The sequence below is a fragment of the Epinephelus moara genome, chromosome 5 (genome assembly GCF_006386435.1).
Source record: "Epinephelus moara isolate mb chromosome 5, YSFRI_EMoa_1.0, whole genome shotgun sequence".
Lineage (NCBI taxonomy): Eukaryota > Metazoa > Chordata > Actinopteri > Perciformes > Serranidae > Epinephelus > Epinephelus moara.
The window spans coordinates 19,094,083-19,166,171 of record NC_065510.1 but is presented as its reverse complement, the minus strand read 5'-3'; the positions used below and the strand labels follow the sequence as shown (position 1 = coordinate 19,166,171).

At 41.3% G+C, this 72,089-nt stretch overlaps 1 protein-coding gene across 1 annotated transcript; it reads right to left on the bottom strand.

Moving 5' to 3' along the window:
- Positions 1-30,384: 30,384 nt before the first annotated feature.
- cxxc4 (CXXC finger 4) lies at positions 30,385-66,456 on the bottom strand. The gene is made up of 3 exons (XM_050045400.1): positions 66,061-66,456; positions 63,138-64,076; positions 30,385-31,640 (listed from the first exon to the last, which is right to left on the bottom strand). Exons 2-3 carry the CDS (start codon positions 63,960-63,962, stop codon positions 31,596-31,598), a joined length of 870 nt encoding a protein of 289 aa, XP_049901357.1. The 5' UTR covers positions 63,963-64,076; positions 66,061-66,456; the 3' UTR covers positions 30,385-31,595.
- Between the last annotated feature and the right edge of the window lie 5,633 nt (positions 66,457-72,089).

Genomic DNA, 72,089 nt, shown 5'->3' with positions numbered 1-72,089 from the left:
AAAATGTTCAACTATTTGTTCAACACAGAGCATATCCCTGCATGTCTATGGCCACATAACCTTTTTTCTTTAGAGAAGGTTACTTCTTATTTACAAGATTGAAGTACTTTAACCAGAAATTGACTTTGTGTTGCAGTGCAATGGACATCACATTTGATAAATTAGACCTTTGAAATACATAAAGGTAGGTCTTTTCAAAAAGCAAGGACTTTTTGTGGTTTCATATTTTTCCACTGAGATATTGCCTTTACAATACTCTTTTAATTCATTTTTGTATAGGATGGCTGCACACAAAGATTAAATTGGCATATTGCCCTTGGGCAATCATTTTGACAAAGCCGTAATAAAATTTACTTCATAAAATCTCAGATGATTTTGACTGCTCCGTATTTTCGCCTATAAAAATGGCAAACTTATTAAAATCTCTGAAAGACATCTTACTGTATGTTAGGAGGTGAGTTTCCCAATGACAGATCTCTGACCAGCCACATTCCAGTTATTTTGTTCTCTTTGATGCTCAGACGAAACACCAATTGAACTGTCATGTAATCATGTCTTTTCTTTCTACATATTCCTTATTGTGACACGAATATTAGCAATGACCATAATGGCATTTGGGAAGTCCCCAACACAATGCGAAGCCCACAACACTGTTTGCAAGTGTGCATTTTTGTGCACATGCTCACTAACAATGAGCTACACCAGGCAGTGGGAGTTGTGAGGCCTTTATATATTCCCACAGTAACCCTGGACAGCCTGTCTACTGAAAAAAACACCTGTTGACAGGTTGAGGAAGGAGCCTGTTGCTTTGAGTAACGCGGGAGAGAAGTCGGTTGTGCAATCTGGCTCTGCAAGCCATCTTTAAAAGAGGGAGCAGCTCAAAGATCGAGGCCTGCGTGCACTGTGCATCTGTTAAACCCACCGCATTTACTTATCTGTCCTGGTGGTGCATTCTCTTCTTATGGTCCAATAAAAACTGGAGCACAATAAATGTCCAGCTGCATGTTGATTGCCTGGTAGTGGAGAGTCGTCAAATTGTTTTAAATACCTTTCCACTTGTTTACCAACCAGTAGCATTGCACAAACTACATAATTTCCTTCAACTTTGGTGACACAGTATTTGAGTTTCTACTCAATGTGTTTGCAGTTTGTTAGTTTCCAGATATAATTTATGCAAGATGAATTTTAAGGACACATTTGAACCAAATTTAACCTAAATACCACCACCACCACCACCACAAATCACATGTCATTCCTCTATGTCAGGGGTCATCAACCTTTACTATCAAAAGAGCCATTTTTGACCAAAAATAATAACCTGTAGCTAGCCTAGCTAGGGAGATTTAACACTGGCCACTGCTCCTGGGGTTTGGCAAACTTTGGAAGTAAAAGCACCAGGCCGTAGATGTTTGAAGCACATTTTGGATGATGAAATGTTTAAACTTTTTTTAATTTAGTGCATAATTTCTTCAGGCCTACAACAATCATACATGAAAACTGAAATGTTAGAAAAAATTTCCGTCATTAATTTCCATATGATTTCTTTGTCAAAGCCACAGGGAACCACTGCAGAGGCACGAAAGAGCCACATATTGCTCCAGAGCTGCAGGTTACCTACCCCTGTGCCATATCATTTACCAAAATCCTGTCTCCATTCACTGTAATGACGAGTATATCCAATACACTCTTTAAAATAAGGAGGTGTGATTGGCTATGCTTTGCCACTTTATTGCACTAGCAATACTTCTGCAAAGACATCTACTACTGCTATTGTATATGAGGATTGTTAGCTTCACGGTAGTGTCGTCATGATACTGGATTTTCTTATACAGTCGATACATTACTTTGAAAATATTGCTATTCAGTATCATTTTTACAGAGCCCTAAGGGGACATGGAGGGACAATAACAATTAATTGGTAAAATAGAAAAACAAAGATGGAGAGAAGAGAAAAATACATGGCTAAAGAAAAGATAAAGTTCCTCCTAAGAAACTTTTGCGTCAATACAAAAGGACTCATATGTTGATAAACCCGCAGCCACTGAGAAGTGCTGCACCAAAGCAGTACTTGTACACATGGCCATTCACTACACCTTCAGCAAACCCTTTGCATGTTGTGCTGCCACAGGAGGTGCAAAAAAAAAAAGAGGCGCAAATATTTCTCGTAAAAATGTAAAAGTTTCTTGTGAGAACGCAAAAGTATTTATCTTTTTTTTCACCGATTTCTATTTCTCACAGATCTTTTATTTCCCCTCCCCCACATCTCCTAAGGGGCTCTGCACATTTTCGGTACCACTGGAAAAATTTAAATTGAGTGCACACAATTTTACATTATATTAAAATATAAGTATTTATTTATTTATTTCATTTCTTTGTTTGACCAGGAGTTCCTGGGCCAAGGTAGCAGCCAATCAAAACACATTTAAGCAATATCACACGAGAGGGAGTGATGTTGTACTGTGATATCGTCACGGCTGTGATTCGGCCGAAGACAATCACAGCCCTGATGATATACGAGTATAACATCACGAGCTCGAGTGTGATATTGCATTTATACAACAGTTCAACAGTTAATTAAGCAAGGCTGATTAACAAATGTTGAAAAATGAGGACAAAATAGATAATTTAAGCATTTTATTTGTCTTCCGCCAACAAAAATAGTTCCCTCAGGACTCCGCTGTCACCGTTGCTATGTAACGCAGACATGGTGCGCCAGGCACTTACTCTTTATACACATTTATCTGCACGTTTCCATTAATTGTGCAGCCGGTGAAATAAGTCTCTGGTGACTGCATGGTGGACTGTCGCTTCACAGGCACAGCCGACTCTGCCTTCTGATCTGACAGTATGTTGCTTTTCTCCAAGTCATTGAGCTCCGCTGATGAAACACTGACAAACCTGGATGTGTGCTCAGATGGATTCAGCTTCTCCTCTCCCTCATCTTCCTCTGATGACCATTCATAGTTCAATTCAGAACTTATTTTAGGAAATAAATCCATATTTTTGGCTGTTTGACAGTGGGTGAATTAATTAGCCTACAGCGCAACTGCTGACCTAACTGACACTAACCGTCAGTTTTGATTTGATTGTTGATTGTAATCAGCTGTGAGGCGGAGTGATACATACACAGTGAAATAACTGTGATGTTGTACTCCAATATCGTCACGGTTTTACTATCTCTCGACCAATCATATTGCAGGGCCGGAACTAACTGTTGTATAATTTAAAATAACAAGGCTATAACATGACAACCACAACTCTTCTTGCTCATTTGCAGAAAACAACAGAATGACTCCAGTGAACATTAATAAGAGAGCGAAAAAGCACAGTGTGTAGCGATACTGTGGAAAAATTAATATTGAAAACATTTCAAATATTCAGAATTTATATGTATATAAAAAAGGTATTTTTGACAACACTACTTCATTGTGTACTTTGTTACCGTTAACCTGTTTCTTTTTATATTAAAAATAAAAAGCCAAGCAAGAGGTCACATGCATGGGTTCAGAAACTTAAAAAGTTTTAAAAAGTTTTTGTGCTCATGTTTGTTGAGCAAAATAATGCTGTAGGATACATTCATGCACTCTTATATCTACAACGTTCACTCTGAATGCATGAGAGGCTTGACAGTGCAATAAACAATCTGAATTATACCCAGTGAGTTTTCAAGGACAAATATAACCTCAGATGAGTAAAAAGAGTTATTGAAAGAAAATATTGTCCAAGGATTTTATCATACAACATTATTTCCAAACACAACAGTTGACTCCACCACAGTACCTCATTTATTTTACCCATCTCAGTATATAAAATAGTAATGGCAAGAGGTCAGGGATTAATCCTGAATTTCTGAAAATAAAAGCTTTAAATGCCCAGAACATATTGTATTAGCAATTTCACCTTTCCACCTTTCAATATCAGAGTTGAAAAACAAAACGGTAAAGAAATTAACACTTTCAGTCAGATTTCCTACGTTTCTTTGTCAATTAAATTGACTTTTCCCTTTCTCTCCGGTATTATGGTTCCCAAAGCTTTTGCTTTCTGCAGCGTGGAAGCTAAAATGTGTCCATCTATGCTGTGCTGGTCCTCGGGGGGGGGGGCCTTGCTATGTAAGCCTTGCTCGTGAACTATTAAAGCGGGGCCTTGCCGCAGCATCTTTTGCTCGCATGAAACACCTTCATCTTTGATGGTTGTTTGTACCAGAAATCCCTCCCTACCCCCACCGCCGCTGCCGCCGCCACCACCACCAGCAGCCCCTATCTGAAGCAATGTGCAGCAGCGTAGAAATCTCACCGCTCAGTCAGTCAATAGCGGAAAGACCATTTCGATTTCCAGGGATAAAGAGGGTAAGGCTATTTACAGCATACATACGAGCTCGCCTCAGCCTCAAAGTTAGGATTATTTTAATTCTACTGGTGGATGTTTGTGTTCCTAATTTATGATTGAGTCCAGTAATTTGTTTTCTGCAGATAAAGTGCAACTGATATGCATCTCCCACTTGTCCACCTCAATTAAATCAGGAGGATTTGTTTTTTATTTATGGGTTTTTTTTGTCAACATTAGTTTAATATTAAAAATGATCATTCCTTTCTTTTATTGGACAGTGTACAGTGTATCGTCGAGCGACTGATGTTGAGGTCATGGTCTGCGTCTTGCCACAGTGCCAGCAGACCTCCCGTCAATTTGACAGAACTTGTAGCAATGATACTGTACATCTCCCCACCACACTCTGCCATTTTTGAAATTACACCGATTGGCCCAAAGGAGACATTTACAATTACAGGTCTGGAGGTGACACATCTGTCACTGATTGGCCTTGAAGACGACTGCAACACTGGAGGATATCATGTTGTTGTGCTGCTGCACACCGCTACCTGCCAGCCACTGCGTTGCAAACAGGCCTGTTTGACATTATTAATTTACTGGTTTTCATCAAGTGAAGAAAAAAAAAGTGAATACACAAAACAAAAGACAAATGCTGTGAGTGGAGAGAAAACTTCCTGTCACTCCACCTGTTAAAAGAAATTGAATGAAATGCTCGTTGGAGGAGGTGGTGGGTGGTGGGTGACACACACAATCCTCAGCGTGGCCGGCACAAAGTGAGAGTGCTGTCTGTGCGGACCTGGGTTCACATTACCCTCTCCGGGGTCACATTTCACATGCTCTCCACCAGCTGCTCGACAGCACAGCGCAGCTCAGACATCTAATGGCACGCACTCAGACGGAGCCACAGGTGATACGATGAGGAAATTCGGCTCAATTTAGGAATTTTGAAGAAGACAAACCACAGAGAAAACTATTTTATTATGTAACTATGTATTCATTAGTATTCCACTCCACCGTCAATGGTCGTCTGGTAAACGTCTCTGTTGACTGTCTCTATTGGTTGAGAAATGGTGACTTAATCAAGCAATAACGCTGGAAACAAAATGATTTTCAGCTAATCTTCTGGCCAATCATGAGCAAAGGTAACGGCTTGCATGCTGGCAAATGAGCCACTGCCTTGAACGCACACGGGCTAATGACATGATTATTTGCTCATCAGGCTGATGTGAGTGTGTATGTGTGAGCCGACATGTGTGGATGTGTGTAAGTCTATACGTGTGCTTCTTGGGGGTTGGTGTGTGTGAGTGAGTGAGTGTGTGTGTGTGTGTGTGTGAGTGAGTGTGTGTGTGTGTGTGTGTGTGTGTGGGGGTGGGGGGTGCTGGTCACATCTCAGCATGGTAATAAAAGCCGGAGCTGTTGTCACAAAACTCAGCCCCTACGCCCAGCTTTTAAGTGCTGCCTCTATTCTCAGAGAGCAGCAGACACATTACAGAGAGGGGAGAGAGGAAGAAAGGCTCGGGGAAAGAGAGGGGGAGAGAAAGAGGGAGAGAGAAGCGAGGGGGGTTGCGAGGCCTGTGGCTGAAGGATTGATTTTAAATGTTCTGCAAAGGCAGTGTTTACTATCCTCTCTGGCTAGCCCCCTGACAGCGCCAGCATCAAAACAAGATTTGTCCCCCCTTCCCCCACCCAGCAGAAAGAGGGGAAGGAAGCAGGAAAAGGCGATGGTAGCTTAAAATGACGGTTCTCCCTGGCCAAATGTGTAGCTCGCCCCTAAAAGTAGTACAACTGGTGCCTGCCATGGAAAGTCTTTGTCGTCTCTGCTTCCCTTTGCTGCTAATAGAACTGGATATGAGTCCAAATTTCTGAGTAACATCATCCTGTATTTTTCACTGAAACTGTACAAAATGTGTTACTCCATCAAACTTGTGGGGCACACTTTGTCACGTTGCAAGATTTGTAATCGTTCCAACGTTGTATCGCTGCGCGCGGGACAAAAAATGGTCGTGATGTGTTCTAATGGGCAACCATAAGTCATTAGCACACATTATTTATGGGTGTGACATTAATGGGTTTAAGCCTGGCACTGGTTCTCTGGCTCAGTACTCGATACAGTCATGGGAGCAGATAAGCTTCTAACTCAGCCTCCCTAATGAGGAAATTGACAGTTTATCTGAGGTAGGTTACAGATTGCGGTAATAATGTGTATAATGCAGTACTGTAAAAGAAGAGTTGAATTTAAAGGTGAAGGGTGGTGTTTTTCTGTATTTTTCTTACTTCCCGTTTCCACCAAACCCTTTTGGTAGGGTATCTTTGGAACCAAAAGAAACCCTTCAGACATGGTACCTAGACCTTAGTGTTTCCACTGCAAACAGTACCCTTAAATGTGGGTGGGGTTGTTGTCACTCACTGCTCTGTCCAGCACTCACTGTATGTCCTACTTTATTAGTCTGCACCTCGTTTATTGTCCACAGAACGGGGTTGCACAGGGTTTAGAACAAAATAAAACAGGCTGCAGTGAGACTCTCTCTCCATGGGATATTTAAAAATAGCAGTTTTGTGCATTTAGTCCTTCTCAGTCAAGCTGAGGGGTTTAGTGTTGCTGGAGCCCAGAGGAACGACGCTTCACAGCACTTTTTTTGATTCAAGTGAGTATTGGCATATATGCAGTTCACATAATCTGGTCGAAATTAACATATTTTTTTTAAAATACTTGAAGATCCACTCATTACTAAAAGTGATGAGACGCATTTAACACTCAAGTAATGGTCAAAGGTGTCACATTGAAATTTAAGGTATGTTAATGGATTCACGTCGTCAACTCACGCATTGAGTACCATTACAAGTTAACGTTCCACCTTAAAAGTTGCCGGTAGTCGGCCCAGTGGATTAAGTTATTTTTTCTCAGACTACAGCTGCTGCACGAGGCAGCAAAACATCCTTTCAGTTTATAGTTACATTTTACTAATATATATGTAAAACTCTCTACGATATGAACAGTGATTACATGAGCCTCAAAACCAGCCACAACTCAGCCCTTAACAAGAGTGACCCTCTGCTATTGACCAGTCAACGGACTGCAGTGTTCGCAGCTCCACCTCTTAGTACCAGATCTGTGTGCTAGGTACACCAACAGAGGGGGGACCAAAAATGGGGACGGTTCGGAACGGTTCTATTAGTACCGTCCACAACTTTACCAAAAATGGGGACGGTTCGGAACGGTTCTATTAGTACCGTCCACAACTTTTCACAATGGAAGAGGGAAAAAAAGCGTACCAAACTGAACTGTACCGTACTGCTTGGTGGAAACGGGGCTTTAGTGTCAGCAAATCCCATGAAAAGACCAGAACCAGCAATAATCAGCCTATTTCTTAGTGTTCTCAGTACTATGTATTGTTTCATTTTAAAAAAAGAAGAGCTGAACACTGTAGTTTTGAGTAAAAAGCCCGTTTGTAGGGGACTATTTACAACCGTGCCAATTCCATAAACAGTGCTAAACATTAGCAACAGTGCTGACAGAGCTAATTGTGTTAACCAGGGATGAACTAGAGCACAGGTGCTAAGCTTCTGCAATGACACTGTCCCGATATGTGCGGTAATCCCTGCATGAGCGAAGTATAAAGCAGCAGCGAAAACTAGCCAGTGGGATACACACATGCACTAACATGCACGTGCAGCTGGACCGGCTTCCCACAACAAAGAACAACGAAACTTGGATCACAACCCATACAGAGGGAGCGTGACTTCATTCTCTGCTCAGGATGCCATAATTGCCAATTCAGTTTCGGTGTCCGTGTGTCTGCGAGGGTCTGCTTTTGTCCGCGTGATGTAAATGTCGCTATCCACCCATGTCCGAGAGGGTCAGCACATCCTCATGCAGCCCATTTTTGTGATTTCACAGACTTTAGGCATTGCAAGAGTGCCGACTGCACATGCTTCAATCTCTTGTTCCACACTCCAGTTTAATACAAAACACTGTGGTCAAGCCGGCTGCAGCTGTCGCCTCACCTCTATGAAGTTAGCTTTAAGTTGGACATTCGACAGACATTCGCTGCAGACCCTGCGGAGTCTTCTTAGTTTTTCTTTTCCTCACATTGGCAGTAAGAGGACGGCGTGTGCGTCCAGCTCTGTGGATATTCAATGCAGAAAGTACTGTATGTCCGGGCCTTAACACCTCTATATCTTCACATAACAAATAGTTGCTTGCTTATATATCAATGCAATCGTCTGACTAAATAAAGGCTGGATTCACAGCACAAAGGAAGTGTGTCAACCATTACGTGCCAAAAGACAAAGGGGATAGCGCTTTTTTTTCTCCAGTAGCTATCCCCAGTTACCAAAGAGTATCAGTGTAAGTTCTTTGCAGTTACTATCCCCAGTACTGGAAATGGTGGATGCAGTGTCTCCTGTGTTGTTGGTAGTTGCTAGGCTCTAAAAGCAGTCTGGTGTTGGATCCACAGGCAATATTTATCAAGGGTTGTTTCTTTCAAAGGATTTGTGAAACAGATCGAGCAGAAAAGAACTCTTTTCATTTTTGATCACCTCAGAGTCTGAGAAGTTTATCAGTGTTGTTCAAATGTCAACATTGGGAGGTCTCCTTTCCAATGAAAACACAGTGTGGCCTATTGTACAGAACATACAGAGCATTGGCAAGAAATCAGGCTAAATACTTAACTTGATTCGAAGGAGAAAATTCCCTTTCGTGCCACGCGGCCACACTCATAATTATCCGATTGTTGCTGAACATTAGGAATTTGATTTATTGTTCTTTGGCAGTCAGGATGGAGGTTTCTTACCCCCGCCTTGGACGTGTGTGAAATGCACAAGTCTGGAGGGCTGAGGAGAATATGGGGAAGCGAGAGCCATATGTCTGTGCTGTCAGAGAGCCACTTGTTAGAGGAAGTTTAGCCTCCCTGTGCCTCCAGCCACAGCCTTAATTATTAACTACATGTCTCCCCTCTGAAGAGCTGTGTGAGGGCGGCTCACTGAAAAAGGTGCTTTGGAGTGTGGGCTGGGTGCAGACTATCCTCTGGATGCTGAGATATTCAGTGAAGGCCGTGAAGGTTTTTTGGGAAAGTTGTTGGTTTGTAGATATTTATCCTCCCCTTTCCTCTCATGTGAGACTTTGTAATTGAAGCTCACTTGTAAACACATAAGCAGAACAAGAGTGACTCAGTTTCTCTTACATTTAAATCAAGGCAATCATCATCAAGTCAGTCTGTGTCAATGAAAGATTTGAAAACGATCACTTCTGGAGGGTTTGTATCATGTTTTTTTTTCTCATGTAGGAAGCCATCGGAAGAACTGTATTGACTGGCTCTTGACTTCATAAGTGACAGGATGTCCTGATCGTCTGATTTAGTGAAGATACCTTATTGATTCAACAGTGTACTATATATAATTTGATAAATTGTAAACGCTACATCAACTACTTAATTGCTGCTATTAGTAGGGATTAATTCCATCTCTTTAACTAAGGCCAAAACGAATTCCTAACTGTAACTAAAAACTATAGATTTTCCATCAAAACACATGAAATTAATTTTGTTTTGGTGCTGTTTTCGATGAAGTCAAAGATAAAACCAGAGAGGAGCTTTAGAGACCCCCCCCCCCGGAAGCTAGACTCTGATCTCTCTGTGAAAAAGTGGCAGGTCTGGCTGGATTACTTAATGAGGTATTTTACTGCTAGAAAGATGGTCCTTTCATAAATCTGGGCTGTCTATGCAGAAGAAAGATGCAAATACTTTTGAAATTGGTGCTACACATGACCAGAGGAAACAGAGGAAAAGGGCTGGGGCTAAGAGGTAGAAAACCTACAGCTACCAGAATGCACTGTGCTGCACCTGACCAATAAAAGCTCTAGTTGGTGGGTGACATGCAGCTTTTGAACAATGCTGGGTTTTGAAAATTTTACATCGTGGCCAAATGTGGGATTACAACTTTTGGGTCCGTCACGATGCCATGGGTCCTAAAGGGACTTTTCCCCATAAACTTACATTATGAAAGATCAGTGGATACATTTTTTTAGCATTACAACTCCTGCAAAATCACTCGTGCTACTATTGGGACTTGATCCATTTGCTCTGATAACATTTCGAAAGTCTAGAAGAGCTATAAATTTTAATCATATTTATCCACATTCAAATTAGCAGAGCACTAAACTGGAAGGTATCTGATTGGCTAGTGTTGTGGGGATTTCCTGTCTGTTTGTAAGCTGAAACCATTTCCCTTAGTGGAAACGAAACTTTTATTTACTTTAATTTCACAGATAAGAAACAATAAATTGTTAAGACAATAAAGCCTCCACAAAATAGCAATTTTAGTCTTGTGTGTGATTTATCTCCTGGGGATTTATACTTCAGGATTCATCCTGGTTTCATGTGAGCAGAGGAAATGTCTGCTCGACGCTAGGCTAATTTATATTATGTAAAATTCCATAGGCTTGTGCTAATAATGTTAGCATGTTATATTGTTTGGAAAACATGTTTAGCATAAGACAATTGTTTTGTTGGTGAACCCTGTGAGTTGTAATGAAGCATAATTTTGTAACGTTACCTTTGTTAAATGTCGCTGTTGTCCCTGGCTTCATACGAGTAGAAAAAAAGTCTGCTAGCTGCTAGGCTAATGTATGCAATGTAAAATGCCATAGGCTTGTGCTAAAAACATTAGCATGTTGTATTTGTGTCCAGCAAAAGACAAATGCTTTGTGTATGAATGCTGTGATTATTGTGAAGCCGCTTTGTGTATTTGTGTTTGAAATTGTTGCAGCATAGGCTGTGGTGGAGGCTCTATATAGAGCTGACCAATAAGTATAAATCCCGTTTAAGTCTCTACTACACTTGTGCTATGGGCCCCACGATGTGGAAGCTACGGCTAACTTCATACCATGGAAATCAAGCATTTTTGGCTACATGCGCCACTGAGCAGTTTTCATTAGCAATGGATGGGGCCCCGCCTCCATGGCTGTACCCAGTTCTCCTCCATGTTTTTTCTACAGGAAACATTATATATCTATAATATATTTCTGAAAACATTTTAGGCAAGAAATGGATAACACTAACAGAATCTTGTTTCATAGTTGGTCAGCACTGCTTAGTTTTACTGTTTGATCGCCAGCCTCCGTTTTAACTATACACAATACAGAGTGGAGCTGACTTCCTGTTTACAAATTCTAAAATGAACATCAGGGATTACAATGTAAATAATGTTTTTTCAAACTAACACCAATGGTATAATTCTTAGAAAATCATTATCATGTTGCAAAATAATGTTTAAAAGAGGGGAATAAATTTATAGTGTTTAATACTTCATGTTATTATCAACTTTAACAGAGACTCTTAGATTTACAAATAAACAGTTGGTATGGCATCATGAAAGGTAAAGGATTTCCAAACAGCATCTAGATAGCATCTAATCAATAAGTGTCTGTTTTCATTTCAGCTGCATTGTAATTATCCAACAATCAGTCAACTGTAATTATCAATTACAAGATTGAGATGGCTTGATAATTAGCGAATCAGATCAGGTTTACCCTCGGCATTAAAACCAGAATTAGGTCAAGATTTGTTAGGTTCTTGCTGGATCACCCAAAGGACATCCTGTGGGTTGAGTGTGATGAGAGAATAATTAAGCCAACCAGAGCAGTGACAGTACAATTTACATTTGGATCCTTATTTTAATCTTATACACAGATGGAAACTGTATAAAGAATGGCAAAACAAAATACTATATATACTGTATTTATTTGTGTTGCAGTTGGATTTACTGTATGTGAGACGGTTTTTATTTCTGATATTTCCATTGTGTCCTCAGACAGAGTCAGGTGCACATTAAGACAATGCTACTCCTTGACCTTTTCAATACTCTCTTGTTATCTGTCTTTGTGCCCAAAACTGCCTCAGGGATGTCATGGTTAAAAAACACCAAGCATCCCGATCAGCACTCACCATCCCCCATCCTCATCCATTTAGGAAACACACGCAGACATGGTGGATGCAGAATAATAAACCCTGTCTTCCAACCTTATATGAACTCCCGTAGAACCTGAATTCCCCTTAAAGCATCACACTGGTAGATCTGCGTGTTTAAACCCATTATCTAAAAACTGGTCTTTGTCAAAGCATTGATTGATTAATTAACTTCTCTAAGCAATTACTGGGTTTCATATTAAGAGAGCTTTTCAGTTCAGTTCACAATATAGTCAATCAGTTTATGAATGATTATAGATTTGTCTTCATTTGATTGTGTATTAGTTGAATGGTAGCTATCAGCCAAAACTGTAAAACCATATAAATGAACATCTGCAATGATGCAATGATGTGTGTGGAACTATTGTTCCTATTAAACACTCCTATAAGACCACTTTTATCTCAACAAATGAAATAATTTTCCTTATTTTAAAGGTGCTTTTGTTGCCTAAGTCTAACCACAAACACCAGTCTAGACGCGAACCAGGGATCCTGGTGTCACGGTCCTGCACTTAATGTCCGCCATCCAGCCCGACCACCTCCCTGACAATCCAGCACGGTACATAAATGTAGCATTTCATTACCTCGAAGAAACGTCTCTGAACATAATCCAGACAGGGATTACATTGTGACTAGAACGTAAGAAAACAGTTAAATAATATACGTAATATCCAGGAGACAGGCTTTTATGCATTACATACTATTGGGTGTGTAGGAGAGATTAACATCCTGGCGATGCCTTGGACAGTCTCTCCTCTTAACTCACTCCTTCTAATGTTCTTTTTCTTGGTGTTCTTTGTCTCTCTCTCCTCTGCTCTCCTCATCCATAAACACAAGTTCCTGGGGGCAACGGCTATCTGCAAGGCTGCATGACACTTGAAACGTTTCCCGGAGAGGAGGAGTGAAAGTGCAGGCAGTGTCGCTTCTTATGGGTTCCCCTCATGTCGCCAGACAACTTGGACCAAAATTCACAAAGTAAGAACCATAATGCCCGGGTTATTGTCCTGTTCGTTAGGTTTGTGTCTGATGATTTACAGGTTGCCTACTGGCAATAAATATAGGATACGAACATGGGGACAGTGCCAGTGCTCATACTCCCATGCCTACAAACCAAATAAAATCCACCAAAACCCTTACTGATATGAACAAGAGACACTTTCATTGAATCAAAAAATTATACAAGCATTAATAATTGATGTAATATTGAAAATGGTACTTTGAGATTCCTAATTAATCCCATTCACCCTATTTATTGAAACTGCCATCGCTAAGAAAAAGGGGCTAAGGGGATAAAATGAGAAGTCATTAGACTATTTGACCCAATCTGATTTTGTCTCCTGTTTCTTGTTTGTGTGAGTAAATTATAACGTCCCCTGTGCCTTGTTCTGGCGTGCTGTGCCATCCTTTCCCAATGCGTGTGTTTGTAATGGAGAAAAACAGTAAGTGTGTCTGTGTGGCCATACTGACTGTGACAAGGCGGAGAGACCATGTGATTTTTCTCATTTCTTCTTCTCCATCCACAAAAAAACCCTCACATACCCTCACACACATACACACACACGTACATATGCAAAGATGTGCACACACACTCTCTCTCTCTCACTCACACGCACACACACACCAAGCCCAATGCTGTGGAACAGCCATCAGTCAAAGTGTGTTGGCGCTGCAGGTCCGGGGGCATTTACATAGATAGATGATGGAGAGATTATGGGGCACAGGGGTTATTAATCATACTGCTGAGAAGGAGAAGAGGGACTCCTTGGTGTCACTCTGCTCTCCAGGGATAGCTCTTTACCCTGGATATGTCTTTTGTGCCATTTCCCATGTTCTATTTGCTGCCTAGCTAAACCACAGTGGTATTATGAGTGCCTTGGCATTCAATATTGCTGAAGGATAAAAGTACGGTGCAGCTAAGTCCACCTCCAGCCACCAGCTTCAGGGCTAGTATCCAGAATTCCCTGCTGAAATGAAAGAACTTTGCAGTTTTCACTACACCTAGTGCTGGCAGAAAATTAGCAGCAGTTTTAAACACTTCATCTGGCACGCTTTTTGTTGTTGTTGTTGTTGTTGTTGTTGTTTTTTTACAGTACCTTGAAACTGGAGTGCAGAATATTTGTCTCTGTGCTCTGGTAGTGAGCAATTACATAAACACTGTCAGGACGTATGCCTGCAGGTGAGCTCACTGCATCTCCTCCATCCCGAAGAGCGCCTTCTTCCTGTGAAAATATTTTGACTTTGATCCTTCCCCTCAACACCAAATGTCTTTTTTATTTAGAGCATCCACTCCAGAAATTTTTCTTTGAAGTCTCATAGGATTTTCAGTGACTGCCCATTGTTCTGACGGCCCAGTAATCCAAAATATGTCCCACTGAACCAAAAGCTCAATTGTACAACAGCCTGTTATCGCGAAAACAAACGCCAATTGTTCCATAGGGCTTTCTCTTTGACAACTCTTTTCCAAACATTAGCATGTCTAGTTATGATGCAAAATTATGTCGTCGGACCTTCCAACCATAGCGAAGGCATGATGCGCCCTACTCTGCCTCTAACTGGTGAGTATTCGTTGCCTTTGTTGGTTGAGTTGGTTAGGTTTAGGCATGAGAAGTGAGATTGGCTAAGGTTAGGGAAAGAATATCAGGGTAAGCCATTCAGAGGCAGTGTCGGGCATGTCATGCCTTTGTCATAGTAGGAGGATCTGATGACATCATTCTGCAGAATAATTAGCCTGGTGTTTTTGTTTGTTTGAGTGTGTAGCAAATTTTCAGTGAAGAGGCCCTTCGAAGCAATGGTCATTTGTTTTCGGTATAATGGGCTGTCGTATGAATGGGCTTTCGGTCTAATGGGACATTTTTCAGGCTATTGAAGTTCCGCTGGAACAATGGCATGGCCTCTAACTTTCCACCACATTTTCCACCATACTCTTAGCTGCGGCTCTGTCGTTAGGGTCTCTTCCCTACTTGCCTTCTTTAAGCTCTGTCTGGTAACATAAAGTACATCACTTTGTGCAGGAAAGTCACCACAGACGCACGATACCACAACTCTAGTGTACTGCAAAATACAGAGAGCTTTCCCTGGCGCCGATTGGCTTTATCAGCATTATGTGACATCGTTCCGCAAGGGCTTGAATGTAACAGACATTCATTTATGTGTAAAGACCCAGACACACCAAACTGACATCAAGGAACTAGTGGCGATGAAGGCTGACTGTTGCGTCACAACACTTTGTCTGTGTCTTGGCCAAAAAGTTGCACTTGAATACCCCACAAAGACAGCCAACGGACAACTGGCATGTACTTTCTGCGCCTGCGTGAGAGGAAATAACTCTCCTTATCAGCAGGCGGTGGAAGTGTGTGTTCGTCATTTAAAAAGGGACACTGGTAAAAAACTGAGAGCTACAAAAACTAAGGCGAAAGATGTTCACCCATGGGTCAGACATTGAGCGACGGCTAACTCTCAGCTTGATGTGTCAGGGACCCAAATATTTTTCTTTTGTTTTATCCAGTGCCTTTCATTTAAAACTACCATGAGAATCAAAATAAGGAAGATCTATAATGTTAGGGAGGATAAAAGAAGCCCTCACCTGTGCTCTCTGTGTCTGCAGTGGACACAAATTCAACGCCCAAGATTTGGGTGACTGCTGGTTTCTCCCAGCTCTAATGTGAATCACACCCGTTACCAAACTTGTCAGCCCCGTGGCAGCACTTAAGTACTTCAGATCCTCTCGTTGCATTATTCTTTTCACCCAGTCCCTGCAGTTTTTAATCTGCTCTGTCCCTCTGGAAGGTGTTGGAACTACGGATCTACAGTATTACAGTCTCTCTCTTAATAATGTTTGTTTGTACTGCAGGTGATTCATTTTTATCATTCTTCAGTGTGTTTCCAAAACACATTAACACATTGGAGGATCTTACCACATCTCTTATTTTCTGATAGTTTTCTAGTTGGATTAGATCTTTTTTTATTATGTAACGAACATAAACTCTGCCCTTAAAATGTCCACACTACAACTCCACGCTATAGATAGGGGACTGAGATTACCCACGTTTAAACTCCAACAATAAGCGACACAGTTACATGTGGTAGGTGATTGAATCCATAATTGAAGGTCATTCATCTGTTTAGATTTTGAGACTCTACTTTCAGTATGTCGATGGCAGAAACTTATCTTCGCCACCACCTTGAAACTGGTCAGGGAATGCTGCTAATATAAATGTACTTAAGACATACAAAGATGTCTGTCATTAAAAAGGGAGGTGTTGATTTTTCTCTCTACCCCAGTCCAGGGAAATGAAAATGTTGTACCTGGGCTATCAGAGCTTAGATGAAAATTACAGGATGGTAAATGTATTCAAAAGCTAGGTGACCACTTTGTTACACACTTATCTCATTAGAAATCAGCTCAGAGGTTTCATCTCAAATAGAAAAAAAATCTTCAGATTTCCACACTTGATTATGGCTCCTACACATTTGGTGAATGACAGAATATGGCTGCTTTAGAATCTGTACTATAAGTAGTACATCCACATTTTGCACATGAACTCACATGCATACAAATGCAGTTTCTAATCTTAAAGCAATTGTATCTCCTAAGCCTCATACTCACCAACGGTGGCAATAAAGTTGTATTTTTTTCATCCCCTTTCCTTTTTTGTATTTCACACCTTGTTTGGACTACACAATGTCTTGTTTTGTTTGTTCTGTTTGTAATTTTTCTGTCCATTTCTTTTTTTTATCTGTGATGTTTCCTATGTTACAGTCTCATCATAGCTATATATGTATATTTTAAAATGTATTGTCAGTCAGAGGCGGATTGTATATACAGCACCATGCTTCCTGCATTGGAACTGAATGTTCCCATTAACATAAATCGTCCAGTATGAAGGTATTTGCTTGAGAGACTGCATGTAGCATGTATGGCATTGTTGCATTGTCTATACCTTTTTCCATCTACCTGAAATTAAAGTTGTGCTTTCTGCACTACATACAGAAATACTATTGAAAAACAAGCTAATGTAGCCTTGTACATCACATTAACATAAAGCATGACTGTTTTTGTTGTTCCAGATTACTGAAAGCCATTTTGTTTAGGCAGTTTCACACGCAACAACCAAATAACACAGTCAGCTCCTCTCACATCAACTATCTCAATGCCTCTTTTAAAATTTGAGCCCTGCCGCAGTTTAACATTTTATAGCACCCACCATTCTGCATGTTGTATGAATTTTGAATAGTGAGTGGTTGGAATGGGACACTGCGAGACTGGTGGATGTGATAATGGAGTAATCCACAGCGACAGGTGAAGTACTCTGCTCCTCTGGGCTGTTTGCTTTGGTAAATGTAGCCGCCATCCTGTGACCCCAATGGGACCTGACACGTGGACCCTCCCTGTCCTTCCTCCTCACTCCTCCATCTCCGCTTCACAACATTCACCAACATGCTTATGGTGTTAGGACAGTTTGGTGTTGCACTGCGAGTCTTTGGTCACTGATAGCAGCAAAGCTGAGTGATTTTTATTTGTTTGTTTTCACCGGAGGAGGTAAAGAGTTCATTGGATCACTTGGCCAGACTTGGTGGGTGGATGTATAGGTGGGTTAGTGCAGCAGCTGGTAGATGGATTGACTGATAATGAATAGAGAGGTCGGTGTGTGGATGAAAGGACAGGTGGAAAAGTTTAAGGTTGAGTGATACCTTGAGAGAAAAGTGAATGAAAGCCTCTTCAGAGATACTGTATGAAGGTAATTCCCTTTTATCTTGATGACACACTTTTCCATCGGTGTCTGTAACCTTCTGTCCATCACCCACATACAACACAGCTGTACTGTGTCAGTCGCTCCATTCAAATGATGAATATAAGATTTATTTAACTTATCTATTTGGTCAGCAGGGTTGAGGTGAGAGATGAGTAGGGAACAATATATCCGATAGAAAAAGGGAGAGATTATGACTTTACTTACAGTATAACTTTTTATACTAGAATCTGAATTAGAAACATTAATAGATTAAGCCAATTACATTGGCAGAACAAATCTGGGAATGTTATGAGCGATTGCTATGAATCACACAAAGTTTGCACCATATTTTGACATTTGATTAATGTAAATTTGACATTTTGTCACACTACCAGTTTCTCCATTAACTGATAGCTTAAACTTGTTGAATCCCATTCTCCTCATTGGCTGCTAGACAGTGTCAGAGCTCTTAAAGATTGAACCTGTGATGGATTATTGTGAAAAACGTTCTGAATATGTTTAATGTTGTGGAACTCTGAATGATAGTGTGGGACAGTGAAAGGCAGGCGACACCCACTGGACCTGAAGGGATGAGTAAACAGATTAAAGCCCCATGCCTTGGTTCACACACTGTCTCCTGCAAAATGTGTTTGTGTACTATTCATTTGCTTTGCCAAATATGTTGAGAGAACTGTAATTCTGTTAGACACTAATGCCATTTCCTCTAAGCCAGCTAGTGCAACAGAAGTTGCTGCTGCTTGGCTAACCCGTTCTCACGTCCAACTTGTCAAATACCCAGAAACGCTTGGTCTTTGGCTCTCGGCGTCTGATATGGACACACCGAGGCACCCTTACACGTCTGTATGAGACAAAGGCTGTAGCCAGGGAGTCAACAAGATTGTAGCGACCAAATCTGCTGGTGGATCTGGGGTCGCATTCCCTCTATCACTTTTTAAGCAAAATGTAATTTATTTCCACAACTGCAGTTACAGCCAAAATGACATGGCCTATTAATGTTAACATTACCTTTTCATGCATGTTCTGGCTGTAGTGAAAAGTTATTATTGGTATGGTGTTAAAATAATGAGTTTCCTTTCAACAATTGATGGGAACATTAACGGATCCTATAACTTAACACAAAGCACGTGAGTGGAATATGCTCAGAATGTTTGTTAGCCAATGCAGGGAATGTATGCTCTCTCACAAATTTAGAGAAGACATTGCGAGAAGATACTCCATTCTGGACAGAGACCTCAAATGTTGACCACTTCAGACCTCACCTTTCACATCTGTTCCATTTGTATCTTCAGCCCCCGGTATTTCTAAGTCTTTTCATGCTCTTCCTTCTGTCAGCTGGGATTGCCTCATCTACCACAACTGCCCTCCTCTGCTCCTTGTCATCTACCACAATGTCTGGTTGGTTAGTGAGCAGGTGCTTGTCAGTCTGGGACTTGAAGTCCCACAGGTTCTTAGCCCTGTTGTTCTCAGCTGTTTTCAGTGGTGTGTCCTATCGGGACTTGAGGACTTCTAGTCCATACTCAGCACAAATATTCCTGTACACTATCCCAGCCACTTGGCTGTGCCTCTTGGTGTTCACTCTCTCAGCTTGCATCTTACATCCTGCTACTGTGCGCTGGACTGTCTCAAGGGCCTCTTTGCACAGCCTGCTCCAGGGGTCATGTCTGCTATGCTAGACCCCTGCCTGTATGGAGGGGTGTCCCATAATGAGAAATCCATTGGAAGGATTTCTTGATGTCAGCCACTTCCCCTATCTGCCGATGGTACATCCCATGGAAAGGCTTGGTTTGTCGGTTGGTCTTCCAAGATTTCCTCGTCCACCTCTTCCTCCTCATCATCCTCTGTCTTCTGCTGCCTGAGGCTCTCACTGAGCAGGTCGTCCCGGTGGGCCATCTTCCTGACGTATACATGGATGCTCCTTGTTTCATCCTGAATCCTTAATCTCACTTATCCTTGACCTCCCTCTTTTCGCTGCTCGTAGAGTCTCAGGGTGCTGGACTTGGGGTGGAACGTGTCATGCATTCTGAGAAGTTTTCTTGTCTTGACATCAGCTGCATCCATCTCCTCCTGCAGCAAGCTCAGTTGGGTCTTATTTCTCCCATTGAGCTAACTTCTTAGCACCTGTCTTACCCTCTGAAGGTATTTGACTGTGACTGCACTCCTTGCGTCCTCATCATGACTCCCATTGACCTGTGGGATACCCAGGTACTTGTAGCTGTCCTGTATGTCTGCAATCCTGCCTTGGGTAGCTGCACCCCCTCAGTTCTGATCACCTTCCCTCTCTTCACCACCATGTGGCCACACATATCCAATCCAAATGACATCCCGATGTCCTCCCCATAGATCCTGGTGAGGTGGATCAGTGAGTCATTGTCTGGTTCACTCCTGGCATACAGCTTGATGTCATCCATGTACAGCAGGTGGCTGATGGTTGCTCCACTTCTGAATCTGTATCCATAGCCACTCTTGGAAATGATCTGACCGAGGGGATTCAGGCCTATGCAGAACAGCAGCGGGGACAGTGCATCACCTTGGTATATGCTGCACTTGATGGTGACTTGTGCGATGGCCTTGGAGTTGACTTGTAGTGTTATTTTCCGCAGCTGCATTGAGTTTTTGATGAATGTAATCCGTGTACTGCACTGTACTGGGTACTATCAATATTTAACACTCAGAGAAACTGACATAGCATAAAGAGCGAGTAAGTCTGCACAGGGCAAAACCTGATGAAGTAAATGTAAAAAATGTAAACCTATGGTGGAAGTTTAGCTTGAAAAGAGACTGTATCGGGCACCCAGTAGCTCAGCGGGCAGAGCAGGCGTCTCATGTACAAAAGAAACTGGAAACGAAAACTGCCGTCCTTGATTGTCCAAAATGGTGCTAGGGGAGTGAGCGTCAACACATTCTCACTCCGACCTTGTCACATATCGATGTTTGGTCATTGACTTTTCACGTCTAGATACAACGTGCAAGGTACCCTTGGTGTGTTGGTGAATTCCATGCCCAAAAGGGTTAAGGCAGTGCTAGATAATAATGGTTGGCACATAAAATATTGACACTTTAGGCACAATTTGGACATGTTCACTGTGGGGTGTACTCACTTATGTTGCCAGCTGTTTAGATGTTGATGGCTGTGTGTGTGTGTTTTGAGAGGAAGGTAAATCTATACTACTATACAAGCTGTACACTGACTACTTTAAGTTATATCAAAGTGTCATTTCTATAGTGTTGTCCCATGACAAGATATAATAAAATATTTCCAAAAATGGGAGGGGTGTACTCACTTATGTGAGATACTGTACACTTCCGTTTTCATAGGAAATTAACCGTCTACATACAGGTTGTCAAAATAAATGCACTATGTCAGTTCAACAACGCAAATTGAATTTTTTTTTTTTTAGGCGCGGGTGAAAGTTTGTTGGATCCCAACCACCACTCCTCCAGCCCGCCCAACTCTGACTTACGCTGCCTTAACTTTCGTTCTTGTCCCACCACGTTTCCCCCAATGCTGCCGAGTGCCATTAAAACATAATGGCGACTGGCCGCGTATCAGGCCGATGTTTAAAGATGCCTTTTTTGTTGGTGTTTGATGCAGCAAGTCACTGCCCAAGCACGGGATTTTAACGACTTCAGAGTGAGACTGGGTTGAGTGTATCATAGTTTGATGCGTAGGGCTACTGACCAAGCGTTGGTATTTGACGAATTGGAGTGAAAACGTGTTAATAAATTTTTTTGTTTGTATTGAGAAAAAAACTTAAAGCTACTAAAACACTAAAAGATGTGATTTTTGGCTTGTGCTTCAAACAGACAGTGTGCCCTGTCTCAAATTTGCATTGACTTAAGTGATATTTAACCAAGATGACAATTTAACTTACTTTAACCATGCGCTTTAAGTTGCCTAAATATACATGACTGCACAGATACTGTGAGGAATGAGATGAAATACCATAAAAATGAATGATCTTCAGATATGTTCACTCTAAAAATCTTGCTTTTAAACTAAGTAGTTTAAAGATACATAAGATATGGATAACCTTTCCTTATTATTTTGATAAAAATAACCAATACGGTTTTCCCCTGTGGAAATTAGCTGAATATAAGCATCATTTTTTAAAGACAAGTTGACAAAAAAAAAAAGATTTTCTGTTATTTAAAACCTGTTTAGGCTGTTGCATGGGCACCACCCTGGAATCCAGCCCCGCTGACTTTGATTACCTAATTCCTCAGAGATCACTCTGAGACTCCCGCTGCCAGGGGCGTTGACATGATGTGGAGAAATGTTGCCAGCCGTCATGAAACCCACCGCCCCAATCAATCAATCAGCACGCTTACACCTCTCTGTATGTGTTTGAATGTGCTGGTGTGTGTGTGTGTGTTTGAGCGTGGAGTTTACCCATTTGCTCTCTCGGGTCGCCATGTGTAAAGGAGAGGCAGGGAGACCCTAAATGCACCGTCTTCCTCATTCATCAATTACTACACCCAGGAAGGTTGTGCCTGTCAGGATGAGCAGATGGTGTGTGCGTGTGTGTGTGTGTGTGTGTGTGTGTGTGTGAAAAAGAGAGAGAGGGAGAGAGTGGGTGAAAGTGTCTCTACAAATGTGAGAGACAGAGAGATGTGATGACAGAGATAGAAATGTATGGGATAGAGATGTACAGGTGTGTGAAGGAGATATGTACAGGTGTGTTACATGGGGAGAAGTGGGGGAAAAAGCTGGCGTGCTCGGCCGTCTCACTGCGCTCAGTGATGGCTGCAGGATAACTAATCAATCTACACCTGCCTCGGAGAGAGGGAAAGAGGAACAGTCAGACAAGATTAGCGGAGAAAGATCATGTCAGCCAGGCGCCTTGCTGGCTTCTCTGCAGACCCTGTTAGTCTGTGTCCTCCCTCCGTACTGCACGTACCCGCAGACTGAAAAGTTTGACTTTATTTGATTGAATTTCTTCAGAAGAAAGACCCAGAAATGTCTGCTTTTATTATTGTTGCCTATGGGGAATTTCTTCATCTCAAAAAATCTGGACATTGGTCACGATTGTAGAAACCAGCACTTACTCACTACATATATTCTAAATTACTTAAATTCCCTGAGGCTCCAACAAAAGCAGTGAACTGAAGTGGAAGCTCTAAACATTTTCTAAACAAATGGACAGCTAATGTAGCTTGTTGAATGGCCTTATCGAGGTATATTTAAAAGAAAAAAACAATACACTGACTTGCTACAGGTTTTTTTTTTTTTTACACTTTAGGATAAAATTTCAGAGATGAGCTCAGACAAAACAGCCCTAGAATCCGATTTTCTTCCCCCAAACTTTTAGAACTTTGTAAATCTACTTTCCACCCAAATGTCGCTTGTGCAAATCTTGCCGCTTCCTTCAGTGGGGAGATGTTTTTCTTCTCCCTCCTGCTCTTAACTGTGTACCAGCGGTTCTAGGGGCTGTCATATTGCATCAGCGCTCTGCTGATTACTTCCACCTTGTCTCCCTCGTCAGGAAATGATTCTGACACGCACTCACACCCTGCTTTCTCTGCATCAATATGCGTGCGATGGAAAAACTGCAGACAGTAAATAAATAATGAAAGACAAGGTAGGGAGGAGGGGAGGGAGGCGCTACGTGTCGTTCTCTCTCGGTCTCATTCTCTGTCCTCTGTGTGTGCGACTGACTCAGTGTGGGGAAAGTGTTATGTGCGTTGTGTAAGGGGATGTAAGTATGTGCAAATATGCAGTTGGAGATGGAAAAGAGACATTTGGATTTATTACACAAACGTTTTAATTTATTAAAGGGGTTGATAAAATGTTTTTAACACGGTCTAACCTTGACATTAGAAAACAAGATGCATATATTTTCTTTTAATTAAAATGACAGCTTAATTAGAGGACATTGTACCTGTTATTCAACATCCCTTCAGTGTTGCTTTATTTTGTCGACAGTACGTATCCTGTCTCAGCGCCTCCTCGCAGGAAGGTGTGTGGATTTTTCCACTGCTCGGTGCCAAGAAGTATGCCAGTAGAGTGAGGGAGCATTCTCAGTCAAAATCCCTAAAGGGATTATCACAGAGACTCTGCATTTCTGTGGAGGACACAGAGAGGGTAAGCACATCTGATTGGCCCACTAACCCCTGGCACCCAGTGGCATGACTGGCATCACAGGGACCTGTATTCGTTTTGGAGTTTGTTTGAGTGACAGCTGGTGTTCAGCCACTCTTAGGTTTGTAGACAGGATCCTGGAAGGGTCAAGGGAAAGGCAGATATTTGTTTTTTACCTGCTAGAATTTAGAAACCGTTCGGCTCTTGTGAGAATACAACATATTTGGTGTGTCAACAGGACAGGTTTCCGACCACAGTCCAGTGGCACATTCGTGGTAATGACGTAATGGCATGTAATTAATGATTTGTTTTTCCAAATCACATTTCAGCTTCCTGCTCTCTGGGTGATCAAGTGATTTCATCTCCAGAAACGCTGCACTTTTTGGCTTGCTACACTATTTCACGTTGGCGACTTTATCGTCAGCAAACTTCGTGTGTGTGTGCACATTTGTGTGTGTGTGTGTGTGTGTGTGTGTGTGTGTGTGTGAATACAGCCGGGTTCAAATTGAGTTCACAGCTAAAAATTCTTATTTCAGCATTTTTTGAAAACTGGTACGATTTTATTTGTCAAAAGATATTTCTCAAACAGGATTACATCACTCCTCTCTAGTAGGGTCATCAAGAGGTTTTGTTGATATTTGCCGGAAGAATTTAGGAATCCACATTGCAGCTCACTGTTAAAGCATCCCTCAGAGCGGCACCGACACTTCCACTGGCAATAAAAAAACAAAAATGAATGAATCAAGTACAGGACTGAAACCTAGAGTATCTCACACTCTGCAGTGTGAAAGGTGCTTAGTGCATACGTAGGTGCTTTTAGCTCATTAGTTTGCTTCTCTTGCACAGTGGGGGCAGTAGGTCAGCCCATAGGGACTTGAAGTTGAACTGAAGGGTTTCCGGTTCATGTCCCCGTATGGAGCGTGGACTGATAGCTGGGGAGGTGCCAGTTTACCTCCTGGGCACTGAGCAAGGCAATAACCCCACAACCGCTTGGGGTGAATCACTCTGACATCTCTCCATTTGATGCATGTATAGTTCCTGTTTGTGCATGTGTGTGTATTTCGGGCCTGTGTGTGAAAAAAGTTCCACTCTGGGATTAATAAAGCATATCTTCTTTTTCTTCTTCGGTGTTTTATCAGCAGTGTTGGGCTCATTACTCTAAAAATGGAATTGTAGCTGAATTACCCATTACTTGTTACTCTTTTTAAAAGTAATATTGTTATTTTACTGCCAACAGTAATTCATTACACTACTTATATTACTTTCCGGTTACACCCCCACAAAATCAGTAATTCCGTCCTTTCCCCCTCAGACTTCACATCTACGCCTCAATGTTAATGTCAGAGTAATCGCCACTAAGTGTAGCTAAGGCTACAACATTTTATCCACCACATATTCAGCCACAAGCTTCATTACGTCTTTGTTGCTTGTAGCCTGCAGCTGTCCATGATTAAAATCCCGTTTTGGCAGCAGCCATTTGCCGCGGCTGTGGAGGGCTCAACTTTGGTGGGGTGTATTTCCTGGAGCTTCACGTTGTTGTGCTGCCATAGTAGGTGTTTCAGACCGCAGGTTTGAGAACAAACGTGTTTTTCTTACTGGAAACAGTTTTAGAACTACTACCTGCAGCAATAATGTTCTTGTCATCTTTTTTCACTCGACAAAATACACGTAACGGGAATATTTAAGGTAAGCATTTCCATCTTCCAAACTAGCTTGCTACTGTGTGACGTGCGTACCTGACAACTACAAAAATGAATCTGCTGATGTGATTTTGTATTTCAAGTTAGTATTTGAACAAAAACAAAAGTAACATATCGAAATTATTTGATTTTGGGGTAACTGTAATATTATTACTGAAATATTATTAATTTTTGGTTACACAACTCATTACTGGAATTATTAGCACTGCTAATAATGCGTTACTGCCCAATACTGTTAATAAGCCCGATGTGAGGTTGTTGAGTCTGTCTAGCATAAAACTGTAGCAAGTTTTCTTAACTAGTACTGCAACCAAGGAGTCGTAAGGAAACATCTAACAAGCTAAGGAACAGGATTAAAATGGAGCAACAGTATGAATATTTGACCCCAAGGGTATGATAATATCATATATCTGGTGGATATGGATATATAAATTGTGAGCTTAGTCAGAACATTGTCTTTATTAAATTTGTTTTGGAGTCTTTATGCCACTAGAGGTAAAAAACATTGAATCTCTTTTAGTGTTAGCATGTCAAAAAAACAACACTTTTTAAGAATTGACACAAACAGGGAAAGGTTAGTATAGGCTTACACATTCTTGTCAAAGCACAACTCTGGTTTATTACAACCCGGATCTTAATTTTTGTAGTTTTGGCTATTAGTGCAATAAACAATTCAGCAAATAAGCGATTAATTGCTGAGATCTGAGAATGTAGAGGAAAAAGAAAGCGAGAAAAGACAAGAAACACAGCAGCAAAATGATTTGATGGGTTTCAACCATTAGCCTCAAGGGTGAGCATTAAAGTAGATCGTTAAAGTGTCTGATGTAGACATCCATTCTTCATCCAGTCTACAGGGTTTCTTCCTGGTTGAACTTTGTCTTACTGTTTTTACTGAAGTCATTCATGCAACCCCATCGCCAGAATAAATTTTGGCATTGAACATGTCTGTAAACCATGGCTGTTAAACTTGTACGTTTCATAGGTAGCAGATTTCTATACGTTTGAATTTTACGATGTGACAACACTGTGGTTAACGTGTGGAAAGGTTTAGCACACAAATTACTTGCAGTGAGAACAACATCATGTTTTGTCTCAAAATACCTGGTTTTGTTGCCACTAACACATAAATGTCCCGACGTGTTGTTAAAAATAAAAGCTGTTTTTGTTGGTCTCGAACAGTGGACTGCTCTGCAGCCGTCCTGTCCAGGTGTTACTCCTGATGAGAAATTCATCTTATATACATGTAATCTGAAATACATCACTTTAGAAATGCTCAGGTGATACGTATGAAACTTTTAAATGGAACACGTCGGTAGTTTGCAGAAACAAGATTTTACTCCGATGACTGGGCTGTGTTCACACCACAGTTTTCCTGTGCAGTGAAGTATTATTTGGAGCTAATTGTCCCCCACGTCAGACTGCTGTCAATGCGTCCACCCTCCATGATTCTTGCAGTTAACCTGGTGGATAAAATATTATTTTAACAGATTATTATGACAGCCAGTGAGACAACAATAAGTGACTAGGTTGGATCCTTTTAGAAACAGTAGATGAATAAAACCCTGACAATTTTGTCTTCTCTCCTTTAAGACGTCTGGTTCCTTTAATAGTGATGGCAGGTCAAAGTTGTAGACCTGATGTATCTTGCATGCTTTTCAAGAGTGAGGAACTGATGGTGTTTTTGTTGTTGCTGTGATAGAAACAACACCTTTAACAGTTACATATGATTGTTTGAGGTCTGTATCCCGCTGCTGTAACATGTCTAACTGTTAGTCGCCAGGAAAAACTGAAAGCTGTCTCGCTGCGGAGCATCAACAATTTGACATTTAAAGCATATTTTCATCAACAATGGAAAATGATACCTCAGCTTTATATGATTTAGGACCTAGCCTAAAACACTTCTTTTGTTTCTAATATAAATGTTTTCAAAGGAATTATTTGACATTTTGGAATATATGCATACTGAATTTCTGTCCGCGAGTTAGACATAGATAGCTCGCTTATGTCTGTGTGGAAAACATCAGGTACCAGCTTAGTTTTTTAATTTTTACAGATTAAACAAACGAGATAAAACTTGTTAAGTGGTCATCTTTAGAGGGGTTGATAGGGTTATTCCTTGAATTTTAGAGCGAGCCTGGCTTCCTGTTTTCTCATCCTTGCCAAGCAATGCTAAGCTAATTGCTGCCTTAAGGCCTTTGCACACTGAGTATGTTTTTTGTGGATGCGTTTTTTTAATCCATCATCCGTTATGCAGAAAAACCTTGCACACTGATTCCGATGCATTTTATTGTTGTATTTGTTGTGAAAATTCGCAAAACGTTACAAATTCAGAAGACAAATTTCCTCCTTTGCCTCTCCACTGGAGTTACCTATCTGGCTGTCATCACTCCCGTCCTGTCTTTCATTTGGCACTGCAGCTACGTAAAGGGGCGGAGCTGTCCTCCCTCTCAATCCTCCACATTTCGTGTGCGGCCCACATCCTTCTCCTCGTCATCATCATCCACCTGATTATCACTATCTGACCTGTTGAAAGTAGCTATCTGAGCTATGAAAGGATACTGTGCGCCCTGTTCCTCTGTCTTGTCACAGCTGTGTCCCGCCATTACATTTTTTCAATGATTCTTGGTGAAATGTCTTTAAAGGCTTCTGAAAGATGCAAAAAACGCAGAAAATCAAACCTATTCTGAAACTTTTAATGACGGACGAAAGTTTGTGACTGGGTGTGCAAACATGATTGACACAACGTGATGTCATATATATTTTTAGACGTGCGACAATTTCGGACCAAAAAAAAAAAATGACATCATTGTGCAAAGACTTCTAGAGTGGGGCAGGAGTGAGTCCTAAAACACGGAAATGAGTTAGCATTTTAACACTCCCGGTTACATCGTCTCAAAGTCAGTGTTTTTTTTTTTTTTAATACCTTCGTGGTTAGAGGCCTGAATATGGTCTGTGGTTAACACAAACTTAAGAGACTTTCATGTTTTGTTCTACGACCTAAAATACGCCAATAATTACCCTACTCATGAATTTTAAAGCTTTTACGTGTCTTAAGAAAGGCAGTTGCTAACAAGTGGCTAAAAGAGACGACAGAATGTCATCGCGCTGAACCCAGTTAGCATTTTTTTGGGTGATTGTGTTTATGCTTCAAGAATCATAAAAGTGGTGTTTATTTGTGAAGATTATGCCAAATAAAACATGTAAGAATCATAAACTGTTGTTTGCTACAGAGCTTATTTTCTGCAAAAATCTAAAATCCAATGGGAAAATCCTATTCACTTTTTGACGATGGAACCAGTACAGGGCGATGTTAACTTTCCTGGTCTACAAGTAATCATCTGCCCTTTGACCACCGCTCTAGCCCCATACTTAATGCACAGAGCTTCTTTTTCTTCTATTCTTCTATGTAACTCTTGACAAGAAAGCAAATAAGCACATTTCCCCCAAAATTCTAGTGAGTTAGTGTTAATGTTGGTTAATGCTAGTTAGTTCTTCGAGTAATACAGCTTAAAAATTTGTTTTTGAGAAATAAGGACCATGTGATGTCTGTAATCTCCTAGAAGTCTTAGAAGTCAATTTGCGTGTCAGTCATTGTCTAAAACACGTTGGCTTGAACCTTTTGATCCATAAGGACTGAGGACTCGTAATATATTCCCACCACCACCCTGCTAACTCGCGAGTATAGTCCTGCTATGTTCTCAGCCTCTGTCTCTGCCTGTCTGAAGCAGGAAACTGAACATTACCACTGGGGCCTGAGGACTTTAAATCCCAGTTCCAGAGCGCAGAGTGGGAGGTGGGGGGGATTAGAGAGAGCTGTCTCTGATGTTATTTAATCTCACCGGCCAGGGAGTGAGCGAGCCACAGCGTACCCCTGATGCACGTTATCAACCTCTGATGACCAGCGAGGGGGGATTGGGCGCCTCAGACGCCACATTGCCGCCAAACACGGAGCACTTCAAGTCGTCTTCCTTGCCGGCCCTAACCAGTCAGCAGCTCAATTTGGGTGATGGCAAGCGTGCTCAGTCAGGGGAGAAGTCGGTCCCGGATGATTTCCTCCTTCTCTGCTCGTTCTCCTCAGCATTGACGGCCCTCCCCACCTCGGCTACCGCCCCAAATGTGCCTCTGTCCTCTTTCTCCCTCCCACCCCATCTTCCCATAACTACTCCCACAACCTACCCCTGAAACCCAAAGACCCAGCAATCGCTCAGACGCTCAAGCTATCTCAGGAGCCTGTCTCGCTTCACCCCCCCCACCCCACCCCACCCCACCCCACCCCACCCGNTAAAGTCTGCTGCCTCTGGGAACCACTCTTCTCCGTGCAACATTTTAGTATTCAAGGGACTACGTGACTGGGGAGGCAACCAATGCTGTTACATTCCTCCCGTCTCCTCCTGGTTGTTATTTCTGTTGATGCTTTGTGGGAGGAAAAAATAAAAAGGAAATGCTTCTTTAATCAGGTGATCATAATTGATCACTGATTTTCCTTTTTTATATTTTTTAATTGGTGGATTTATTTTCCCTATCTTCGGTGATTCCGCCACATCAAACATTTACTGTCAAGATGTCTTTTACTGAAGTCATTTTTTTTTTATTTTAACACATAAAAGCATCACAACAACAATATACAAATTCTTAGTAATCTTTAAAACCAAAACACATTTACACATGCAACAATAGGGTTTAAGACAATGAGTAACTTATTGAATAATTTTGTTTTTGGAATGTGTTATCGTTACTTTGCAGGAGAAAGGACCGTCATTTAGTCTGCGGGAGAAAAGTCCCGACTATCCTTCGGCTCCAGAACAACATCTGATATGTCAAATATGTATAGCATACTGTAATTAATTCTAAATTTGAATGTTTTCAACATAACATACAGTTCCTTTACTGGCATTACTCTCTACCTTTTAGACAGTTACAACCTTTAGTGAGAGGAAAAAGAAAATCATGTTTGATGACCCACTTGGTTTTGTTAAAAACATGGACTTAGAGATCATCCTTGAGAATATGACCTCCAGACAGCAGTGTGACTCACTAACGTCTGATGCTGTCACAATCAAATGACGCCCAATTGGATTTTTAAAGAAGTGCAACTCACCACACAAGACAATGTGCCCTGTTCCGCAGTGAGCCCACTCAAATGAGGAAACACGTCAACGAGTTCGTCACAGAAGCACCGCTGCCGTCCTTCACGTCATTGTTCTCAACACATCACACTGCCAGCGACGGTCTTAACATTAGCGTGGCATTTAAGAAAGTATGGTTTCTGGATGAAATAAAAGACAGAACTAGAAGATGATTCAGTTTGATAAAGTAATTCAAAGAGTCAAAAGAAAAGAAAGCTTGAAGAATAATCAACAGAATAGATTATTGCTCCAGAGTAAAGTGTGTTGTGTTTGTTATATCATCAATCCTTGTGGCCTCTTCGGTTTGACGGAATCAGTATGATTGTATGATTGTCTGTTTGAGTCCTTTACATAGGATTGGCTGTAAACCTACAGCCACAACACTGAAAACACATTCATAGACACCAAAAATATACATTATGATACTGTCAAAAGGTACAATAATTACACAGAAAAGGAAATTACAGATTTAAAACAACACCATTATGTTTTCATTTATCTTTTTGTCTGTCCACTTTTCTTCTCTCGTCCTCCCCAAGTGTGTTGGGCGTGTTGGGCTCTTTGAATCCATCAAGTGCTCCTGGCAGAGAGTCAAGAGTCCCACCTGCCCTCCTGCGGCTGGATGGGGGCAGCCATGGCTCACCTCTCTAAAAGAACCACCGAAAAGCTTCGCCGTTGTTGACCGGCGTCCTCTGTGGGCGACAAAATGTGAAGGACAGGTTTTAATTTGCAGGTTTCAAGGTCATGCCATTGTCATGTCTGTGCAATTTACAAAACAAAGCATGCACACATTCAGAAATTGCAGACAGATTTGGAAGCCAATAATCAATAATATCAGAACCAGAGCTGGATGACAGCAGTGTGAAATAGCACGGACATTAAGTAAAGTAAAAACCCAGAAGGGCACTTAAAGCGGCTATAAAGCACAACCACCAAACCAAGTATTTCATCAAAGAGCCAGCCAAGGTGATTACATCCACGTCCCACCCACACCCAAATAATCATTACGCTGGATGAAATATTCAATACAAATTCCCAAGAAGCAACAATGAGGCATTTAATTACTGCGAGCTCTAGCCGCAGTGAGGGGGAACAGTGCATCATTTCAATTTGAGCCCGCGCCAACAGCCGCCCCTCCTCCTCCTCCCCAAAACCTCTATGCCAGAGTGACAGCCTCTCCTTTCCCAAACTCATTTGGAAGTCAAAGACATAAAATACTGAAGTCTCCCACCAATCCCCATGACCAATTAGCACATTTTTTGATTATTTTTTTCTGCTGTTGACAGGGGGGAAATAGTGCATAATCACAACTAAAATCACTTTAGTCTGAGTGGAGGGCAATTTGACATTTTAATACCAAGTGTCATCTGTGGCTCCTTAAAGGCATGCTGATGAGAGCTTTAGCACCAGACAGCCTCCTACACTCAGGCTTATACGGTTTATGGACCACATGTAAATATTATTTACAGTGTACAGCAGGACTGGACAATAATTTAATAATATGTGATCATATCATGTTCCCAGCAGTTGTAATTCAACAATAAATACAATGAGTTATTAGATTTTTTGTTTTACACGTGTAGACATCTGTCTAATGTGATGCATAACAGCAGGGCTAAAACAACAAATCAATCAATCAATCAATCAGTTGATCGGCTGCAAATTTATGAGCAACAATTTTGATGATTGATTAACTGCTGAAGTCAACCCAGAGTCGTCAAATAGCACCACTTGGACATTGATTTCCGTGTCAGACACAGATGAAAATCAGGCAGAATTTTGTGAAGGTATGTTACGCCATTAGGCAGCATCAGTTTGAAGCGCCACAGGACAACAATGTAATTTAAGGACCTGGAAAGTCCCTCTAGTGTGGGCGGGAGGGGTGGTGGATCGTTTTAACAATGGTGGACTTTCACCCAGGAGGCAGGTGTTTGCTTCCCGAATGAACGTAGACCCAAACCACAATTTTTTTTCTCAACCAAGCCCCATGCTTTTGTTGCCTAAACCTAACCACGTGTTCCTTGCACGATGAAATTAACGTAAATATGCAGCGTTTTACCAACATTGTAAGTTTATTTTGAAAAAGACTATCACCTAACGAACAGAAACTGAACACTTCCTTTGTAAACGGTAGTGTATTTTGAAAAGATACAATGCACGTAACAAGCAGAAATTGACACAGCGCCCCAGAACACCAACAACACGCAAGTGGGCGTGAAAGTCCACAAACCAAGCCGCAATATGTGACGAGTTGGGAGTAAGAATGTGTTGCTCAAGTAATTTCTCAAACAAAAATGCCACAAATTAGTTTCTCACAGCCTCTCAAATGTGAAGACTTCCTGCATTTTGGGGTCTAATGCTGCGTTCACATGGAATCACGACACAGTAATCAGCAAACTAGATATCATTTAAGTGGAAGAGAGCAGGGTGGTAAAATGAGGTGAGGCTGGCAGAGAACACCAGCAGCAGTGATGATAAAATATTTGACTTTTTGCCATCCTGTGCGACAGAATTTACAACCGTATGTTAAGTAGCCTCACACAAGGCGAAAACACGGGCGATCTGGACAATGAATGGACATTACTAGAAAAATGACATAAAGTAGTGAATACAAAATTATTTTACTTATTATATTTTATTCCATTCTTTGTAGACAACACAGCATCGCCATCGCAACATATTACCATGTGTGTTTTGCTTTACTGCCCTGCCATTCCGTCAGACTGTTTGTTTTTCATGCACCGTCCAGAAAGTAATGTCCGTCTGCTGTCTGCCTGATTCCATGTGAACGCAGCATCATACAGGAAACTGAACATCAACAAAACAAGCATTTTGAGGCTCCACGAACATGGGAGGGCATATTTGTTTGTTGCTCTTTAGCGCAAGCAAGTTACAGCCTCAGATAACAGCGGAACACAATCGATTTAAATGTGCATCAGATATTTTCATCAATTTTACACATATTTGCCACATGCAATTGTAATATACTGATATTAGAAAAAATATTGTCATGATCATTCCATCCATCTCACTCAAGTGTTATGTATGACTGTACAGTGTATGTCCAGCATTAGCTATGACACTTTTTCACTCCTATGTAGCCACATTTAGCATGTCACCCAGTATTTATACAGTTACACTGAAATTACCATGTTTTCTTTTTCGTTTAAATTTTGATTTGGAAAGTCGCAAAATCACGGTATTGACGATAATTGTGATATTTCAAAAATGAAATACTGATGTAGTGTTAACCAGACACATATGATAATACTTTGTAAATAATCCAGGACCTCTTAAATAATTTCAGTTTCTTTCCATTGTCGCTTTTTCTCCCTCTCAACCTGCCCACCATGTATTCTTAGTGTGATATTTTTAGTGTAAGAAGTGTAAAGTTGAATTTGACTGTTATTATTATTTCAAAATGTGCATAGATATCATGATAATGTCATTATTGTGAATTCTTTTGGCCGCGATAATCATGTAGTCTGTAGTAATCTGATAATGTGCCGGCCGTAGTTGGAACTTTTATAAAATGTAGACAATTGTATAACAACACTATTCACAAAGAGCTCTTCAGTTGTTTCAGATGTTCTATATAAACAAAAGTGAAATATTGGATGAATATATGACCAAAGGTCTGTGGAGATCATTTAAATTTAACAAATGTGAATTTGGCCAATGACACCATCAGGAGCACCAGCCAGTGATTCAGGCTTTACATAACAGACCTCTGAAATAATGGCTTATTCAACTTCGAGGAACAATCTCAATAACAATTAATTAAAAGAAACATGGAACTAATACAATGCAAAAAAAGGTCTGCAAAGCCTCAGTTATTAAGGCTATCGGCACTCGTGTTTATTAAAGCTCCGACTACAACAACAAATCATCCTTGAGTCCCCAGTCACATTACCTGTGGGGTTAATAATCACAACAAGTGTTCAGTCATTAGGTCTAAAACAACAGATGATGCCACCGTGAACACATTTTAGGACACTCTTCCTAAACTCCCTGGGGAGGGAACCTGAACTCAATCCGTGAAGGTGCTGCCTCACCTCATCACACTAGATCTGGCCACATACATTCCTTCCTATGTCTGTAGCAACCATTTACCATTTTTTCACACCACATTAGGCAATTACTATTATCCTTTCAAGTGAATAATGGAGGAACCCAGAGCAGCAGGATACCATCATCACCAATTTAAAGCCACGGATGAAATGAAACACCATCATGCTTTAAAGGGTCAAGACGCTCTCACAGATCTCATGTTTTCTTTTTTGGCTTAATTGCAATGAGCTGACGCCTGCCCCCCTATTATGTCACCTTAGCATCTTCAAATGTGTTTTATCATTTTGCAATGCAATTAGGCGTTGATAAATACATTTTCATGTAATTTCTGCTTTTTTTTTTTTTTTACAAATATCTGATAGTAGAGAAAAACAGAAAATGATGGATGAGTAGCATAAAACAACCCTGCCACATTTAACCATGGTTACATCATGAGTTTCCCAACCACCTGAACCACCAGAAAACATCTAGGAAAATTTGTTTAATTGATAATTTTTGTTTGATGTAATCCATTGCAGTTTTCATAGGTTGAATATCTACTGTAGAATAAGAGTGATCAAGTCTTTTCAACAATGGTTTCCCTCTAAGGCCCCAGATAACAACCACATAACCATGTCCCTGAGCTTTACGTGGATGATGTACTGTATGACCTTACCACTTTACAGTTCTTGGTTGTTTTCTTGTGGAGAGAAAACCACAGAATTATACAAGTACTGAACAACAATAAAATGCAACATGAGTGGAGATTGCACAAGCAAACTATTGCTAGATATCTAAGTTCAATGACATTACAGAGATGTGTTTCTGTTATGTAGACGACCCTCGCTGATATAAAGAGACTGGAAAAAATGATAGAAACACCTATCAGTACAACACAAGTCAACAGCACTGCAGTCGCCAAACTGACCATATATTTGAATCAATATTTCCGCATTATAACCTTCATGAAGGTAGGATTTTATTGCAGGACTATTGTGACACACCAAGATGAAGGTCAGCTGTCGGTTAATATTGGGCCATCGGTATGTCCAACACTTTCTCGCTCCAACCTCGTCACACATTGACGTTTGGTCATGGACTTTCTACGTCCAGATAGGATGCGCAAGGTACCCTGGGTGCGTCGGTTAGCAACAAAAGCACATGGTTGGATTTAGGTGTAAAGAACAGGGTTCTTACGAGACGCGAACACCACTCTCCCAGGTGAAAGTTGGTGTTTGTTGGACCCATCAACCACCACTCCCACCTGCCCCACTTGGACTTTTGCTGCCTTAACTTTCGTTCTTGTTCCGCTGCGTTTCCACCTGACGCTGCCAAGTGCCGTTAAAGTATAACAGCAACCGGCCGCGTAGCCAATCACGCCGACGACGAAGGATGGATTTGATGATTGGTGTCTGATGCCGCAAGTCTCTGCGCAAGCGCCTGATTTCAACAACTTCGGAGTGAGACCGTGTTGGTTTGTTGCCCTAGTTATTGCGGCGTGACCTGCACTAGTCGGCCCTTGTCGTTTTTTTCTCCAGCCAATTCAGCATGTTGAATCGGTGTTGCAGTCACCGCAGCCCATTGATAAGTAAAATCTGACCGGTAGTTCAGCTCAATGTACAAGAAGAGAAATGGAAGTTAGGAAAATCAAGACTGCGTGAGATCGAAGCAAACTTGTTATTATAGGTAAGATCATTCTTTTTTTAGCCTTTGAGCTCCTCAGCAGATATAGATTGTAATTGTTTCTGCTATGTTTGCTAACACACAGTAAATATCCTTTGTTCTTTCAATATCAGCTTGTGTTATTAATATGCTAACTGGCTAACTGGTGTTTTGAATCCAACCTGTCTGTCTTCCAATTTTCCTTTTTGAATGACGAATACAGACTTGCTGCTGTGCGAGCACGCAAAATGTACATGCTAGTTGTCTGTTGTCTGTTGTCTTTGCAGTGTGTTCAGCTGCGACTTTTTGGGTGAGGCGATGCAACAGTTGGCTTGACATCTTGGATGTCAGTTTGGTGTGTCTGGGCCTCAAGACTACATTAAATTTGCCTGGGTGTACCTAATAAACTGGCAACTGAATGTAACTTTCTTAAATAGTAAAGGGGCTACATACTGATGCTACCAGGCATTTGTAGCAACAAGTTTTGAGCCAAAGACACAAAGCCTAGAAGACAATGAGACTAATCTGTAGGTTACATATAAAGCCAAGCTAGTGAATCTCAACAAACACACTCAAAATAACAGCACAGTGATTTTTAGGAACATGCTATAAAACATATCAAGATGTCTGTCAGAGCACTATGACGAGTCTGCCACAAAGAAGAGAGCACAACAAGTGAGTGTACTTAAAATGTTTTGGATATGACAAGCACATCCGCATTGGACATGGTGCATTCACAGGGGCACTTTCAGCCTTAGCTCTCCCGGTCTAGAACGTGATGCTCTGAGAGCCGAGGCAAAGAGGAGAGAAAGTAGAGGTGAGAATGTTTATCTTGATCCATATTCTCACATTGATCAGTCCCTGGTGGAAGTGCGGCTCGCCAGAGACAATAATGACCCTGATCTGGGCACTCGGCATGTCTCTGTTTTGTTAAGTTCCCGCGTTATCGATCCAGTGGGGCTCTTGAGTGCTGCTTGGATTCACTCCCGGGCCTCCTCGCCTCAGCACACTGCAGTGACCAGGCACAAAGAAGGCTCAATTAGCACAGCTCCGCGTTGTCTGCTCCCCCACCTGCATGCGCCTTCAAAATCACTCCATCAACCGCCAGGGAGAGTAAGGGGGAGAAAAGACACAAGAATACAGAAACAACAGGGAGGGAGGGAGAGACGGAGAGGGGATAAAAGAGATAAAGGGAGAAGGAAAAAGAGAAAGGTGGGGAGAAGGTAAGGGTTGATAGTGTTACGCCAGGGACACGGGAGCGACACCAGGGTTTCACCTCAAATCAAGACGCTGTGGCAGCAGCTCAGCCTCACGTCAACACGGCTGCCTCTGCAGCAGAGCATACATAACAACCTGGCTCCAACGACACACCGAGGGAAAGACAATTTCCCGCTCTGGCAATGAATGCACACGACCGAGTATTGAACTGACTGAAGGAGGAGGAAGAGATTTCTCCAGACCTCAAATTAACCCCACCACACCAGCACAGTAGGCAGTGTATTCTAAGTGTCTGCCGGTGGCTTTCGGTGATAACGACACAGTAAAACTGACATGTGGTGGAATAATTCTCTGCGGATTCTGGCAAGGCAGTGTGAGGTCTCTGGGCAGCCATGACACCCTGTGATCCTAACTGAACCTGGCAGGTGCAGTTAATGCTGAAGCCACGTCGTCGGCTGATTGAGATGAGGTGGTAGAAAGAAGGCGCCGGCTAGAATGGGACATTGAATCAGAAACCGACTGAAGCAGCATCTGTAAAGGCTGCTCTAACCTCTGCAAGGGGCACATGTATGCACAAACAACAAAACCCCCAGCCACAATCTTAAACATCCAGGTTAAGGCCAGTCCATCCTATCTTTTTCACACAAATAATAAAAACACATGAACAGTCCTCAAACCCCCCCGCCCCCCAGCCCGCCCCGGCCCCTGCCCCTCCTCTCCCCTGCAGCCTTGGCGTCACACTGAGCTGGGGCCAGAGATAAACCACTCAAGACGATGAGGATGATAATGGCAGACGCCGCAGCGCCTCAAAATTCAATCAGCACCGGGACGTCAATGCGGATGAGTGTAAAAGTGAAATATGCTCGCCGGCGTGTGTTAAAAGACGCCACACAGGGCTCGCAGAAACAACAACAGGCGATGAAGAGGACGATGAGGGGGAAAAGCAAGAGAGAGAGACAGAGGAGAAGAAAAAAAACAAGAAGGGGAAAGAAAATGAAAATAATGTGTCTCTACTACTCTGCTTCCCGGCAGAATCCCACTGGCATTCTGAGCAGCCCTACTTTAACCACAGACTGTGAATAAATTACCCTTTTGAACTCGGGGTGATTGCAAATGTGCCCCGGTTTCTCTTGAGACATGTCTGGCACTAACCCTCAGCTCTATGCTCCCAGCCAGCCTTGTCACAGAAGCCCCCCTACCCTCCCCTCTTTCCCTCCCACCAACACACACACACACACTCGAGGCACACACACAAGCATGCACAACATCATAAAACTTTTAATTCACCATAATTGCGGGTGGAATTTTTTTTTTCAGCCAGCTACAAACTCGTCTTCTCCCCCCATCCCCTCTCTTTCTCTCTTTTTCTGTCTAGGAATTCTCAAGAAGCTCCTCATACTCTGAGATAAAAAAAAAATGTGTTAGAGATGAGAAAGTATCCTGGAAAAAATGTGTAGTGTGGCAGAAAAATCAGAGTACAGATGGAACGGATAGAAGCAGGGGCAGAGACAGATATGGGGGAGACGGAGAGGGAGGAATCTCAGGGAGAGACAGAGGCACTGGGCAGGTTGAATAGCAGCCTGTAGGAGTGTGCTGATGTGTTTCAGAATGCTCATTATAGCACATGGCCCATACATTACCCTGACAATACCCATTATTTATTAACTTACAGACCGGGAACCAGGCCACTTTTCATAACCGCAATCCTTTGGATGCAGCTCTGACAGGCTGCAAACAAAATATATATAAATAAATACCACTGTCCCCCCTTCCTCTTTCTCCTCTGACACTGCTTTAGCTGTCTGGACGCTGACTTTTCTTTTTTTCTTCAAAGATAATTACAAATACTTTTCACACAGCATCAAGACTGCGAGCGAGATTTGTGTGCAAACCCAGGTCAGCCAATTTGTTTTCTTTTTTTTTCGCCACCAGCACCTCGCACCTTGGAAGTGCCAAATAAATCTGACACCTCAGAACTACAGTCAGAAAAGTGAAGTCTGTGATCATTTCAATATAAAATGACAACATGCAGGGGAAGGGCTTTGATTATTTTTTTAAGGCAAACTGGTGGTGAGGTGGACAAAACTGGGAAGAGACGGGAAGAGAGGAGTGAGGAAAGAGCATGTTTCATCAGAGTCAAGGGAGGACGACTTTGGGATCCAGCCAAACATTCAGGGCCGATCTCCAGGTCTAAGCAAGAAGGGAGAGGGAGGGGGGGAAAAAGTTTCAGCGGCGCAGTCAGCCTTAACTGATGTGTTATATATTGCCTGTCACTTTATTCTGCAGGAATATTGGGGCGTTGCCAAGCTCAAACCTGGAAGGTATAGCAATCCATCACCTGCGCTGTTACAGGCGTTGGTGGGTGGGGGTTGAAATCTCATCTTGAAGCTTGTAGCCAATATTCTAGCCACCCAATGCCGTTTATAAAAGGTACCTCTCCAAGGCCGCTATCACGGACAGACCACTCATCTAGTCATCCACAAGCCACTGCCCCCAGTCGTGCATCACAACACCGTAACGCAAACACACCCTGCTCCGCGCTTAAACCTTGAACATTACCTGCATATACAAACAATGATCGGCAATAACATTAATTCTGGTGATGATAAGTAAATAAGTGAGATGATTGTAATGGAATAGGCTGTAATGACATCAACGTCCTGCTTTGTAGCTTAGTTGTTTACAGCCAAAAGTGCACTGAATACATCAATTAATGGAAGTGATTAATTGTTATAGGCCGGGTAATTAAAAAGAATTAAAGGTACAGTGCGCATGCTGTACATCACAATGGATAAAACCATCTTAAAGTTATAACATGAGGCAGTTAACATTTGCTTTTTAAACATTTTGCCAGGTTTTGCTTGTTGTGGTTCTTAAGGTACTTTTACTTTACTTGAGTATTTCAATATCATGCTACTTTATAGTTCTACCTCACTATAATACAGAAGGAAATATTCTACTTTTTACTGCCCAACATTTATCTGACAGCTTTAGTTACTAGTTACTTTACATATTAAGATTTTATTTATCACAACCTGCAGAATTATTCCAGAAGGTTGGTATTACCGTTTAAAATTTCAATTATCATTAAAACCGTGTTTGATTACCATGCTTTGAAAAACCCATGGTAAATATGGTCCATTCTTGCATTCATTTTCATTCATTCATAATATGCATTGTGCATTTGTTTTGCTATTACAGTACCTTGTCTACAAAGTAAGTGTGCAGCAGGCCAACCCAGTGATGCTACTGGTCCCTTGTTCTCAGCTACAGTGACACAGACACTCTAGCAAGCATTTCAAAGGCAGGCTCCATAATGTTGATTAATGCGCATTTAATATGGTTATCATATGTTTACATAATGGTATTGATTTGGTAATCATTCTAACATTTACAGGCAGGCAATCAAAAAGTGCTGCTCTGGTTATTTGTAGTTTTCAATATAAAGTACTTTTTTGACATTTTCATCACATTTCTACCCTGGAAATCCAGAGTTCTCGCGAGAGCACAATTTGAATTTGCTCAGCGAGTCACTCTGGCAATCAGTAATGATGCTCATTATCTATGCCCATGAAACCGAGCTGCACCAATCACATCGGTGTATCTGATACAGGCGGGCCAGAGGCGAGCTAAACAGATGACGACAGCGCTGCGACAACGAAGTCCGGAATCAGTCAGTAAACATTGCAAGATGGCTACAGATGAACACCAGTTGTTTGAAACGGCTTTGGCCGCTACAATGAACGAGTTAGACTTGGCTTTTTCTCTAAAAGAGGAACAGAAGACGGCGCTCGAATCTTTCCTTTGCAAGAAGGACGTTTTTGCTGTTTTGCCGACCGGATATGGCAAGAGTCTAATCTACCAGTTAGCTCCGCTGGTAGCTAATTGTTTACGTCACCCCGTGTATTGTTCTGATTGGTCGTAGTGTTATCCAATTGCGTGCAGTGATATTTACAAATGCATGCTTGGTGCCGCCCCTCGAGTTGGGCCATTTTCATTACTCATAGCCAGACCCTAAATCTTTCTAGATTTGGGTCTGGATTTCCAGGCTAGCACATTTCAACAATACTGTGATAATTTTGGTCACTATAATTGAGATATGAAATTTTCATAATGTTTTTGCCTAAACCAAACATTATGATAAGCTTATAAAGTATGACGCATTGTAATAAATAACACTGTATTATATGGTCAAAAGCCTCATGTATAAAGGCTTTGTCCTATATATCCTATATATATATTTGTCTATTGTTATAGTCTAAATAAAGGTCAAAATAAAAACCACATTAACCAACTACTACAGCAAAATGCTGCTTAGACATGACTGCATTAGTTATTCGGGCTGCTACGATTAGTCGACTAATCTGTGACTAATCGACTGTTAAAATAATCGGTGACTATTTTAGTAGTCGACTAATGGGTTTGAGTCATTTTTCATAGAAAAGTACTATAAAAGTACCCCAAATACTCTTATTGCAGCTTCTTACATTCAAATATTGGCAGCTTTACACACTCTCCCATGACGGTGAACTAAAACCCTTTGGCGTGAGTACGAAACAAGACATTAGATGACATAATTTTGGGGTTTGGGAGAGACAGACATTTTTCAACAACACATTTTTTGATAAAATGATTAGTCGACTAGAAGAAATAATCAACAGATTAGTCGACAATGAAAATAATTGTTAATTGCAGCCCTATTAGTTGTAGTAATCCAGTACTGTAATACAAAACTATAGAACACTTACATGAACCAATTTTGAATCATGTGCTTTTACTTTTGATACTTAAAGTATGTTTTACTAATAATTCTTACATATTTTTACACCAGAAAAGCATCTTAATACTGTCGATGCTGACAATGTCTCCCTGTAAATAAAACAAATAAACCAACAAATATTAGAAATCAGCTCGGCTGCTTTTCCTTTGATTTATAGTAGAATTTAAAAAATGCCTTTTGGGGAATGTTTAGTTTAGTAACAATGCTGACTTATGTCTGTGCAACAAAAACAAATATATTTCTTCACCGATCTCTGTACTGATCCCACAGAATGGTCACAGCCAACAGTGTTTTTAATTAAAAGCTATCAATAAAGATTTAATTTTTCACAGTTCTGTCAGATTATAACTTTCACAGTTACTCTCAGAATATGATAATAACACTGTGAACCATAGAGATAGAATTAATAAAGTGAGAAAAAAAAGATACTTAGAAGTGTAAATCAAATTGCTCTCAGATGGTTGCAGTTATTTTGTCTCTTACTGTGACTGTAGTTCTCTTTGTTATTTTGATATATTGACAGCCTTAAATAAAATAACGCTGAAGTCCTTGTCTTAAAACGCTTAAACAAACGTGCTCAGTGTCTTGAAGTTTTTGCTGAATATGGTTATTTTCATTTTTCAGAACCATCTCATCATCACTACAGAAATATGAGATCATCGGGCAGCCAGCCAGCACAATGACAGGAAATACAATGCCTGTGGTTGTGTAAGTACACAAAGGCCACAAACACACTGTCATTACATACCATTCATTTTTCACAGGCGCCATAAAAGCTGGACTTGTAATTTTCCTAGTAAACGTATCTACATCATCCAATTTATTATTATGATGATGATTTTAAATAAAAAAAAAACGCAAGGTATAGGATATATGAGTATTTATCATCAATCCGTTCACATGTTTACATCAGCATTATACTCTCTTAAGAATCAACGTTACATCAAAGTCTCTGTGGCCTGTTATACACAAGCCTGACAATGAATTTTCAGTATATTGGCGACCCTTGCAGACATTTACTAGCAATTTTATTCAGCTCATTTTTTACACAGATGATCAGCATGTTTGATTTTCCATGGAGGCCTTTAAGTTTAAGATATTAACAAAGTAAGTGGAATACCATGAGCTATTTCTTTTGCATCTTTTCTCTATATAGCATTTGCATTCAGATATCTGCCCCACTTGAATATGCTCACCACACTAATGCACGCAGACAAAGGACTCAAGTACACCAGTGTCGTGATCACATTCCAATACTGAAATACTATACAGCTACAATCTTTTAATTCAAGGTCCAGTCCTTGCACCAGGCACCCGTGCGAGCAAATCAAGCTAAGTGTATTGCGGATGTTTGTGAGTAATGAGGAATTTGGGAGTTTTTTGCTGACTAGGCATGTATGAACTGGGGGGTGTGGGGGGGGCGGTGTGTATGATGGTGTGCTTAGGAGCTGTGCCTGGGAGAGGCGGGGTGGTCACAGGGGGGAGATTAGGCTGAGGGGCAGCGAAGGAAAACCAAATCCATCTCCATCTCAGAAACATCCTAAAGCAGATTACTTACTTCAGTGGGAGAGGAGGAGAGGGAGAAGAGACAGAGAGGGAGAGAGAGAGTGTGCGAGGAGCGTGTGAGATGGATGAGGGAGTGGCGGAAGAGAGAGAGAGAGAGAGAGGGAGCAATTAGCATAGATGCAATTCTGGCACAGTCCTCTGACTTGATATTTGACCTTCTGCAAGAGTCTTGCCAAATATCGCCTGAGAAGCGCAGACGGACCATATGGCAAAGTGCTGCTGGAGGCTGAGTGCAGTGTGACTCCAAGCCTCCGTATGCTAATGGGGGAATGTAATTACAGTGCAGTATTCCTGTAGGACGTATATTTTACTAGCCCTCCATAGGAGTGGGTTTGCAGTGAGACAGGCCAAGCCTCAGTGGCTTCAGAAAATACACTTTTTATCAAACAGTGAGGGACCCATTGAGTGGACAGTGAAACGGAACGAGCCCAGTATAACTGGGCCAGCACTGCAATAAGTCACTTTATGAGGAAGTCAGTATATGTTGATGGAAACAGTCGAATGTTTGAAAAGGGTAAATACACATTGAATCACACTGCTGCAATCTCCTGCTCTCCCTCGGACACGCCCCAGTCAGTGATGTCTAGGGCTGGGTATTGACACCTTTAAGGTATCAACTGAAAGTAGACTCGAAACATCTTGATTCCAACGATACCTGTATTTGATCCTTTTTGTACCCAGACCTAGAAAAAAAGACTATTTTCATGGTTTTGCTCACAGCCAATCACCACAAGTGTTCAATTTAATGCAACGTGTGATTGGCCCTCTACTGCAGCAACTGTAACCTATACAGTCTGTGATGTGGTGAAATGTATTTGACAGAGCGTGCCGAGGTGCCACCTCAAAGTTCCCAAGTATGGTGGCATTTAACGTGACTGAATGCTTCTATTCACATGATGGGTATCGAATAAAGTAGAAAAAATGAAGTACTGTATTGGTATCAGTAGCACTCTAATGGTACTGGTATTGTAATTTTTTTGAATGAAAATAGTGACAGCAGATGTTTTTTATCAGCCGCCGACGTAAAACATCCACCGAGGCAGTGACATCACCAGTCAGGGCGTGTCTCAAAGTGCAAGATGCTTGAAAGTTTAAAACCCTTGACAGTAGTGCAACTCCAGATTTCCGCCTTATGCGAGATCAATATGAATTTACCCTTCAAATCTTGGGATATTAACCAGCTTTTCCTGTGCAAACACCATGTGAACTGTGTTACGTTCTGCGAATACTGGCAGATGAGACACAGGCAGGAAACATAGAGTGTGAGATACACACCAAGCAGCAAGGCTGAAGTCAAACAGGGGATACTGGGGTTATAAAGTATGCATCATGTCCACCGTGCCGTAGGACACCTGTTAAAGTTTTTCATCAAGTGTTCAGGAACGAGTTTAATGACATCACCTTTGACTACGAAGACGATGGATGAAAGCACACAAATACTTAGGTAACACTTATATCAGTCAAGAATATAATGTCTCCTATGAAGTCATATTTTAAGTACACTAATACACATTTGCATACAATGTTTATATTCTGCTTGTAAAAGCTTAATTAGGGCACTTAAAATAAAGTGTTGTGAATGTTTCAACCTCGTCTCCTAAAAATGATGTTCATACCATAGACTGTAAAAATAATGGATGAAGCCACTGTGATGTCACCCATTGGTTTGTGGACTCCCGTTTTGAAGCCTTGAGTACGGCATGACGGCTGTCGCCATCTTGGTATTTTGTGACCATATTTGGGACCATTTTTGGGCGAGATGCTGGCACTGTGGAGGAGTGCACACTATCAGTATACAGCCTGTCACTCAAAGAGGCCCGCCCTTAATTATGCCTAACTTTAAGCCTTAATAAAATGTAAATGGGAGAGTTTACCCCCTGTGCAGTTGTCATGATGGAAGAGATTAGCTTTAGAGACCGAAACCAATTTATGTACCAAACTATAAACATGTTTATTTCTGCTGTAAACGTGGACATTTTAACATGGGAGTCTATGGGGATTGACTGGCTTCTGGAGCCAGCCTCAAGTGGCCGTTCAAAGAACTGCAGTTTTTGGCACTTCTGTGTTGGCTTCATTTTTCAGCCCTGAAGGTTGCCACGTGGTTCGTATCAGGGATGCACAATAATATTGGCACATCATCTGTACCTGCCAATATTGGCTTTAAAATGAAATATCGGAATTGGCCAACATGCTTTTTCTTATCTTGTACAATTGACAAATATTACATACGTTGAAAAACATCGTATTTCATGTCTCCATCTAGTAGTGGGCCGTCATGATACTGTAAGTGTACGCATGCATTATATGATGTTAATTTCACTACAGAAGAGACTTGATGATCATGAAACTTGGATTAGCTAAAAATGTGGATATATCAATATTGGTTATCGGTTATCGGTCAAATGAGTTGTTACATTGGCATATCGGATACTGGGAAAAAATCCAATATGGTACATCCCTAGTTCATATTCAGATAATGTTTTGTAGATTAAATTGCTGCAAATGTATTTATATATTGATTTATTATCAATTATAACAAATAAATGACAAATTTCAGTTCTATGCAAACCGTTCATTTCACCAGTGAAAACCTGAATTTTGTTTTTTTCCTTCAATCTCTTCTCTGGTCAAAAAAACACAAGATGGGGCGCGTTGACTTTAAATCTTTAACCAACCATCTTTATTTAACCATAACCAGGTTTCCTAAATCTAAGAACACAGGATACTCAGTGTGCTAAATCAAGTAATTTTTACGCCCACTACACATAATACAGGAAGCAGTTTCCTCACAAATGTATTCCTCCAAGCAAATCAGTAGCATTTAAAGGGGTTGAATATTTACAAGCATCTTCATTAAAAAATGCTTATATCAATAACTAATGCTTCTACTCAGGAGGTTTTTGTCCAGTAATTTATCAGCATTTTTCATCAAAAATAAGGTGCAGAAACAAGGCCTTGAAGAATGCATATTTCCTTTTAGTGTTTCCACATTGCATGGTATGCCTTAATAAGAGCACTAACTCAGTAGCTAGTTAGAATTATCTCACCCTATAATGCTGAACACAGTCTCACACAATGCACCCGTACAGTGAGAGAGATATCTGGGCTAAAAAGGGAGCGACTTTTTGCTGCTGAAACAGCGCTCAGACGCCATGCCTCTTCCATTTATCATGCATGGAAAATCTCTGCCCACACAGACGGAGGCTGAGCCGACCCTCGTAGGAAGATACCGAGGCAGCACCCTTGGGTCAGAGGCTGCCGTCTGTAGCCGGGATCACCTACCTGCTACTAAGTACAACAGTGCCGGCCTCCATTTCAATTAGCTTCACCTAAGTACCCTTGTCCAAGTAAAGCAATTTTACACAGGGCTGCTACAAAGCTAACTCTCCTCTGGGAGCAAGCCCTGTATGGGAGACAGCGGAGAAGCTTTCAGGTGCTGCTGAGATTTCAGGAAAACAAAACAAAGAGATGCAGCGGCGAGGTCAATTGAGCTCCGAGACGGGAAATCAGAGCAGTGTGAGCGGGGAGAAGGGCAGGCGTCTCAGGATGGGAGCGGGGGATGAGGGGGAAGATGAGCAGGACACGCGTTTGAGTGTGTAGATACCTGAGGGATCTGGTATGGAAATCCCCAATTTCTCAGCCAAGTTGCAGCCCTTTGAACAGCGGAAGACGTCAGCAAGCACGGCGAGAAGCCATGTGGGTGTAACGAAGCGAGGGCTAAGCGAGGCAACATGCTGCCAGTTCTCTGAAATGTTAAATTGAAATGCAAAGTAGGAGCAGGCCTTCTTGTTTTGAGCAGATTTCTCAGCATCTGTGTGGGAGCCCTTAAACTCAGAAGGTCTATATGCAGAGCTCTGCATATTTACTGTAAATCAACATAATATTTAGGTTAGGATTAGAAAATACACACAACTGAAGTTCAATCTTTAATTGCACTCACGTAATGGAGACTTGAGTCAAATCAATCTGTGCATCAAATTCAATGAGTAACAAAAATTTTGGTTCAGTAAGAGTTTGAATATGTGCACTCAATTTGCACCTGTCGAGTGCAGTGTCTTTACTCTGCTTATACCTTTATGCTACTTATTATTCAGAGTGTTTAAGCAAAAGATGCTGGTTTTGACACACATGAGAGACGTTTGTTTCGGAAGTAAGATTCCCAGTTTTTTCCAGTGACAATGTTAGTCACTCACAGTTGCAGCACCTCTACAGCTTAGACAACTTTCTTAATTAATTTATTTGCACAAAGCGGCCAGTATAACATTAGAGAAGCCGGCTCTTGACCGGAAGGTCGCAGTTTGATCCCTGGCAGGATAATCTGGGAGGGTAAAGTTAAGGAAACAGCGCTTGCCTTGCCTCATTACCACCCGTGGTGTGCCCTTGAGCAATGCCCTTAACCCCAACTGCTCTTGTGAAGCTGCTGTGGCCAGCAGGTCACACTGTGGTTGTACTGGGCAGCTTCCAGGTGTGAGTGTGTGTAATTCAGTGGGTGTTTTCTGCAAAAGAGAGCTTGGCTCTTGGTGAAACTTCTTGAATGAATAAAAGGTTAAAAGATGATCAACTGCATTTTATGCGAGTTGCGTAAAACCGTAATAAAACAACACGGTCTCACAGAAATGTGTGAAATGGACATGACCTTTGAACAACGCATTACATGGTGGTGGGCACGAAATGTGTTAAAATTACTCGCTGGCAAGATGAAAACAATAACATTGCAATGTCTATTACTAATGGTAACAGCTTGGAAAGGAAAAGACAAACACTGAATTTAAGAAAAAGCTCTTGGTTTTGGTTAAAATTACTATGTACAGGATGTAAGTGGCGTAAACTTACTTTGCGTATTTACATAGGGTACCTGTGTATGCATAGTTACATAAAGTCCATACAGTCATGTAACTAAGTGACTTTTTTGCATGCCTGATTGAAAGGAGGTTGTTTGTGTGACCCATTCATCCATCACTCCCACCTGTCCTACACAGACTTGTTCACTCTTAATACCCTAAAACTTAAATTAAAAGCCTTGTCCTGATTAAATGCCAGGTCTGTTTACTAGCCTAGCATGGCTACACATTCTACAAATAAAAGCCCGTCTCAGTTAGAGGCCTGGTGTGGTTGCAAAGCAGTTCATAGAAGTTCTTCGGATGTATAAAACCGGCTTGTTCACTACCTCAAATCATGTGTCAATTCCTCAGTCACCCTATAAGTAATTCACATTCCTTTGGTCTGTAAGGGTCCTCAGATCAAAAGAATCAAAAGGGTTTTTCATAAACAATAATCCAAGTTGTGAGTATTGTTTAAACAGGATAAAGATGTGTTGTGTCAGTATGCTGGGTGCTGTAATCCTCAAGTGCCGTAACTCACTCTCTCTCTCTCTGATGCGCTGCCTGTCAAAATTAGATCAAATGAATTATTTGTGATTAATATATTATCTAACGCCTAATTTTTAAACAGGTAATATTCATACTAGTTTAAATAAACAATTTTATTGTATTTTCTGATCTTTGCTGAGCAGCAGTTTTGTGTGAAAGGAATGAAAGGTCTGTGCCATATACAGGCCTGTTGATTTCAGTGATTTAAGCAAATAATAGACCGTGCTACTAATTTAAGTTTTACAGTAGTTAATTTGTGTTTCTACCATGACAAAAGATCCTCAGTTATTTTGCATTGGCATTGCTACATGTTGCCAGGACGTCATTTTATAACATTTTGTATCCACCACCACATTGTTGTTGTTAAGACACACGTATTTATATGAGACAGAGTTCAATAAAAACTGTGCATAAAAGTAGACCTTGACTTTCAAGGTGTATCTTCGTAAGAAACATCCAATCACAGAAGTTCCATTGCGTGCATTACTAACGGCGAGGGGAAGCTAACATTTAAATTAATCAAGTCTCAGATTTTGGGTAAATTGTGGATGATAGCTATGGTTATATATTTTGCAAAAACAACTCCAAGGACAATGCATTCTGACTTTGCTACAGCTCTGATTTGTGCCCCTGACTGGCTTCTTTTCCACAGCAGCAACACCCAAGACTCTTGAGTATTGTAGTATTTCAAATGGACATGATCTCCCAGAAACAAAGCCGAAATAATCACAAGTGCTTATTGCTTATTTTTTCAGACTTTCCTCAAATCTCATCTTTTTTCTTGGGAATCACTTGATACTTTAACTTCCTAAGGACTCCTGGAGGAATGCTATATGATCCAGGAGACTCACATTTTTCAATGTTAAGTAACATTAGGGGTATCATTAAAAAATACATTTGAAATGGGTATTGGGGAGAAGTACCTCTGAAACCAGCAGTTCTGTCCCCTCCATACGTCATGTTTGTTTGCGAGATGATTAACAGGAGTAACAACAAACTTCTGCTACATAAAGTTTTGTTTATTTTTTTGGTCTTTCCTCTAATCTTAGTTTATTTGTCTTGTGATTTACTGGATACCTTTACTGCTTCGGGGGTACATTGAAATAAAGCAAAAGTATCTTTCTTTGGTCAAGCTGGACATATACTACTGGTGGAGAGGGTCACAAGTAGACAGATATATGACAATAATTATACAATGGTGTGGCAGTTTCTGGTATCAAGACTGTTTATGTTCGTTTGGAGCTCTGTTTCTAAACTAAGCAGGAGATGACGTGCAGGTCCACACAATGCATGGTTGAGATTAGAAGGTGTGACCATAACACGCTATTCTGCATCGATTCACAGAGATGTTTATCTTCAAAGAAGCATAATTGGAGTTTAAGGCCAAAAAGGTTGAACACTACTGTACTAAGCCATTTATATAAACTGAATGGGAAAATCCAAGGCTGTTAATTTGGTTTTATTTAATTAAGCTGAGGCACATACAATAACAGTGTAAGGTCAGCTCTCTAGGCAAACTTATTCTGTAAGAAGAAAGAAAAACAAGGATTAAAGTCATCCCGTTAGAGTCATAAGACTAATATTTCACTTGAAGCAACCTAAAATGAGGAATTACATAAGTAGGCTTTAGTTAAACTGGAAGGTGAAACTCGACAAAGACGAAAACAAGAGAGATATCGTTAGGAGAAAGCCAGTGGGCAATGTAATATGCTAAAGGCAGCATTTAAGACAGAGCTAATCCAAGCAGACTCCCCCCTGCTTAGTCATTCCAGCTCCACACTGATCAGACGGGGAAACCGGTCACAGTTTGTCAAAACACAGCTTGCACTCTGAGCAGATTGAAATCATTTCTCTACTCAACAGAACACCACAGACAGATCTTTAGAGGAGTGACAACAAACAGCGAACAGCTCAATGGTTTATCAGTCGGGGAGGACAAAGGGGCTCTCTGCTCAGGAATGAAAATATCCACCTGATGTCATCAACCGGTGCATCATAAATCCTATCCTTCGCCTGGGGGCCACAGACTGACTTCACGCCTCTGTGACACTCTCTAACCCCAGGGTTTCTATCAGAAAAAAAACCTTGAAATATCTTTCTGGGCATGGTGTCAGATGCTCGCCATGAAATATTCATAATGCGAGAGCAGAGCCACAATAGCGGAGGTGGCAGCATGCGAGGATTTGACTTGCAGAAACTGAGACGCTTAAACCACGTTGACCGATTTCTCCCATCACCAGTTGTCACTCACAAATTCACTTTCGCGTCAGTTTTCTTGGATGAATGGCACAAAGCCATCTGTCATTTACTGCCTTTTAACCTATAGATATAAACTCATTAGTGCATCAACACACCTGCAGCTCTATGGCCCTGTATATTACATTTAATCTGCTTTGCCAACAATAAGGTTACCAAAGATTAGTGTTTTATTTTTCTTTTGCAGCTCAATATTGTGACTTGTATCAAGCAGCTTTACAAATTTAACAGTTAAAAGGATAATTCTGATGTTTTTCTGGGTACATCAACTATACACAAATCTTGTATACGTAAAGAGTACGTGGGATGATATCAGATTCAAGAGTTGCTGCCAAAGAAAAAACCTTTTTAAAAGGCACAATCTGTAATCCAAATGTAGACAAGGAGAGAAGCCATATCGCCAAAATTTCAAGGAACAATACAAGACAACAAGTAAACTGAAATCATAAATGTTTTCTGATGCTCTCTACATCCAAAACTGTTTGTCAAAGCAGGCCCATAGTTTTAACTATGATTAGTTGAGCAATACACAAAAAGCCTATTTCGAATCTACAGTATACCCATCCAAGGTACACGTTCAGGGACGGCATGTCAGTTTCCACTTCTTCCATGCTACAGTGTCCTTTCAAACTAAACTTCCATGTTCACAAGAAATGTAGGTTTTGGGAACTACTTTAGATTTATTTAACAAAACTGCTTAGTTAGGTTTATAAAAAAAAATCATGGTTTGAGTTAAAATAAGCATGTTTGTTACAGAACTTTGTTTTGAAAGTTACCTAACTATGTCACATGACATATTTGACGTGATGTATGCCATGTGACATGTAAGCCATGTGAGATTAATGTAAAAAGTCAACGCTGACTTTGGTTTCACACCAACACGAACAGTGGTCCCCTGGGTGAAAGTCCTGTGTTTGTTTGACCCATCCACCACCACCTCCCTCCCACCCTATCCAGACATTCTAGCTCTTTATTATACATCATTGTCACAAGTGGGTGTAGTAGGTAAAAGCTTGGTGTGTCTCTTATACCCATTTTTCCACCAAAAGTAGCATGTTTTTATAAATGTGGGATTAGGAGGTTCATTAGTACGGTTTTGTATTTCTCTGTAATGTAGCACAGTGTTAACAATGTTACTTAAAATATTCTTTCTCAGACCTTGAACTCAAACCATTGTGTCACCTCGCTCAAAGTATGTAATTCAATAATTAAATTAATATCGTAAACATGTGGGCAACTAGTCGACTAATGGCCCTAAATGACAACTATTGGTTGACTAGGAAAATTCTTAGTCGGGGATAGTCCTACTCTTTTCCCATTGACAGTAGTTGGGTATGCCTTTCTGTTTTTTAATTGGTGTTTCATGTTTGGTGTCATGAATGCGTCGGAAAACAGTGCTAGTAGGGTGCAGTATGGAGGACAGTGGAAATGTTATGGTAGGTACTTCTTTTTAATATCTGTCTCTTATTCAGTCTCTCTTTTGGTGCTGACTGATTTTGAATGATGTTTGAGCGCTGCTTGGACGGATATGGACAGCAGGGTGAAAAATTGCATGCCCACCTGGCTGTCATATTTCCATCACTGCTAATCAGAGCCGATCAGAGCTAGGGGCGTTAAATGCCTATGACTGTTAAAGAGTCGTTTGTCTTAGGAATGAATGCTGATGATTGTAACCTTTCCCATCAAATACAAAAGCCAGATGTTAGTGGGGTTTTTTTATCCAGTGGAAAAGGGGATTTAAAGATGCGAAAATGGTGTCTTATGCATCAGGATCAGACACCGAAGGCCACTGACCAGCTGCCGTATATTACGCCCTGGGGATGAGAACTGGTTGAGTATACACGTGAATATACCTGTAATACATATGGTCAAACAAACTGACAGGGTCCGCGGTCCAAGACACAACTAAATTAACATGATTCTATTCATGACATCAGTGTTTACTTATTGTTTGTCTCCTGGTTTGAGTTGAACCTTAGCTCGAACATGTGAAATGTCTTTGGCAGCTGAGTCTAAAACTTTGGATAGCAGAGATTTGTATAAGCACTTGTACCAACGAGGAAGAGTTTAATTAAAGTTCCTGTTTATAACTGCATTATCATGCACTGATAAGGTCACTTTAAGAGCAGACCAGAAGTTCTATTAAGATGGATTACCTATTTCAAACCAGTTTCAGGTCTCTGCAAACACTGGAAAAGTAGCTTCTTAGAGGGCAGGAAATCAATCCAAAAACTCAGAGTATGCTTTAGAAAAACTTTCGGCAGTGATGGGAAATATATTGTAAATAATGGTTCCTGAAAATCACTGGTCTACAGTCAGTGAATGATGTCGTCATCATCTTAGGCAACTTGAAGCATCATGTCAACCAGACCCATGGCAGGAAGCAAGTGCTGTGAGCAGTGAGGACAGTTTTGAGGTTTGACTTGAGGAAAAATGTTAGAAATCAATAGAAGAACTGTTATATAGGGTCCGTTACAGAGATCAGTGTTTGACTGAGAGAGTAGGAGAGACTGAATTACAAATCATATACAGAGCAGATTATCGGTACCTTAGAATTAAAGGACTATTTTAACCCCAAATTATGAGTTGGATGGTAACTTGTTGCCCTCTTAGCGATTATTTCAGTTCCTCTTAGCTGCATACATACATATATGATTGCAAAATAATGGTAAATGTATTATCTGCTCATAAATTGATTAAATCCACTGCCAGAAAAAACCCACACGACTCTGCTCATGCAGAAGTTGTCAACACTAAATCTTGACAGCTCTGTGTTGTACATAAAGCAAAAAGTCTTGTAATTAGAAACCTGACTCTTGTATGACTTGGATCTACCAGGTACTGTATTTACCAATGACCAAAAATGTTAGATGGAATGGTTAAACAATGTTCGTATGAAGGTATGAGTCTGAAGCATGGACGAGTCTGAGTCTGACACATGGATATGGACGAGTCTGAGTCTGACACATGGATATGGACGAGTCTTTTACGAGTCTAAAGGTGATGTGTTTTAAGATGACACCCTTTCATTTCAGTCCCAACACCAAATGTTTTTTTCTTCTTGGTAAGCTTCTGCACTGTGCAGCTATTGCACGTTAGCGCCTGATAACTGAATGCTCATAATAATGGGAATCTGATACAGCATCACAACTATTTTTGCAATTTTCACTTGCCCCCTCAATTTCATTGCAAAAACAAACAAACAAAAAAGCCTACAAAAATCCAGAAATCCGGGAGGAACTGATTATTATTAGTGGTCTATAGGGAAAATATTAATAAATTAAATAAAACTGTAGTTGATCACTGAAGCTCTCTTAATAGATCTACGGTTTAAAGCCACAATACTGTCTTCTTAAAGCCTACTCCCTACATCAAAGTGGATAGCAGTGGGTTGAACGAACCAACCTGCATTGTTACTATATGGGCACCTTGCTAAATATAGTGCAGCTAAAACAAAGTCAAAGGACAGATTTATTCTGTTGAAATAAGAAGACGTATCATCATACAAAGGTTTGTATGATAGCCCCTACTTGTTAGGTTTAGCCAAAGAGTCAGGGTTGACCATTGCAATGACATGACGCACGTACATCACTTAAACTCAACACTGACTTCTGGTTTCTCACAGGACACAATAAGCAGTCTCCTGGGTCAAAGTCCTGTAGTTTTTTGACCCAACCAGCACCCTGACCGCCTCCCTACGTGGATTTGTCACTCTTAATACTACGTCACCTGACTTCCATCTTTGCTTCCATCATATAAGGGAGGACCAAGCTCCCAGGAACAGTGCTAGTCTTTGATGTAGTGGCCAAACTGCGGAATTAAAACTTTCAGGTCTGTCATGTAATGCGATTGGGCCCAAAAAGACTTTTTCCCATAGAACTACACTGTGAAAGCGAGTACATTTTGGACAGATTTTTTTTTTTTTTTTTTTTTGTCTTAAACATCACAATCCCTGGGAAATTTTGAAACATTTTGAAAGTCTAGAAGAAAAATCATTTTCGTTCCCATTCAAGTTAGCGGAGGGCTAAACCAGAGGTCATCTGCTTGGACAGTGAAAGTCTCTGGTGCGCTCGCTCTATGGATCCAACTATGTGGAAGATCCGATAATTATTTACCCAAGAACTCTAATTTTTTGGCTTCATTTGCCACTTAGCAACTTTTATAGGAATGAACGAGACCCCGCCACCAACGCTGTTTTCAGTTCTCTTCATACATCCATGGGGCAGACAGCCTGCAGTGCTTAGGTCACGTGATCACAGCCTCGCTTAGACAGCCTTGTTTGTTTGTTTTTTCAGTTTAATCGTTGCATTAGAGCCAACACATAAAATATGTGGACAAATCTAAATAAGTCCAAATCACATCATTGTTATGTGGAACAAAAAACACCCCGTTGCGATGCTCTGCGCTCATCACAAACCCACGATGCATTTGCTGAAGACTTTTCTCTCACACTTTTTCATACAGGCTCTCAGTAATGACGAGATACCTTTTAACTTCTCAGCCAGAGTCAGCATCAATAATTGATTCTCATCTGTTTAAAATTTAAAGTGCCACACATTAACGTCCTCCCGCACCTGCTCTTTCACGCTGTCCATCCTCCGCTGGGCTGCTTTCTACCCCCCAACTCCCTCCCCCCACTCTCTTTCTCTATCTCTCTCTCTCTCCCTCCTTGCACTATAATAAAGACAATGGCAATGAGTTCTCTTTCACCACTGAACCAGGGATGTTAAATCAAACAGGGGCAGGGGAGGCGACAGACCACATAATGTAAGGGCATCGTCCAGACGCCTCCGATTACGCTTTGGCCTTAATTGGTGGCAGTGGCAAAAACGATGAATTCTTTAACAGTGCCGTGCGGTTGTGCCTCTCCGAGCACAGCAAAGGCCTGAGGAGGACAGCTACACGGTGCAAATGGAAGCTGACAGAAAATCCACACGGCACGACCAATCTAGGGGAAAAAGGGCATGACAATGAATAAGGGGGCCCGTGCTCTTAAGTAGCTGAGGGTAGCTTGCAGGGAAGATGTGTATAATTAAGCGGTCTGCATCTTGGTTCAGATGGCAAAATCCTATTGTCTTGACAGGAGCTTAAGGTTGCCCTTTAGGTTGAGATGCGCAGCGGCGTACGGCCTCATTTTTCTTTTTTTTTTCACACTCCCCCAGACCTCTGCGACCAAATTAATCTGCAGTTTTAAAGCTTGAATAAATCCAGTAAGTTAGAGATCTGCAGATCTAAAGGCCGTCTGTCCCTCAGGCTTTTCCTTCTTCATTTTTTTTTTTTTCTTTACCCCCTCTCCTTTGCCCACGGAGATTGGCTGGCAGCACTCAGTGTTATCTCCAGGGAGGCAAAGGTTTGGGGGAGGGGGTGAAGGCCACAGATTTGTCCTTATCTATTCTGAGCACACCTAAAACAAATTAGACCTGGCTGCCGTTGCTTATTTGGCTCCCGTGCTCTCATTAAGGGGCTGAATCCAAGCTATTTTCCTCAAGGTCCTGCTTCCTACCGTTTTGGGCCTTGTCTTTTATCACAATAGCAAAGGTTTCTAGGCAGCCATGCCACCTTTTCATCTCACCCATTTTATGTAGTCATATCAACCCTGCACAAAGAGCGCAGGGAGAGAAAGAACATCCCCTTACTCCAGGATGCTGTTTTACTGCACATGACTTGATGCTGGCCTTTGACATTTGTTAATTGAAAGTAGGAATCTGTTCAATTAGATTTGTTTTGCCCTTTTCCTGCTTTTTTACGCCGTGTTATGCTGCTAATCAAACGGAAGCCTCTTTGGATGTTATTTCAAGGGTGTTGCTTTGTCTTTGCGGTAATATGAATGTCAAAAACAAAAGTGCTGTTAAAGTCAAAGTGCTCCTGTCAATATAGTCAACGAGCAGGCACTCGAAGTCCTATGATTTATGATTATGTCTCTATCAAACTATATAGTTAAGGAGGATGTTGTTTTAGACACCTGTCTGTAGGCACCAAACTCCTGATGGAAAGTCTGCATTATTGAGTCATTCACAAGCAAAACCTACATAAATTATACATGCAGAGTGTACACCTCAAATCCACATGTTGGAAATGTTTGGAGGGATGTTAGATTGAGTTTCCTGTATGATGTCACAACACTGGTCAGACTTTTCAGACTTATTAATGGCAATGTCTGACTGCACAACACAGTCAAAAACAGATATGACTCTTAGCAAATATTGGAATAAACTCCACTTCCCTCCTCGGTCTTTCATAAATTTATAAAACCTTTACTATTAGCTATGGAGTCTTTATTCCTCTGTTTCCAGTAGTATTGTTTTATGTCAGAACATTAACACCGGAGCTCCACTTGTCTCAGTGTCAGTCATGTTTACATTCATACCATTAATATCAAAATCGCATTCGCTGTGACACTGTTAGTGGAAGATTATAAACTTTAGGAACTCAAGATGTTTCAGTGAAAGATTGTTATAAAGTCTGAGCGACAACCTCAAAAAATATTTGACAAGCTAAACCTGTTGAGCTGTTGATACTTAAAGCGATTCATGAAGGCAGCACTACATTAGCTTAACTCATAAATATGAAATTACCTCCAATAAACTGAATTATACTGAAATAAAACCTGCTGAAATTGGAATAAACTTGTATTATTAACTCTGAAAAGAGCTAAGAAGTCAACGTTAACCTCACTGTGGTGCTGCAGTGGCATCGAATTAAAGATTATTAGAGTATTTCAAAGCATGGCATTACCTAGAGCTGCAACCGTTTATCAATTAATCCAATAGTTGTCAACTATTTAATTGATCGTCTGAGTCATTTTTAGGAGAAAAAAAAGTAAAAATTCTCTGATTCCAGCTTCTTAAATGTAAAAGTTGACTGGTTTCTTTACTCCTCTTCGACAGTAAACCAAAAATCTTTGGGTTGTGGACAAACAGGACATTTGAGGATGTCATCTTGAGCTTTGGGAAACACTGATTGACAGTTCTAGACCAAACTCATTGATTGATCAAGGAATTATCCACAGATTAATTGACAATGAACATAACTGTAAGCTGTAGCCCTGGTCTTACCATTGAGCCTCTTGTTGGGTGCTGAATACCAAGTACCTCAGAACACCCTAAAGGGTCCCAAGATAAATCTGAAGGGTCACAAGGTAATTAACACAATTCTGATAATTTATTTCTGACTATTCTGTAATTTTGAGCTTTTTTTTCATGTGAAGTACTTTCACCGCTTCAGGCATAAAAAAAATCATTCAAATGAAATGTTTGGCTGAACTGCTCACAAATCATGACAACACTGATGGTCATTTTAAGGGGCCACAAGCGAAGGAAGATTGGGGAAATGCTGCAAGAGGAGGCGATAAGGACATGTGCATGCCCTCACACCATGTCAATTTTAGTGCCACATCAATCTGTTGAGCAACACAAGCTGGCAAGGGCAAGTTTTACATTTACAGAATTTAGGAAGAGGATAAGGCCCCTTTTTCATGAGTCCTCCTGCAGGTAAACAGGTGAAGTAAACAGAGGTGAAGACACAGCTTGCCCACATACGAGTATTATTGCATTTGAAAGTTAATGAAGGACCTTTGAGCCATAGGAGCTCAAGCTACGCAAAGGTAACTGCTCGGGAAATGTTAGGTTAGATGAGATTCCTCTGCCAGACTAATCCATCCTGGAGCCTGAGAGCAGCACAGAGACGGAGAGAGAGAGAAAGAGCAGAATCTGCTGCAGAACAGCACAGCAGTGACACAGGGCAATTCTCTAGGGCCTTGCATTAGCGCGCTAAATTAAAGGGGGTATTAGATTAAATTGGCTCTCCGATTTCAGGGGTGTGAGTAAAATTCTGATTTGCATTTTCCACCGCTGCTTAAGATATAATTAGTTCAGGGTGATTCCCATGTGGAAAACACTGACAGCCAAATCTAACTGGCTGCCAGTAGCTTATCGTCTCTTCCAAGGCAAAAGGTACACTCAGCTCATGTTTGGCGTGTGTTTGTTTGTGAGTGTGTGAGTATGAGTGTGTTTGTGCACATCTTTGTGTGCATATGTGCTGCTGTTCACGTGTGGTTTTGTACACACAGGCTGTAAATTCACCATCTAAACTAACTTCAGCACCTGACTCTTCACACCTCTCAGTCAAACGCCACTCAGCTGTGAGCAACCATTAGCACCACCAACAAGCTGAAAAAAAGCACTCGCGGTTAATGTACGTATAAGTTTGTCAAAGCAGGGGAACAACTTCACACCTTTAAGATGCCTTTAAACTCAAAACCCATTTCCGCAGCAGAAGGTGCGCCCGTAATTACAGATGCAGAGTCAAAAATAACAATTACTGCTGGAGAAGTCCATAATATGAATTACTGAACTCAGTGAAGGAGCTTTTAAAAGCAAGTGTGGATTTGTTTGAGGGGTTTTCACACCCTTGGTAATTCTAACTGTCTTTGCAAATGGATGTTTTCCAAAAGTGAGTCTACCCATGCATTATGAATGAGAGGCCAGCTTCCTGGACACCTGTTTGGGGACACCTGTTAGTACATGATATGAGGAGTCAACATTAAACCAGCTTCCGATTATGGTTTTACATGTCCGACCTATAACCCATCAGTGACCCCTTTATTTAACCTCTTAAACCCTGGTTTCCCAATAATTTCCCCTGTTAAGAAGTTTCCACGCTGCATGGAAAGTCTTACATATCTTCAGCAGCTTGTTCTAGGGCTGAGTGATGTGGAGAAAATCAAATATCACAATATTTTTTAACAAATACCTCCATATCGATATTGCGTCAATATTGTAGGGTTGACTGTTGGTGCTTTTACAAAATATTTACACAATGAAATTTTTGATAATTAACTATCAGTAATGTCGATTTAATTACAAAGTGGATAACGGTAAATAACAGAACAGTCTGATAAGTTCAGAAAATGCCATCACTTTACTGTAAAAATACAAAATACTAAGTAAAATGTAACACTGTGGTTTTTATGGCTGCACCAAATGGAAATAACCTACATCAAGTCACTTAATGTCTTTATTTTGAGTCCTACAAATTCAATTTTCCTAAGGCAATTGAAAAATGATGGATGTTTCTACCCAGCTGGCACCGGTGTCAATATGATGTCAGAATGACGTTGGAGTCTTACGTTGGACAGACGTTGAATTTTGGTTGGGATAAAAATTGAGTTGACGATGTTTTCACGCCCTGTGGACGCTAACATTATGACGCTTTGCAGATATTGGGTTTCGTTCTCCGTACTTTACAACTAAATGTCATTATTCTACATCAGGATGACAGCATTTGACGTTTGGAAGATGTTGGATTGGACTTATCACGACTTAAAACCAACAAAATATCAACACCATCTGTCGTCAGTATTCTGTGTCAAATTGACGTTGGCGTTAGACGTCCTACTGACATTGAATTTTGGTCACCAAACATCACAACCTAAATTCAACCAAATATCAGTGTCTAACGATGTTGGTGGCCAGCTGGGTACTTTTTCACTTTGTAAGTCACCTTGTTTCAGGTAGTGTCTAAAATCACGTTTTTCTAGATCCTAGTGCACTGACCTGTCTAAGTCTTAATTAATTCAAGATGCAGACACTAATTTCAGATCTTTACCAACATGCATCCTCGTACAAACTTTTGGAAACTTTGCGATCCTAACTCTAAATTTCTACATTTAAAACAAAGCTCTGTAGGTCTGAACAGTACTCATCTGCACAAAGCGTGTTTGTAATAACTGACCCACTGTTAGGGGTTAAAGAGATAAAAAACAGACCTAATTTAGCCCCTCAATTTCTGTTTCAGTTGCAAAGTGGAGAAGCTTTTGATGCTTGGGCCTCCTGTCAAAATCATTAAAAGTTACTAAGATTTTAATCAGGGATATTAGCTGTGGATGGCAGGCTGTCAAACCGGGATTGAACTGACAGAAATCCTCCATGTAGCACTAGATTGTGGAGTACATGAGACAAATGATGAGAATCACATGAATAAATAATAATATGTTATGTCACGTTGAGCTTGTCAACACTACTGGGTCAAACAAGCTGCAACATTTGCATTCAGGTACAAACTCAATCTACTTTGAATCCTTCCAGAATTTCCTGATCACTGAAAAGCAGCAGGCACAGGTGATATTTACATTTTGAAACACCGAAATGAACTTAAAGACTTATCCACAAAAAATATCATCCAAAAAAAAATCAATCACAGATTCAGACAAGACTGAGACAATCTGATGCCACAAATTCATAATGAACAAAGGAATCCATACATGGTGTTTTTCCATCAGTAGATTAGGTAATATTTTATAATTAACCTCTTTTTCCTCTCTATGTAATTACTTAATTAATGAGCAAATCATCAGGCCCTCAGGTTGCATTTGTTGGTGACTCATCCATACAAGCTCATGTTAAGTCAGTGAAGTTCAACCTCTCAGGGTAAAGAGAACCATATTTGCAAGTTAACATTCATATTCTGCCTTTGCCTTTGATAACCAAATGTCAGCGACTAAATAAATCAATTAAAATGAACCTTTAAAAACAACGCTGCCCTCTGATTGTGTCCTAATGAAGCCTCTTGCTACTTGTCAATTAAGCCAGTGCTCAATATGTATCTCTTTCCTAAGTGACAGTGTGTTTTTTCTGCCTCTGCACCCTTTTTGATATGCATCATGCCCCAGATTGATCCATAATTGGCCATAATGATGCAAAATATAATATGAAATGATTTCATCTCAACCCTACTGTATATGCACAATCAATTCATACAGGATCAGTGGGAGAGGATTGGTCTGGGTGTTTCGCTCCCCTCCCCACACAAAACTTGGGGTATGTTTTGAGAAACGCCATCAGCGGCCCTGCCATCACTCTCACCATCTCTTGGTGGTCGGAGGCTGAGGCTTTGTGGGATATTGATTCTCCCCATCCAGAGACGGTTTCCATAATTGGTTAAAATGACCGGGTGCAGAGAGGGATGGCTCTCTGCTGAAAACCATTTCCCAGCCCTGCTTGGAGCAGAGCCAAGCTCGGGGTTGTTCGGATGCGTTCCAGCCCCAGCCTGACTGGCAGCAATTAGGGGTGTCTGAGCCAAGCTCAGCTTGCGCTCCACACAAACACCCCTAATTACTGCCAATTAGGCTAGGCGGGTAGGCAGATTTGAGAAGCCGGGGGGATGTTCAGGCATGGGTGGGCATGGAAACAATTTTCAAGGGCTTAGAACGTGACTGGATGAAAAGGTTAATGCTTTGGAGTGCAAGGGGATAATAACAAAAGAAGGGGAAGCAGAGCCCCGGTTCTCACCTCCAGCGACGAGCCTGGCTTCTTCTTCAGCTCCTCGCATTTCCTAAATTTGCAGATCTGGTGGCCCGTTTTGCGGTTCCGACAACTGCTGCAGACACCACAGTTGATTAGCCGCCTGCAGGGTGCACAGACCCCACACCTTTTCCTTTTCTTCTTCGCTGGGTTTCCACTGGATACCGAGGAATTATTCTGTGGGCAGTCTGCCAGATTGGCAATTTGAAACGCACTGTCTGTAACGGCTGCTGAGGCTGCGGGGGAGTGAAGGGCTGTCATGACGATGACCCCGGGAGGTAATGAGATGCCCCCTAAAGCCGGGATAGCGGAAAAAGTTCCAACGCGTTCTGGGAGATTCATTATCTCTGCTTCAGCAGCGCCGCATTTCAGCTTGTTCATGCATTCTCCTGCTAAAGGTCTGCAGTGTTCGGGGGATAAGGTAGAGAGGAAATTATTATTTGCCATTTGCAGCGTCTCTGGCGGCACGCCAGGCTTCCCCGGCCTCTGGGAGTCATTTCTATGCATGCTGGTCCTATTAGGGTTTATTGCCGCTGATTTCCTTCCCCAGAGCATGGCGTTATCGCAGTTCCAAGGGGACATGCCAATTCTAGCACTGGGAAAAATGGGCGTTGTGATGCGGGCAATCTTAGCAGTCTGTGGAAATGCCCCATTGGTTTTATAAAAGTTTGCAAAAGACCTGTACCTTTCCATTTCTGCGTTATAATCCAAAAGCTGGCTTAATCCACCATCCTGAAGATTATCCTTTTGTAAGAGAGACACATCTGCGTTCTGTCCGTTTTCAATGCAAAGCGCATTGTTTATGTTAGCCATGGCTGAGGAATGGTTGTCAATGTTCAGGAGAAGAGAGTGAGGTTACAGTGGCCTTTGTCGAACTGGAGCTGGTTACGAACAGTGTGTTACCATCCTGGTTTATCTTCTCCAGTGCTAAAAGCATAAAAACAAACAAACAAACAAACAAACAAAAAAAAACAACAGTTACACATAAAAGAGGCAAATGTTTTCATTCTAATCAGATTTCATTTCTCTGCTTCAACTTTTCTCTGAAGATAACAGCCGAACATTTGAAGAATCTTCTGGCACATTGTTTACGCCCTGCGTTTTCTAATGGAACTATCACAAATAGTCAGAACTGATCTTCATCTGGTGACAGTAACGTGATAGCTGTGACAGACCGACATGTCATTATTATAATGGGGGAAAAGGAAATTAGCATGCTTCAAAAAAGATGCCACACTTTCAACAATTTATTTTAGACGTCTTGTCAAAGTATTGTTACATATTTTGAAGAAAGTCCAATCAGCTACTTCACAGAATGAATAAATACATTTTAATACACATGGGGATACTTCATCAAAACACAGAACCTGAATATTCAATCCAAAATATCACTATTTTGAAAAGTTAGCAGGAGAGCCCCACCAGGATTCAGATTATGACAGCAGCAGCTACAAACACAAAGATTTCCACCTTAGGCCTGCAATATAAGCTCTTAAAAATAATCTGCTTTGGGTGCCAGGAGGAACATAGTTAAATATTTTCACATTTTTTTCATCTAATCCAAATAGTAGAGGTGGCCCATCCATGTAAACATGACTGTCCAGCCTCTTAAGAGCACCTGGTATTCATTCATGGCTAGCCTCTATTACATTTACTCAATGACAGCACAGATAGCCACTGGTGGATTTACATCCAGATCATGGACCAGACCAACTACAGTGTCAGCTGCCTCAGGATGTGTGTGTGTGTGTGTGTGTGTGTGTGTGTGTAGGTGTACATGTGCATGTGTGTGTGTGTGTGGTGGGGTGCTCCATTTCCTCTCTCTCTCTCCACCAGTCTGTCTGGATTTGGTTTCCACAGATAAAAGCCCATTAGACACATCTCCCCCTACTTCCATTACCTTTTTCTGGGCTTTCTCTCTTAATTGCCAAAGCTGATCCATTGCTGGAACACTAAAGCATTTCAAATCACTTCCATGGTGCTACCCAGCAGCTGTCTCGGAAAAAAAATGAATTATAAATACACACACATGGAGCTGGAGAGATTGTACTGGGTGGCATTATTAAAGTCCTCTGAATGCTGGAGTGCATCCCCTTCTAAACACGTCCCAGCAGGTAAATATTTGCCTTAACCTAAAGTGCAAAATTATTCAGACAGTGCAGTCTCAATATATTTCTCTAACATGCACTAAGCTATCCAACATTGTTTCTTTTAAACTATTATTTTTTTTTGACACAATGTGACACTATCCGCCATCCAATTCCAGATCTGGAGGTTCAATGTCAACGTGGCATCCAAAACAACCCGCAGCCACCAGTAAACAAAACCCTCCTTGGCTTAATGATCAGCCCTCCTCAGGGTCATTATTACTTAATCAATTCACCCCTGGAGCGAAATACGCAGCCCAAAGGCAATCAAGTCACGGACATTGATTTTCAGCCTGTAAACAAAGTTTAGAGAGACAGAAATGTTCAATACTTGGAGCTGGAGAGAGACACAGAGAGAGGAGGGAGAGAGGGAAAGAGAGGGAGGGAAAGGTGGAGAGTGCGAGAAGGAGATTGAAGAAAGAAAAGTAAAAAAAAAAAAAAGAAGAAGCCACGTCCGATGACGAACCATTGTGCCGCTGCTGCACCGCGATGCCATTGATTACACTCGGACTGGTCTGTGGTAGACATTCAGATCAAAGGTCATGCATAGATAATCCGAGGAGGGGAGTTGCGGTGCAATAGTGCAAAAAAATAAAAAGATAAAACCCAATAAAAATTAATCTGCCTGGTTCACTTTGCGGCCACGCAAGACACAAATCGGGACAGGAGGAAAGAGGGGGTAAGACGCATGCAAGTGGACGGCAAAATATGGACGGACACACAGTGTGTGTGTGTGTGTGTGAGAGAGAGAGAGCATCACCTACCAGGTTCCTGTTGAGAAGAGCTCCCAAGATGCTACCAGCCTGCGACCGTGTAACGGCACATTACTGCGAAGCGATACGTGGGGGGATAATAATGCAAAGATGCGCGAAGACGCACAGACATAGGCTGCCGGAGCAGAGCGGGGCGAGTGTGTGTGTTCAGAGCGCTCAAAACAAAAGGACCATTTTTTATCGACTTTCTTGTCACGTTAAAAAAAAGGTTGGAAAGTGCATAAATAAGCCAAAAGGTGTCGTAGGGAAAAAAAAGGCGGAGGGGGGGAGGAAATCGCAGAGGGGGTTAGGTGTTTCCTCTCCTCTTGATCCGGGGGCTGTATTGTGTGTCTGCCTGGTCTCTCTGCTCAGTCCGTGTCTCCTGTCGCTGTGTGTGGCTGATTGGTGCTGAGGTGAGGAAGCAGGGATGTGGACACCTACTGATCATTGGCTGGAAATTACTATAGAAACACTCGGGAGGTGGGAGGGATGGATGGCTCGGGGCGCCCTGTAGGGAGAAAAAATATCTACGGGAAATATCTGCGTCTTGCAACCTTATAGTGGCCTCTTTTTTTCTTCTTCTTCTCCCTCAAATATTTTTAATACATTTCTTTCATGACGAGGCATTTAGAGAGGATGAGGAGGGGGGGGGGGGGGGGGGGTTGTCATTTGTCAGATGCGTCTTTTAATAAGGATTGGGGAAACTTGTCAAATTAATTTGAATGGAGCTGAGCTGTGATTAAGATAAAATGCCTCCGCCGGGTTGTTTCCACCACCACCACCGCCCCCCACCCCTCCACCACCTCTCCCTCCCTCCCTCCTCTCTCCGTCCAGCGACAGCCATAATTACTAAGACCTCTGGGATTCATCACCATTATAAATCCCGCCTGCTGGCCACCCATGCCTACAGCTCCCACAGGCTGACAACACGCGGGCACGCATGGCACATTTATTCCACGAGCCCCCATGTGTGTGTGACACTGTGCGTTCATTCATGTTGAAACCTATAAGCTCTGAGTTAAAATGAAATTATGACTCCAAGCTGCGTCCCCGGATTATTTTCCCCCCACATCAGCATTTATCTGTGAGCCTAAGGGTGGAGTTTAAGAAGAAAGTTAACATGGGACCGTCACCTCTGTGTGGCCAATTACTAAGTCATCACCCTTACAAAGCAGCTGTTAGTTGCCACTACATTTAAGAGTTTTACCACACAAAATTATAAATCAGCCTAAAACAACAAGGGAAACATGAAAAAAACAGGTGTTATAAGGTCACATGGGTTATTTTACAGTAGCCTTTTTGGTACCCTATAAGCAGGGGTGTAGGTTTTGTTTCCACACTGGGGGACACACATATGAAACAAGGGGTTTGGGGGTCCTCCGACAAAAAATTTTGAGCATCACACATTTAATTTTCCTGCATTCTGGTGACTTTTTATCAGTGCTGTCAATCGATTAAAAAATGCTCTGTGATTAATAAATCTAAATTAACACATACATACATTTTAAGCTGTGAATGTATTTTTAAAATTTCAGTTCAAATAAATTTTGGCAGATGTGTCTTGGTAAAGCTGCTCCTCTACCACCGAAACTGGTCTGCAGTCCATTTTGCAGGGGAGTTAGTCGATTACTCAGTTTGCGTCTGAAAGCCTGGTCGAGTGTGGCTCTACGAGGCTGGCTGCTAGCACTAGCATCAGAGGCCGTGCTCGCCCAGACCTTTGGGTTCACTGCTATATGCTTTGCGTCGTGGTGATATTTCAGGCTTGCAGTAGTCGGATAGTACGAAAAGTATTTACTGCAGACATTGCAGAGAACAGTGCTCCTGTCAACACTTCCATCAGGGTGTTTTTTAAATGTAAATGTTCCATTCACAGGGTCAAGCAGCGTCGTCTCATCTTCTTCCATCATGTGACAAAGCCATGCACCGGGTCAAAGGGTGCCACAGAACGCGATTTATCAGCATTGATTCTTTTAATGTGTCATTTTTTTGATGAATTAATCAAAATTAATGCATTATTTTGACAGCCCTAATTTTTATGCACCAATTTGGGCCTTTCCAGCATCAGTTCATGCTGTAAATATCTTTAAATGTGTCAAAATAAAAATCCTCTGCTACTTCCATGTTTTTATCGAGGGGGGGCAAACTGCACGTTCTAAATATTGAAATCTACGTCTGTTGCTCAAAGGACTTTTAAGTTGTATCTAATGTTTTTTTTAATAGTTAATAAATAATTTAGTAATGCTTTATAGATCAATTATAAACCACAATAACACATTCTGCGTTGCCTGAATGTGACAATCTCCACTGTCTGGGATTAATGCGCTCTGTTTTGTAACGATGCAGTTGGATATGTTGGCAATCCATTTACGAATGCTCATCGATTTCTCACTTTCATTAACAAGCCAAGTCTGCAGAGATGTGAATAAGTCATTAAATAAAGGTTTTAATCCATCACGTCTGCAGATTTAAGGGTAAAAAAGTTAAATGGATTTTGGTCCAGATCTCCTGCGGCTAAAATACTTGGTCACATAGTCAAAAATATTTTTAACAACTCAACAAGTGTGTCTAATAAAAAAAAGTGATAGCACCTTTTCAGTAATTGTGAATTATTATAATTCAGACTACAACAAACAGTGATTTTTATTATTGATTAATTTGCAGGTTATTTTCTTGATTTATTATCTGTGAAAGGAGTCAGATAATGGGTTCCCAAAGCCCAGAGTGACGTCTAAACCAATGTAATATGACTTGTTTTGTTGGACTGACTGCACAAAACCCAACAATATTCAATTTCATATCATAGAACATCTAAGAAAACCAGCAAATATTAATATTTAGGGCCACAACAGAGGCTAGAACCTGTGAATATTTGCTTAAAAACAGACAATTAATCTTCTGTCAATGGACTAATCAGTAAATCACACGATCATTTCATGTGACATATCACTTAAGATGACATCATGCCACAGAGGAATAAACAATCCCTGCATTGCTTTTACTTTCAGACAGGTTTAGGCGTAAACAAACTGACAGCTACACTGACACATTTCTAAGTCATACAGCCCCTCCAGGTGAGCTGTGTGACACAGGCCTATAGGCTGCTAAAGGCTACACTTTGATGAGTTTATTGAGAGCTGGCAATAGGTAGGACAGAGAGGAAGCAAAGACTTAACCATGCTAAATGTTTTACGATTATTTGTAAATATCTGTTTAGACTTGAGTTAGTTTAGAAGTGAAGTTTGGCTCAATAACAGATGTTTGTTAAGTAGTTCAGGTAACTTGAGTTTTTCAAGGCTGACTGTAAGGTTGCTGAGCCCACAGCAAACAATATGGTTTAAAGTCTTGTTTTTGACACCTGTTCACGCCCAGTGATGTGACTCAGAAGACCTTGGCCTTAAAACTTTGTCGTCTTCATTCAGCAGCTGTCAAATCATCCCTCTTTCAATGGTGACAAAGCACCAACTTGGGTTTTGGAGAAACATTTGAGGAGTGCAACAGATACTTGTCACTGAAGCCCCAAAGCAGCAGCAGCAGTGCTAAGTCTTAACGGAATCTGGTTGACTAAGTGTTAAAGTATGTGTTGATTGGTGAGGTAGATTTGGGTTTGCAGTGGTAAAGACTTGGATAAACAGTTCTGCCTGAGCATGTAGGTTTCGTCTCAACTTTAGAGGGGGAAACATATGAAACAGGGGGTTTGGGGGTCCTCCGCAAGAACATTTTGAGTGTCAAACACCTTGTAGAAAAGGTGTTTAAAGATGCCCGCTGAAGATCTAGTCACCGAAACGTAGCATTGAAATCATTATTTTTGCAAGTTAGACAGTGTGCGGGAGTCTTTTCTACAAGTTTAATTCTTCACGTCCCTCTCCTACACACCTGTTTGAAAGTAGATGTGCGAAGTACTCCTTCATTTTGAGTGTCAAACTGTTTTTTGGTGAATTTTTACACTCTAATTTGAGCCTTTTCTTTCCATAAATTTATGGTGTAAATGTTTTAAATTTAGTCAAAAATAAAAGACGTCTGCTAGTTTCATTTTTTTATGTGGGGGGTGGGGCAATGGCACATTATATTTATTGTTCCCCCCTGAAATCTACACCTATGGTTGTGTCTGTCCACATAGTTTGAGTCGTGATCACTCCTGTCCTGGGTGCAAAGACTTTAGATCTCATTTCTATTTTCATCTGTCTTTAATCAAGAAATAAAACGCTGAATTTGCGATACACCACTTGAATCAAGGTGAAGTCATGAGTAAGTAGTTAACACACTCAGATTTTTGCTGACTCTTTCAGTGCTTGGGGCATGTAAACACTTTGGTCAGATGCTTTTTTTTCTGCAGATGCCACCAGATGCAGTCATAAAATTAGAGTTAATGAGTGACAGCATCTTGTTTCAATCAATAATAATATCAGAATATCTTGTAATCAGAGCGTTTGTGTGCATATTAAAGAACTTAGATGTAGTGTCTTGATATTCACCTGTGGATGAAGATATGGTCTTTTCCACCTGTCTTGTCCATAAACAAAAATCATAATCTCCCATCCTATGTTTCGTCCAGTTGATATGAATGAGGATTTCTTCTTGTTTTGATCAATTTGTAGTTTCCCGTTCACACTACAATAAAAGCACATGTCCTTTTGACACCCCAAAAAGCACACTTGGCAAGCAGAGAGTTTATGAATAAATTCATCTTGATTTCTGCCCCAAAATAATGATGAATCAGAACTTCTGTTCTTGGACACGATTGACAGTTACATTACAGAAAAAGGGAACCATCCTTGAAGTGTTATTTTTTTTGCCAGTATCAGACCCGGTGCATCTGTGTGGTGTGGGAGCTCCTCTGTCTGAAAATCATTTTATCTTCCGGGCGATAATAGCCCCCAGGGGAAATCTGCCTAGGTGGTCCTAACCTCTGTCTGCAGAGCCACGGCAGTATGTGGGTCTCTAGCAGTGGGAGGCATGAACCCTCGTGGCAGGCCTTTGTTCCTGCCTGCGTGCTCCGGCGTCGCTCCCCCCGTGTGTCTACTCCTCCCCCTGCTTCCCTGGGCTTTGAGCTGAACTCGAACGAGTAATTAATAACCATGACCCCAGATTTAAACGTAGCCCGCATTTAGTCGATGGAAATAGAATCACAGAGGAGTGAAGTCATAAGACATGGGTGTTTGAGGGGTGATGGTGTGAATCCATTGATTCATCTGTCTCAATTTGATCCGGGCACTGTGCTCACATCTGTCAGGAGGAAGACAGTGAAGATACCAGCAGTGTAGCAGAGACATCCAGTCGGCTTCTTGTGCAGCGTTTACAAAAACCCTGCAGTTTGGCCGCTAATTTGACCAAATAAAATGCAAATATTAGGGGAAAAATACAAAGTAGAAGTGCTGGATTAGCTGGCTTCTCCATGTCTCCACCTGTTATTTCAAAAGCATGCTGTATATTTCCCTGTTTGAAAGGGTTTGCAGGCCCCAGACAGTTGCAGGATGTATAGATTTTTGTATGCAAGCAAAGAAAACACAGCCACAGTTGTTTCCTCTGTGGAATTATGAAAAAAAAAAAAAAAAAAAATCTGACCAGGAAAAGGGAGGAGCTCGACTGTGTCTCCTGGAGGTGTTTCTGATGGGCTCACACAGACTGTTATGGTAAACAGCATTCCTCTGAGGCCTTTAAAGCATGAAGAGAAAGACACAGACAGAAAGAGAGTGAAGAGAGAGAGACAGGGAGCAACTTGGGAAAATAAACAGTATGAGATTACGGGTTTGGCAGTGATGTGCCACAGTGCAGCAGCAACCTTGGCAGTATTTATTTAGAAACCTGCCTCATTTCCTCCTGCAGGCTGTAATGCATGGTGCCCTCACCTCACACACATTAGCCCTTTGCTGTGATTTGATGTGTATCGCCCGCTTTAGCGCTGTTTTCTTCGGATACAGTCGAGCGATCCCTCCTCCCCTTCCCATCGCCTGCTAATTGGAGTGTATAGAGCACCCTTAATTATCCAGTTAGTAGCTTTGCTGAAAGAAAGCTGACTCCTGGCACACAGTCTGGTACAGATG

Bases quoted from the DNA above. Each gene is read 5' to 3' on its own strand.
- cxxc4 (XM_050045400.1), bottom strand. From the start codon at position 63,962: ATGGCTAACATAAACAATGCGCTTTGCATTGAAAACGGACAGAACGCA. The intron at 31,641-63,137 runs GTGAGAACCGGG...TGTCGCCCACAG, and splicing joins AGCCAGGCTCGTCGCTGGAG to AGGACGCCGGTCAACAACGG.